The 72,089-nt window shown below is 43.6% G+C and overlaps 1 protein-coding gene across 6 annotated transcripts; it reads left to right on the top strand.

Moving 5' to 3' along the window:
- The first annotated feature begins 11,483 nt into the window (after positions 1 to 11,483).
- On the top strand, positions 11,484 to 42,147 carry ZBTB44 (zinc finger and BTB domain containing 44). Of its 6 annotated transcripts, none has more exons than XR_014542098.1 (7): positions 11,485 to 12,086; positions 24,983 to 26,049; positions 31,580 to 31,664; positions 33,058 to 33,221; positions 34,192 to 34,492; positions 36,693 to 38,869; positions 38,905 to 42,147. XR_014542098.1 is itself a non-coding variant. In XM_083588652.1 (7 exons), exons 3-7 carry the CDS (start codon positions 25,032 to 25,034, stop codon positions 36,973 to 36,975), a joined length of 1,851 nt encoding a protein of 616 aa, XP_083444778.1. In that variant the 5' UTR covers positions 15,647 to 15,782; positions 17,593 to 17,673; positions 24,983 to 25,031; the 3' UTR covers positions 36,976 to 42,147. The 6 variants fall into 6 exon arrangements, 5 of the variants coding, with proteins under 5 accessions (XP_083444777.1, XP_083444780.1, XP_083444778.1 ...); XM_083588652.1 differs by lacking the exon at positions 11,485 to 12,086 and adding exons at positions 15,647 to 15,782; positions 17,593 to 17,673 and having other exon boundaries at positions 36,693 to 42,147; XM_083588651.1 differs by having other exon boundaries at positions 11,484 to 12,086; positions 36,693 to 42,147.
- The last annotated feature ends 29,942 nt before the right edge of the window (positions 42,148 to 72,089 follow it).

Genomic DNA, 72,089 nt, shown 5'->3' with positions numbered 1-72,089 from the left:
CATCTTGTACTCCTGGGCAGCTGATGGGCCCCAGTACTTGCATAGGACCTGCCAATGCACTGACACCTGCCCTGAACCCACATGCCAGGTGGATGGTGAGCCACCATTTAAATTTTCTGCAATGCTCCAGAACAGCACTACCACAGGGGCATTGCGGGAAATGTAAATGGAAACTCAGAACCAGCGGTTTGAGTGTCAAACTAGAATCTGGGAGAACAGGGTTCAAATCTCCACTTGACCATGAAGCTCACTGGGTGACCTTGGGCCATTGCTGTCTTTTCACCTAACCTACCTCACAGGGTTGTTGTGTGGATTAAATGAGGAAGGGGAGAACCATGTATGCCACCTTCAGCTCCTTAGAGAAAACTCTGGGATTTAAGTTCAATAAATAAAATAATAGTCACCTAGTGATGATCACAGCGCTACCACCACCGCTGGCAAGCCATTAACACATGTAGGCGTGGTGCCTGCTTCTTTGCCAAGCTTCAGACTAGTGTCTGCTTTGTCTCTGGTGTTAAACCTGTGATGACACATTCACACATGACAATAACGCTTGCATTCATCAAGTGATAACAGTGGCGACCGGTCCAAATGCACCTAGAGCTGTGGTTTAAAGTTAAGAAACCCTCCGTTGAGAAGGGGACCTGGAGAATAAGGACTAAACCTTTTAAGTTTTCAGAATAAATCAAGGAATGGCATAGCGGTCCTCTAAGGAGACAATAAAAAGCTGCAATCCTTGCTGTGAACTCTGATGTGGGAGATTGTTAACTCGGAAAAGCTGACATAAGCAAGTCAGTCTATTTTCTGGCCATGGATGATGCACCGTCTAACATATTCCAAAGCCCCAAACTGGAACAGAACTTCATCTCTCATGTTAATGGGTATTGTTCCATTTTAAATTTTTATTAACTTTTCAAATTTTATACTTGAAATTAAACATCTTCTATTAAACCATACATTCATTGACTTCCCTTCCTCCCCTTCCTAGGTTCATTTAATATATCCATCATTCCTGCATATTTTAATGACAGGCTTTGACTTTAATGGCTGCTGGATCAGATTCATAATGCCAAGGTTTCAGAGACAGTAAAGTATGTTATCAGAACAGGAATGATGTATTTCAATACTGTAATGTTGCCTATCATCCCAGGAAGAGGCAATGCCATATAGGTTGAAGCAGGGAAGGCACAGGGAAGAAATACTCCACTTGCTTTCCTGGCAATGGAATGAGCAGCAATATGCATGTTGTTGTTGTTGTTGTTGTTTAGTCGTTTAGTCGTGTCCAACTCTTCGTGACCCCATGGACCAGAGCACGCCAGCCACTCCTGTCTTCCACTGCCTCCCGCAGCAATATGCATGGCAGATATAAAAAGAGCAAAAACAAACAAGCCTATGATCAGGGCACCAAAAATTAATTGCTCTATTATATTATCATTCTTTATTGTTATATTAGATTGCTGCTGTTGTTGTTATTATAGTAAAGGCTCGTTTCCGTGTTACTTGATTCCAGAGGGGGGAAATGTTTCCAGCCCCCTTAACCCAAAAAAAGTGGGAGTAAAGTGATGGAATTTGGGGTGGTATACTGGCTTACAGTACTTTCCTGCTGTTTTCATTGGGGAACAGATATAAACATGTGCAGAAAGACAGGGGGAGCAGCGATGTCCAATGACATTCATTGTTGTGCCATACCATGCCCCCTGGTGTGAATGAAATTTAGCACAACATGCCTGTATAGCAGTCAAAAAGCCACAATTCCACAATGCAACACGTACTGCAGTGTGAAAGGAACATTAAAAACGGGACAAAAGTGCTAGCAATATAATCAGGAAAACTAATGCAGTATTCCCGATGTCTGAAAGCACCCTTTAAAATAATGAAGAGTTGGCTAGTTTGCAACATCCCTGTGTTACATTTCCCCCCTCTTCTGTGCCACAGCACAGCTGATATATACCACTATGAGCTATGCAGGGGGATGTACAGTTTGGATGTACATCCTAGGGCATGTCCCAGAACTCTCTGCAGCACACAATGTTTCCAATGCAGATATGCAAGTTCTGCTTGGCAGAGAAGTTGATGCAGAACAAGTTCCCTTACTCTGGACATTTTGGGGGGAAACATACTGTTATGTACTGAGTTGAATAGGATCCAAACTGCAGCAGTCTGATTGGTCCTAGAACAATAGGATCCAAAAGGCAGCAGTCTGATTGGTCCTAGAACAATAGGATTCAGAATGCAGCAGTCTGATTGGTCCTAGAACAATGCAGCAGTATGATTGGTTGGCAGGAACCACCCAATCATGCTCCAGATAGAAGTGAATCCACAACCTGATTGGCTTACAGTAGAATTCCGGAATTAGCCAATCATGTGTTAATAATGTCATAATCATTGTGTAAATAATGTATATAAAGCAGATACCTTGAGGGGACTTTCATTCATTCCTCCTCACCACTATGAGCTGAATAAAGAGCATGAAATCACTTTGCGACTGAGTATATTTCACATACTTTGGAAGGAAAGAAGACACAGCAGGAGCAGAGACAAAGATAAGGAAAATGACTTTCTGGCAAAGGGATGGTTCCTGTCATTGTCCCTGGGCGTCTGCTTTAAAGAATGAAGGCTCTTCATGCTCAAGTCAAAAATAAATCCCAGTCTTGATGGCAGGAAGAACTAAAACTGCCATGAAAGGAAACAGCCTGGGTGGGGAGCGGAATGATGAGAATGGATGGGGTCAATCAATCACAGATCTAGGTTGTCAACAATTATCATGAGAATATTAGTCATCTCCTCCATGGTGATATCAGAAAAGCAATTGTGCCACAAGGGCTATTGTGGAGCCAGAAGATACAAATGGGTGTCCACCTTGTGCAGACAGGAAGCTCAAGATTTTGCATCCAGATTTCCCCAGTTCAGGGCTGGTGGACTGCTTTGATGGGAACCATTAATTGAATGATTCCCTATGCTGTGAGGGTTTTAAAATAAAATATGGAGGGGTTATTTCCTGGAGTTGTGATAACACAAAGCATTCCATCGCAAGGCAAAGCTTAGAGTGTTTCACAGGAAGCCATCGTCAAGTGCTACAAGCTGTGAAGAGTGATACAAAACAGTTCCGATAAGCAATGGTGAGCTCCGGGCAATGGCTTCAAAGATGCAGCCAACAAATGTTCTTGCAACTGAGACTTTTGAGAGCAACAACTTGCGATAAAGGCTCTGAGAGGGAGCATGATAAGGACTTTCCAACTAAACAGAGGAAAGCGTGCAGCTGAAAACCTCGGCAGCAGTGGCATTTTCATGGGAAGTCTCAGTTAAAATAATAAGCATTCTGCAAGTCTATATGTTTCCAATACACTGTCACACTCCAGTGTGACCAAGAAATAGAACTCAGAAAGGGAATGTGCAAATGAATTGACAATTTTCAAATGTGGGATCACCAAGGCAGAAGATAAGTTTAACCTGGCTTTCACTGTTGCCCACAAGCTGACAAAGTGTATATAGAATGTACCCCTAGGGATCATTGCAATGTACAACCTTTTATATACAAGCATTGAAACAACAGGTATTTTTCTAGATCTGCACATGCTCAAAACTCTATTTCCAATCAATGGAACTTAAAAATCCTTCGCTTTGGCTGGATGATGCCCACAGTTTGCATAATAGATCCTTGCTGGAATGATAAAAGATGATCCTGTATCTAAGGAAACAGGAACTCAAAATCCCAGCTGGCATAAAGAAACACAGCCGCTCCAAGCTCTATCAATTGTTATTATGCCAGTTCAGGCTAGCTTGCTAAGGAATCTTTATTTGAAGCATTCAGAGGATATTAATTCTAGATGCCACCTTCCACTGTGATGGGTTTTAAGAGGGAATAAGGGGAGGCTTACATCAAGGGGCCTCACAATTAAAAGCTCTTGGATGCAAAGATGACAAGCTCAGCTGGAACATATGCAGTGCAGCTGCAGTGTTTTCTTGCAATTACTGGGCAAGGGTTATACAACTCTTCCCTTCAAGTACCACACAGTGATGTATAATACGCAGAGAAAAGAGCACCATGGAGTACGCCTCATTAGCCATTTTCTTTCCTAAGTTTCAAACCAAAAATGATCTATTGTATGTGAGCAACCTAATGAGGCAAGCAGAGACTTCAGCCAGGATTTGGGGAACAGGTGTGCCATTCAAGTGTCACGAAGAACAAGAGATAAAACTGAAAAGATTAAAATAAAAAACCCAACAAAAACCTCATAGCTTTTCATAGGACAGATCAAAAGTATAGTAAGGAGGATGTAAATTCTTTGCATCCACATCGTTCCAATCTGCCTTAACAGAAGAAACCATGCAAAAGGATGGGATGCAGACAGGAGAAATGCAAATGTTAGATTTTCCGACCAAACTCTGGGTTAGTGTAGGCTGAAGACAGAGATTACATATTACAGCAGCATGGATGATTGGGGCAGGGGGAATTGCTAACACAACAGCTGTGTTCAAATGTACAATTTTCAATCCAGGCAAAATGTGAAAAACTTTTTTGCAAATTTGCTTGCCGACAGTGTTTCAATTAGAGAAATGTTACCTGTGGAGGGTGACCGTTGGCGAGTTTACAAGAGTTCAAAAACACAATGGAAGTTTTGCCCAATGCGGTGGTGGTTGTTTTTTGAAGTTTACAATTGTGACGGGGGAGTGAATGTTGGCCATATAACTGAATAGATATATCCAGTGCTTTTTGGTGTGTGTGTATGTATATGTGCTAGCACTCACATCTCAATAGAAAGTGCTGTGGGTGCCAGCACAAAATGGCTGCCATGGGCAGCAAAAAAAGAAAAGGGGACCAGTACTCTGTACCAGCGAGTAAAGGTAAAGGCAAAGGGACACCTGACCATTAGGTCCAGTCGTGGCCGACTCTGGGGTTGCGGTGCTCATCTCGCTTTATTGCCCGAGGGAGCCAGCATACAGCTTCCGGGTCATGTGGCCAGCATGACTAAACCGCTTCTGGCGAACCAGAGAAGCGCATGGAAGCGCCGTTTACCTTCCCGCCGGAGCGGTACCTATTTATCTACTTGCACTTTGACGTGCTTTCGAACTGCTAGGTTGGCAGGAGCAGGGACCGAGCAACGGGAGCTCACCCCGTCGCAGGGATTCGAACCGCTGACCTTCTCATCGGCAAGTCCTAGGCTCAAAGCCCTTGATACATTTCAGTTGCTCTAAAATTATTGTAACAGATAGTCCATCTGGTGAATGTAACAGGTCCATGGGAGTTATTTCTAGTGGGGGCCCTGCTTTGATGTAGGCCCTCTTGCAGATGCCACTCATGCCAACCCTTGGCACCAACCTTTAGGGAAACGGCGGGTCTGACAGCTGATCTGATGTTTAACTTGAAATATATATCTGGAATTACCAGGCTTCAGCAAGGGTCAGAGCCAGGCAGCTGGGTTCCAGGACTTGGGAAGGAGAGAACTGGCTGTCAACCCAAGTGGGCCAGTAAAAGATGCATAGTCAAAAAACAGGTAAGGGTTGAGTTCCGTGGCAACAACGGAGCATCACAAAGATCAGGAGTATCATCCCACTCAGACAGGAGTGGTCAAGATCCAAGGCAGCAACCAAGGAAAGAGAGCAGGAGCTTAAGCAGTGTCTTCATACCAAGAGGGCTAGGGAGCAAGCTCTAAAGCTAGAACCACACAAAATTTGGTAGATATGGAACTCAGTCTTCCAAACTTATGGTGGAAAGAGAGCAACAGCTGTGCAGGAGACAAGCATCAGAGCCTGAGCACTAGAAGCCCCATCTCAATATAACCCCCACCCTGTTATCTACATGAATTCATGTTGCAAAAGAGGATCATGCAGCTGACACAGAACCTGTTGTGGCTGCTTTTAAAATCTTGCATCTGTTTTTATCCTCACTTGACAATAAGAATTATCTTATGTTCCAGCTGAAGTGGTTGCTTGATTACTCTGCTACGCTGTTCTCCAATCTACCCAGTGATTTTTTTCTAAGTCAAAGCAACCATGGATCCCTGTTACAAAGTGGATGTTCTCATACACCAGTCATGTGAATTGGCTCTCACTAAAGGAGCTTTAGGTACATCTGTCTACGAGGAAACAGGACACATAAATGACTACATAGAACAAACACTGCAATGTCAACTGCCTCTTTCTGTCGAATCTGTGCAGAATGGAATCCACGTACATAGTCAACTATTGACTTCACTCCAAAGCAGCTGCCAAAATCTCAGCAAATGAAACAGTACTGGATGAGAAAACAGAACTGGGAATGCAAGTTGAGAAATGTAACAGAAATGAGTGGGGCAGTTCACAGAACTGGCAGATCCTTCGCAACGGCACTGAATCAATGGGCCAGTGAAATTGACTTGGCATCATTCAAAGAGCTGTCACCATGGGCTGAGTTAATCCAGCTGCCGGCCTAACACACATGTGCATACAGAAACAGCTTCCTGGAGGAGTGGAACATGTCCCTTAAAACTAAAACATCTCCCATCTAGGAGAGGCAGATTTGAAATGGGGAAGATGCTGGCTTTGACCTTTATGGCCTAGGACCAACATACCTTGGAGACCACCTGTTCCCATATGAACTCCCTCCCTCAAAAACCTATTATAGTTCTGCTATATATTCCTTCATTATGGGAAGCTGGAACATGTGCAGTAAACAGCAGCACCTTCACAGCTTTGGCACCAAAATTAGGGAGCTTATATTTGATCTTAGCACTATGGTGCTTAGCATGTAGAGTATAGATAAAAAGATACTTATCTTAGTGCTTAGACTGAAAATAACTAACCTTGATCTGATTCCATATGATGTTAGATGTTAGACAGGTGGGTGTTGTTGGTCCAGAATGGCCTTGCAGGCCAAATTCAGAGATCTGCTAGGAGGTTCTCCACTACTGGACCATAGGGCTATCTTAAAGAGATGATTTTGGGGTTGCTAACTTGGCTTTTGACTGTTTGACTTCAGCTTTTAGTATTTTTGCTGCAGTAATTTAATCTGCTGTAAAATTAGTATTAGTTTTATTATTTTTATTGATTGCATAAGCTGTCATGAACACATAGCTTTAAAGAATAAATTGAACTTTAAAGAATAAATTAAGGCTACAATCCTGACCATAAAATACTAGGCATAAATCCTACTGAACTCAGTGGAATTTTTTATGGGTAAACATCCTTAGGCAGGCTAGCACATGAATTCTCCACATTTTTACTCCTATGCCTCTTTTATTTGGTTAAGATTTTTACAGAAATTGAATTTTTGAAGAGTTGGCTCTTTAATAAATCTCTCTTGGCATTCATAGCAAAAAATGAACTAGAGACCAGTACTTTCTAAGTGATGATCTGGCTTGGTAGCAGAGGCATAACACGTGGGTTGTCAAGCCGGCCGTGACATCATCTTCTCAGTAGACTGGACATGCGGAAGCTAAGCAAAATTTCTGAATATTTAATTTAAAACAAGACCAGCTTGTAGCTATCTTAGGGTGCAATCCAAAACCAAGAACCACCAGGGTGAGAGGAGGTTGGAACAAGCTGAGCCTGGATTCAGGTGGGACTGCACTAGCTTAAGTGCTACATCCTAGCTCAGCCAGCTCAGCCAAAGGCAACCTAGGTTGAGGTAAGTCTCAAAAAGGGGAAATGGGAAGGGAAGGGTAAATCGTACCCCTATTCCAAACTGTCTTTTAGATTGTAAATCTGTAGGTAAAGACTGTCTTGCTTTAACTGATTATACAAAACCATTCTGTAAGCCTTTAGGATTGAACTGTGGGGGACAAATGCCCTAAATAAATAAAGACAGGGCTTTTTTCCAGTAGGAACTCAGTTCCTATACCTCTCAGGTGGGTGCTATTGCCTTTATAAAAGAACAAGGGAGGCATTCATGGTGAGTTCCGGCCCCTCTTTTTCTAGGAAAATAACACTGAATAAAGACATGAACTTCTTTCAACAAAGGAAAGCACACAAGGGGATCACATTGACCTAAATCCTAGTGACTTAAATTTCAATGGGATTTACTGCTCTATATGTACACTTTTCTTAGGGATGCGGGTGGCGCTGTGGGTTAAACCACAGAGCCTAGGACTTGCAGATTAGAAGGTCGGCGGTTTGAATCCCCGCAACGACGTGAGCTCCCTTTGCTCGGTCCTTGCTCCTGCCAACCTAGCAGTTCGAAAGCACGTCAAAGTGCAAGTAGATAAATAGGTACAGCTCCGGCGGGAAGGTAAACGGCATTTCCATGTGCTGCTCTGGTTTGCCAGAAGTGGTTTAGTCATGCTGGCCACATGACCTGGAAGCTGTACGCTGGCTCCCTTGGCCAATAAAGCGAGATGAGCGCCGCAACCCCAGAGTCGGCCACAACTGGACCTAATGGTCAGGGGTCCCTTTACCTTTACCTTTATGTACACTTTTAGATTTACAATCTTCTCCCACACCAAGGGAAACTACATTTGGAACTGGTACAAACTGGACACAAGAGCAGATGTATCAGGAAAGTTGTGCATTGGTACATTTGGGATGGAAACTAGAAAAGGCATTGGGACTTACACAAATGAAGCTATAAAAATTTCCTATGAGGGAAACTAGAAAGATTTTGCTTGCCAGAATCTAACTAAATATCATTATATAAATCAATAGCCACAGACACTCGTTTATGTTACTAAACCTGTTCCTTGTTCAACAAGTACACTTTTATATACACCTTGTACTTCTTCCAACATGGATGATTTTAGTTCCTCCTGCTCTTTGCTTCTGTTACTTTAACCACACTCACTTATAGTCTAGACTACCATGTTGTGGTGGTGAGAGGGAAGACTGGTCAAGGGAGATAATTTTTCAGAGAAGAGCCATTAAACATTACTTGCACAACCGTTCTATAATCAGATTTTATTCGGATTGTGAATAAAAAAAAATGTGTTCATAAGGAATGTGGCGAAGCACATGCGTCCGCAACTGGAATGTTCTACTTTGACAACTGTGGATAGAATGGACATGTCCAATGGTTCTGAGGCAATTGGTCATAATGGGGAGCTGGTTCATGATGGGAATTGACAAAGAGCAGTTGACCACTAGCAGGACAAGGAACTTCTGTAAGTGTGCAACTGCCTCTTTTGAATGTTAGAAAACACTGGCCAGGCAAGTTAGGAATTGTGGCAAGTGTACTTTATAAGGCTTAATACTTACAGAAAGAGGTAACGAAACTGAGAGAATTAAAAGGTCAGGAACCCTCTCAAAGAAAAACAAAGAAGTCAGGGGGGAAAATATTGGTAAGTCATTTATTTCCTTTCCTCTCCCTTCAAAACAGACCTGTAATGTTTGCATCATGCACAGCTAAAAGATTTGGTGCCCAAATTATGGTGATGGCAACCAGTTTAGATGGCTTTAAACACTTGGACATCTTGAAATGGGCAGAAGCTGTGCCGTTCTGTTTCCTAAAGAGTTGATGACTCTTGTTACTTTATTGAAAATAATTGCTATCACTGAACTGAATTGCTATTTAACTGATTTACTGTAAGTTTTTTATAAGTATATACTGTAGTATTGATTTGAGGTTTTATTCTACATTGGTGTTATACTTGTACAATTATGTTACTGGCATGCATTATATATTTTTCTCCAGAGGCATGGCCAGATTAGCCTTTACAACAAAAACAGCAAAAAGTCTTGCCAAATCTTGGAAACCAATGTATTTATTACGGCATAAGCATTTGTGGATCAGGGTCTATGTCAGCAGATACATGTGTGGAGAGATAAATAAATGTATATAAAAACCTTTAGAATTAATGAAGAATAAGGAGCTGAACATAATTCATCCCTCCATCACAAACTAACACAAATTCTTTCTTCTTTTAAATCACAATTCATTTCCAAAAACTCCTAAAATTGCACCCAATATTATGTGGTTGGACAAGCTCCTGAATCTTTCAAAACTTGAATGCATTATGAAGTATGTTACGTTTCAACAAACCTATTATCTGTCTGCTTACATTCTTCAACTCTTCACACTGTTGTTAACCATATCTACCCAACTGATCTCAGATTTTTAGCACCAATCTAACATCAAAATGAAACATTTTTTCCTCGTGGTGGGTTTTGATCTTATGTACTTATTCTTGTACTGTGGTTAGAAAATCCTTGCCCCGCCCCCATGTTCCCAAACATAATTCCTCTCCTGAGTTGACATGCTCAGGATTGCACAGTTAAACAGGTATTTATTATTTATATGTTGTTTATGTTTAGGGTGAAGGGTGGTTAACAAAAAATTATAATAAAGAATAAATAACGATGTGAGTTTTAATTTGTTTTCTATTATTAATTTATCTTTTTAACTTTCAAGTTATTTTTGTTAATTGTTCAGTGACAATTTTATTGTTATATCTTTAAACTGCTTTGAGGGTGTTTACAATCAACCAGTGGGACCAGTTTACCTGCAAGATCGCCTTACCCTACATGTGCCCACTTGACCATTTCAATCAGCAGAATTGGCTACATGTGCCACATAAATACCCGGTCCACATTTGTAACATCTTACAAATGCAGAACTCAATTGTTTAACGTGGCAGGGCCTACACTTTGGAACTCCCTGCATATTGAGATTAAGCAGGTGCCTTCACTATATTCTTTTTTTGTGTGTGGGCCTGCTAAAAATATTCCTGTTTAGGCAAGCCTACCCAGATGCTTAGGAAACTGAAGTAATTTTCTTCTGTTTTGTATCCTTTAAAACAATGTAGCAATTTTTTCTTGATTTTACTGTTTTGTCTTTCGTAAACAGTTTTGGGGTTTTCTACAATCCAGCGGTGTATAAATTTTATGAAATAATAATAAATCATAAAGTTTATGAAACAAACAAACCATTTGAGGGTTTATAACCACGATCTCCACCCCAACAACCCTCCTAAAGACTTGCCTACTCTGGGTTACCCAACGTGTATTGGGGGTTCCTTGTTAAATAAATTTTGAATTAGGATTGTCAACCTGCCATCCTCTCCTCCCTCCCCGGGCTTCCCCATGAAACCCTGAAGTTGGCCCCGCCGTTCCCAATGCAGTTTACCTCGCTCCCCACCGAGATAAAAATGATTTTAGGCTCGCAGTGATTTGAAATCACCTCAGAGCGAAGCTTTAAGAGGGAGGGAGAAAAGCCTCCTATTACCACAGCCGTGGAGCGCTGTGGTAAAACTTAAAAATAAAATAAATATAAATATATAAAATAATTACAACGCAAACATTTCTCAGGGGGATACGCCGAAAGATAAGCTTTATAGCGACTCCCCCTCAGGAGGCCCGGTGCTCGCGGCTCGCCCCCGCCGCGCGAAACACGGAGCGCGCGCTCCAACTCCCCGCGCGCGCCGACGCGACGCCAGGCGCTTTCCCCTCCGCCGCCTCCCCCCTCCCCAACCTCGTTTTGGCCCCGCCCTCTCCGACCACCGCTCGTGGCCCCGCCCACTGCTCTCCGCCAACCCTCCCTCCCTCCCGCTTCACAACAGCCGCCGCCACCGCGTTGCATTGTGGGACACAAACAAAGTGCCCGGCTAGGCTAGGCTAGGCTGGCTGGCTGGCTGGCGTGGAGGGAGGGAGGGAGGGAGGCAGGAGGGCGGGGGGAGGAGGAGGAGGAGAGCTGTTCGAGCGCCTGGGCCCCGCGCGCGCGCCAGCCGCCCAGCCAGCGCGTGAGTGGCCCCGCGACGCCGCCGTCGCCGCCTTCTCTAAGATCAACCCCCCCTCCCCTCCGCCGCTTCACCCCCGGCCGTCTGAGAGCGCCTGCGTAAGGGCGCGCGGGCCTCGCTTGCTCTCCCCCCTCCCCCTCCCTTTTTATTATTTTGACGCCCGCAGCGCGAGCCCAGAAGAACCAACGGCTGAGGGGGCTAGTGGCGGCGACGGTGGCCGCCATGGCCCAGCACGGGCCTAGACGGGGGCCCAGATAAGGGGGCGGAGGAGGAGGCGCCGCCGCCGCCGCCGCCGCCTCTGGGCCCGGGGAGGGGTACGGAAAAGAAAAGCTCGGCCTCTCACACATATATTTATATATACAGAAAGTCGTATATATTTATATATACATCTACATATATACACACACCGACTGGGCCAGGAGGAGAGGGCCTCGTCAACTGCAGGTAATGGGGACTTAAAAGAGGTTGGCGGGGGTCTGTGGGTGGGTTTGGGATTCGGGAGGAGGAGGAGGGGTGGGTGGAGGGAAACACAGAAGCAAGCCCCGCCCCCTCGTTGCGCTTGCCCCGCCCCTTCTCTAACCCCCACCCGCGGGCTCTGTGACCCTCCTTGGCTGGTACCCCTCGGCATCCCCCTGTCCCCGCTCGCCTCCTTCCTGCGTGAGATTTTCCCGCCCTGTCGCTTTCCCTCTGCTGTTTGTGATTTATTTACTTGGGTTTTAGGTAAGGGGAAGCCCCCCCCCCGCCAGAATGTAATGGGAAACAAAAAGAAAGGAGCCACGTGGGGGGGATTGGATAAGGGGGATAAGCAAATTTGGATACATTCATGTATTGCATGGTTGCACACAAACACAGCCTATAAGTATGACTGCTTCACCAGCATTTATTCACCTGTTTGCTATTATTATTATTATTATTATCATTATCATTATTATTATCATTATTATTATTAAAAATGCATACAAGCTTCTCCCATGTCAATCATTCCCAACAATAACAATAAGTCTACTCACTATTTCCTACAAGGAGGCATCTTCTCAATTTATTCCTGATAGTGGCTTTGCCTCTTTCTCTTGCTCCCCCTTAGTTCCTTACCCATTAACTATTGAATAGACCAGCCTTGCTCAACCTGGTGCTCTCCAGTTGTAGTTGGATTTCTGATCCTGTCAGCCCTGGCCAGCATCGCCAATGGTCAAGGATGATGGGAATTGGAGTCCAGTAACACCTGGAGGGCAACAGGTTAGGAAAGGCTGTAATAGACTGTCTTGGCATTGCTTTAGGTTTTTATCTATTTTAAATATCATTGTCAATTCCCTGAGGTTTGCCTTGCTGTCTGTCATTTATCCACCCTGCTTTCCTTTCTCAGATTTTACAGTGGTAGCAGTCCATAGTTTAGCCATCCTTTCCTTGTGTCACCCCTTAACAGATTTCCCATTCGGCCCTATTGCACTTACGCTTCTATTTTTAAAAGTTGATCTTATGCCTCTTATCTCGTATATTTTCTTAATGGCTAATTTTATTTACACTGTGATGTAGATCACATTTGCTAATCCACAACATAGGCATCTGTCACCTGTTGACAATGTAAGACTTTTTAAAATACATCTTCTGTTCTTAAAACCTCACTCTTTGTGGAGCAATTCTTACATAATTTCTTCAAACTCCATTTCCTTTACATATTGACTTCTATCACTTTCCTTAAATATGCCACAATGCCCAGCAGACCTTTAGCCAGACATTTTGGGGTAATGGAAGGTTACAGAATATAAGGGAAAGGCAACATAAGATTTTTTTAAAAACTGGAACACTGGAAGCTAATAGAAGATTTTCACTTACATATTTAGTAGAATAGTGACTGCACAGACATTTGTTTAAAAACAAGCAAATAAAAACCCAGAAGATTCTGGGAAGTATCTAATCTGTTGCTCCTGTACAATCATTTCCTATTCCCATTTCCTTATTCCCTTCAAGTTAATTTCTTTCCCTGTCTTTTCTTAACACCATCTCAATTCTCTCCTTCATCAACATTACTCTATTAAGGTATAGCTTTGTTTCCCTTTTTTCTCTCTTTGTACAAACTGGGACATCTCACTACAGAAAGTTGATTGTTATAAATTTGGTCAGTGACTCTTTGTTGTAAGGTGTTTAATTTTTGCATGTACCTCTAGATAAACTACCATAGGCCAGCTGACGGTATTGAACTTGTGTAGAGATAGCTTGAAATCAAATCCCAACTCTGACTGGGGATGGTCTTGGATGAGATTCTGTTTCTGCTCACCTGTAGTCTGCTTTACAAGATTATTGTGAGAAAATAAGGATTCTAATCTATACAGCATTATCCTTTGTGAAGTTAGGCATGTGGATTCTCATTAAAATCAGTAGGTATAAGGTTGTCAAACTGCATTGGATTTTAGCCTTGATTTATCAGAGGAGGGTGACCAACATAATAAAGGAACAGTTGAAGGAGTTGGGTATGCTTAACCTGGAGAAGAGAAGACTGAGGAGATATAGGACAGCTACCTTCAAAGATCTAAAGGGTTGTCACATGGAAGATGGAGAAAGCTTGTTTTTTTTCCTGCTTCGGATGGTAGGACCTGAACCAATGCATTCAAGTTACAAGAAAAGAGATCCTGACTAAACATCGGGAATAATTTTCTGACAGTAAGAGCTGTTTGATGGTGGAGCAGACTGCCTTGGAAGGTGGTGGACACTCCTTCATTGGAGATTTTAAGCAGAGGAGGGATGGCCATCTGTCATGGGTACTTTAGTTCCTGCATTGCAGGGGGTTAGAATAGATTTATTTCACCAGATGCTAACAAGCTCACATTAGAACCATTATTGTGTTTAAATGATCTCTCATCCAAGGAGAAAGGACAGGTGGACTAAGAAATGGTGCACAGTGGTACTTCCAGTTGCGGACAGGATCCGTTCTGGAGGTCCAGCCGTATCCTGAAGTTTCTGCAACCGGAGGCGCTGCTTATGGGCATGTGCATGGCATGTAGAGCACTTCTATGCATGCGCAAGCGGCGAAACCTGGAAGAATACTTACAGGTTTGCTGCTTTCGCAACCCAAAGTTTACGTAACGTAATCCAAGGGTCTACTGTATAGACTTTCCTTCCTAAAGATAATTGCAAGTACGACTGGCCACATTGTGGTAATTGATAAAAAATAGGGGGTTGCTTTCTCCTCTGTAGTTCACACCTTTGCCAGTGAACACATTTTGTTGCCCAGTACCAAATTGGTAATTCACAAGGAAAGAAATGTGCATGTGCGGTTTTTCTTACTTCAGGTAATAAGATAATGGAGCCTACATTCTGGAGAAATCTGCTGGTAAACAGGAGAAGGTTTTGACTATAGTGTTGCAGGTTAAAAGTTCAAATCATGCTTATTCTCAGGGTTTCCCTATGTCTATGCTTGCCTCCAGGTTGGGAAAGGTATAGAATGCTCAACTTGCTCAAGGTAGCATGTGTGTTTACATGTAACATTGTATGGATAAGCCTCTGTGTGCTTGAGTGAAACATTGATTTTGTATCTCCAGCCACCCTCTTCATCCTCCCACATGCCCAGGATGGTTTACCACAAACTGTGGTTGGTTAAGCAAGCCAGTTTTATAATTCATGATTTGAAGCAGGTTGTCTAGCAACTAACCATTGCTTGTTGTAAGCCAAATTAACTTGGTAGAAGCCCTCCTCCCAGCCACGTGTGAGGAGAAGGGCTCAAGCTCAAGCTTGGCTCAAATTTGTAAAGGCTTGTCCTCATAGCACTCAACTGTGGTTTAGCATTATGTGCCTATTGGGCCAGCTGTGAGCATATGCTATGACTGCTTAACAATTAACCCATGCAATTAACCCACTGATTAGCAGCTAAGAACTTATTTCTGGTGAAATTCTAAGGCACTTAGTTCTCTAAGATTGGGGATAAAATGTGATGGTATTACTGTTTACTTTTATGTAGATAGTAAAGGTTATATAAAAGTAAGTTTTTGTCCCTTTTCTGTACAGTAGCCCATCTGTCTAGTACTGCTACAAAAAGTAGAAAGGCACCTGTACCAAACTGAAGTGGACAGCTCTCTTCTGCTTATCTTGCTGTGGCTTTGTGTGGCAGGCCTGTTGTCTGTGCCAAACAGTTCCCAAAGCAGACAGGTGTGTAAAACTGCAAACCTCAGAATGTTTACCAGGAGTCCCACTGGTCTTGGTAAGAATAACCTTTTCCTAAATGCATTTACCTGAAAGTAGGTTTCCATGTGTTGAAATTAGAGCAGGTACTGCTTGAGCAGAAATAGGCAGCTTGCTCAGCTATTTAAAGTGGACCCAATCTGCTTATTTCAGGTATTAATCTAATTTGAATATGAAAGCTATTATTCTCAGCAACAAGCTACAGTTGGTAGAGGTGTTTCTTTTAGTAGTTGGTAGAGGTGTTTCATTCAGTTGTTCCCATTAGATAGCAGCATCCCAGTTGGTTTTTGCAAAACCTCAATACAGCGCACTAAAATCAGTTCAGTGTCTAGCAGCCAGCAGTTATAGCATACCGTAGGTTTTCAGACTGCTCCGCAGCTACAGAAGGAAGAAGAGCAAGTGAAAGGGATTTGGGAGCTCATGCCAAGTTGATTGTCCTCGTTTGAAGTATCATATCACATTTGAAGGCTTTTATAACTTGACATTCAAGAAACTTCTGTTTGAGATAGTAACATGAAGTAGCTGCCATATTAATGATCAAATGAAATTTACCAGCCTGTTGAAGTTGTCCTTCAAAACAAGTTACCCAATTTTGGATCTTATAAGATGCTTCTCCCCATACTACCCTCCACCCCTAGGTTAGAGTTAGACAAAGCTGGATCTAGTTTTTGGAAAGTTAAATATCTAGCCTGCTTTAGTCGTTCTGTTTGGGTGAAATAACAAAGGTTTTATGTTCAGTCGTGTATATTATGAGCCTTGCAAATAACTTCACAAAAGTTACTAGCCTACAAAAAGCCATGCTATTGATGTACTGTACTTTAATATGAGCCACTTTTTTTGAAGGAATCTAATCTTAAACTTTATAATACATAGGTTTATTCTGGGTTTGCAAAGTTAAGAAAAAAGTTCCATAGTGGGAGGAGGGGATGTGGGGCCTTTTCACCATAATAAACTTCAAATAAACTTACTTTGCATAGGAGGCCACAGTTACCTGGATGCCTTCCGCAGATTCTAATTGACAAAAAACAAAACAGTAATTCTTTTTGTGCAAACTGGCAGTTATATGCAGTAAAATGTATGACTTCACAGATGAACATCTTACCTTCTCTTCTCTGGTTCCGTTTAATTTGAACCAGGGTTTTCTACCATTGAGACCAGAAGTGATTTGCAGTGCTAGAGCTTAGCCCATGTACATCGAAGTAATATGTTGATGTTTCTGAGCATTAGTAAACTGTCTTTTTCTTCTATGGTTCTTCCCCCACTGCCATTCTGTGCTTTACATAAGCAGTCTTGCACAGCCCTCAGATAAGTTACATGCAAAAGCAGTTTCCAGGCTATTTCTTTTAAGGCGTCTGCAACAAATGCAAATAGCTAATTAAAACTCACTTGTCACCTTTCCCTATGGCTCAGGGCAAGAAAAAGGTAAATAGATGGAAGAGCTCCTTCCAGAGACAAATACACACCCAAAACTGCAGCCAAATCTGCCAACTCAGTCATTATCTTCATTTGCCAGGTCTTGATTCACACATAAAAAGCAAACACAGCAGAGCAACACATCTGAACTCAGCAGTTTTTCTAAGACAGTCTAGTTATGTTGCTGTGTCCATCAGTTATGCAGTAGTAGGGGGACAAAACTGGGGGGGGGGGTCTCTAAAGATACTGTTTTGTTCAGACAATTGACTAAAAATTGACTTGATTTAGAAAGGGTGAGGACAATGCCAGGTACTTGTCTTGTTTAAACTTGAGCAAGATTCCTGAAAGTCATTTCCTTTTACAGAAGTGGCTTACATAAGTTGAATGGATGGGTTAACTAATGCATACACACCTTGAACATCTGAGCACAGAAGCACAAAAACAGGTAACAGTGGGAAGCCACAGGGGAGAAAAAACACTTTTGGGAAGGTAACCTTTCAGAGGCACAAATAAGAAAAAGTTTTGGGGGGAAATTAAAAGCTTCATAAGAAAAAATTAAGTCAAACAACTGCTGCAATTTACAGGTCAATAGATAATTTTAGAGGCTGGACTTAATGGTCTCACTAGAGGAGATGGAGATCCTTGTATGTTGCTCCACTTGTGAAGAAGACAACTGATATATTCATTCTCTCCTATTGTAAATCCATGCTTTACAACTATTTCTTGATTTCTTATATGTTAGATCAAAAAGAAAACCCATACTTGCCAATCTTGGTCTTTCTATAGAGCATGAGTTTTCATTTTAAACTCGCTTAAATCATAACACCATCTAGAGTAGACCAATAGTCGCAAACTTTTTCAGACTCAAGACCCGCCTTTAACCCAAATGTGCATTTGGGGATCCATTTCTTAGTCTTCTACCAGCAGTACTGGTAGAATAAAATGAGCATCTGTAACCTTCCCATGCTTGGCTGGCTACCTCCTGAGTATAAACATATTATAGAAATAATATGATAGGAAGTCTGACAACCAGCATCAGTCCTGGTGGGGCACAGGTGCTAACATGGGGGTCGTCCTCCAAAATCTTTCTGGTCATTTCCCTGCTTCCGCCCTCCCTCCAGCTGTTGGACCCTAGACTTTGACCTCGGGTTCCAGCCATAGCTGCATGATAACAGAGCTACTGCGAAATTACTACCCAAGTAATCCACTTGAAATGAAAATGCACACTGTCTTTATGTATTTCATACAGGAGTGAATCTTGGCGTCTGCCACACACATTGTTTCTGCAATATATTAGCAAGGTCACACTGTTAACAGCCTCTTACTCTTCTCACTTGCATTAAATGTCAGCATTAAGTAAAAAATGAATGTTTGAAAATATAGTTGTGGAACATACTTTTAAAAAGTTGGAGCTTGTCTCAGTTGAAGCAACCCTTCAGTTTTCTAACATTTGTGAAGCTTAAAGTGAAAGCTCACAGTTGAAAGGTGCAGATCTTTCAGTCACAGGTTTTGAGCAAAAAAAAAAAAAGGTTTCTCCTTTCAAAGATACTATGGACTGGAATGGAACAGGATAAATCAAATAAATGCAAATGAAGGATAGCTAACTTTACCATTACTACCAGACTTGCTACTGAATAAGTATGCTCATATTCTATTGAGCTCAATTGGGGCTTACTTCCAGGTAAGCGAGCATAGGATTGCAGCTTCTCATGATACTGTTGAAGAGTTAAGTGTTTTTATAAGGTTTAATTGAATATCCTAATGTATTGCTGCTGTTTAGCCTACTTACATTTAGGGATATTTATTTTGGAACTTGTCTTTGAAAATGAACTGGTTCTATTTGCAGCCTGAAGAGATAAACAGGATTCTTGAAGAGGTACAGCCATCGACTTACATGCTTGAGCCTTGCCCTTGCATAATAGCAGCTAGCCATAGGGGATAAACTGCCTGGGTTCAGGACGTCGTTGTAAGAGGAACTGCTTCTGCCTGCTTTGAAGGAGGCAGTTGGGACAACTGCTCCTCTAAGAATTATAACAGCTCTGGACCCCAAGGGGTATAACAGCTTTCAGCCCATCACAAATAATCCCCTTTTGGGGTACAGTGCTTGAGTGAGTGAAGACTGTGTAACTAGGGTCTCTTGGATGAAACTGATCTTCTAGTCCAGGAGTGTGGAACCTAATTCAGCTTGATTACCATAGGCCCTTGTGATGCAACATTCTGAGGTGTAGCAAAGGTGGATGCAGTGAGATGCCACTCTCCATCTGACAATCAAGAGTTATTGCCACAAATCAAGGACATATTCTAGCCAGGCAAAAGCACTAGAAGAAGGCACAGAGGAAGACCAGTGAATGAGTGGGAGAGTGTGACTTGGGCAGAGTTCTGAGCACTGGGTAGACAGGGCTGAGGTTCCACACCCCTGTTCTAGGCCCATTTCAATATGATTTCAGGCCTGGTTTTGACATGGAAACTGCTTTTGTCGCTTAATGGATGACCTAAACTGCAAGATAGGGGGAGTGTGACCATATTGATTATTCTCAACGTCTCAGCAGCTTTTTATACCATCAACCATGGTATCTTTCTGGACTGACTAGGCAGGGTAGGAACATAGTGATGTAGTATTCCAATCCAATCTGCATGGCTTATACCAAAGGTCTTGCAAGTTGCTACTTATCCGCCATGTTATTTAACACCTTCTTGAAACCAGTGTGAGAGGGGTTTGCAGTTAGGTGTCTTCAGTATGCTGGTGTCTGTGTTTCCTAAGTTGGTCTAAATCAGGTGGGGCAGTAGAAGAGAGCTGATTCATCTGGTTGTAGTAATCAACTAGGCAAGAGCAAATAAAGACAATAATAAATTCCATTCTGTATCAGACCAAAGGCACATCTTGTCCAGTATTTTCCCAGTGGCCAATCAGCTCCCTCTGAGAAGCACAAAATTGGGACATGAATGAGCACCCTAGCTTTCACCTGCTGTTGTTCCCCAGCATCTGGTATTTAGAGGAATATTGCCTCTCTGTGGTGGAGGTAGAACATAATAGCCATGGCTAGTCATGAGTTTGTCTAACCCTCTTTTAAAGCCATCCAAGTTTGTGAATATCACAACATCTTGTAGGAGCAAATTCCCAAGTTAAACTGTACAGTGTGTGAAAATGGGATGGCCTCAGGTTCTAGTAATGTATGAGAGAGAGAGAAACTTCTTGCTATTTACTTTTTCTACATCATGCATAATTTTATACCCTGCTATCATGTGTCCCCACCACCACTAACTCATTCCCCCCCCCAAGCTATAAAGCCTCAGACATTCTGACAGTTCCTCATAAGAGAGTAGCTTATTTTGTTTTCCCTGCTCTGCACCTTTCCAACTCTGCAAAAATTTTTAGGTGTGGAGGCCAGAAGTGTACACAGTATTCCAAATGTGGATGCATAGATTTGTGTAAAGGCATTTTTAAAATTCCTTTCTTAAATGATACCCTTTTTGAAATTCACCCTTTTCACATCTGCCACATGTAAGACAACTGATAGTAACAGTAGTAGTGGTAATGATAATAAATTACAATAAGACAAAGGCGCTGGGGCTGGGCAGCTCCCTTATTTGAGAAAGAACTCTGAAAATCAGATTCACAGCTTAGAAGTACTCCTTGATCAAGCCTTTTCAAGTTTGCTTTAGGGTCCTTGTGCTTTCTAGCAGCTGAGGCTGGTACTTCAGCTGTGACCTCTCCTGGACAGGGATTTTGGGGAGATGCTGATCCACACTAGTGACATCTCATTTAGGCCACTATAATGTGTTAGGCAGAACTGCCCTTTGAGACTGTTAATAAGATAGTTATTTCAGAATAGAGGAGCAGCATTTAGCTGAGGCGATCCATTGGGAACATATTACTAGTTCTGAGAAACGTATGCTACTTGTTTGTTCTCATGTTCAATTCAGGATGCTAGTTTTAATCCTTTAAAGCACTTCATGGCATGAAACCCAGGTACCTTACAGACCAGTATTGAAAAAAGGTTGTAATTTAATGGATATTGAAGTTTATTGCTATGTTAATTGTGTTATTTGTTACATTGGTTTTAATTGTTTTGTTTTGTTTCCATTGTAAACTTTCTTGGGATAATTACTTGAAGAGTAATATCCACATGCCTTAAATAAAGTAAATCCTTCTAACTTCTGTAGGACATTGTGCAGGGTTGCATGTAAGCTACCAGGAGCTATTGAGCTTTATTTTGGATAGCACAGCGTTGGAAAGTTCATACTTATAAGTTATCTTTCAGATAAGACTGCCTTAAGAAGTTGACCTGAGATGCCCATTCCAGTATAAGGAGCCTGTTGTGCTATATTTAGAATTCCATGAGTATTATTGAAAGCAGCAAGATTGGAAAAACGGTTGTAGCCTCATTTCTTGTGATTTGTTCACTTGGTCTAGAAATACTACTGGAGTGATAGCCATCTTGCCGTGCTAAAGTTTATGAAGAGTAGTGTGCTTTTTGTTTAAAGATTTGTTGTCATTGCCCTTAGATGCAACTATCATAATCATCCTGCCAAGTTGCAGTGAGTGGGCAGGATTATTCTTTTCTGCTAGGTTAGAGTCTAAAAGCTGTGGCTAATTAAAGAGCCAAGGATGTGGACCTCCAGTTGGATTTGCAAGTTTCTGACATGGGGTTAAGGCAGAAAGCCAAAGGTTGAATATACTTCAGTGGGGTTAAAGGCTCTGCTTACTAGCCCGTTCAAGTGCTGTGCACCTCAGCATTTATATATTAAAACCACTAGCCTCACAGGAGTGTACCAATGTCCCACAAAATCATAACCATTCTATAGTAATTAGTTAGATGCCTTAAACTTAACACAGCTTAATAGATTACGGCAAGAAAGTTGGGAAGGGAAGATTGGGTTACTATTTAGGCTAAGAATGATGAGAAGACCCATCATATTGGAAGAATAAAGAAAAGCCATTGGCCTCATCCAGCCACTCAGTTGTACTAGGGCTAGTTTGATTAAATTGCTGTTGAGGTTTAAAGCCACTGCCGCATCATTCCCATGACTACAGGTGCATTCCAGACCCTGATGTGTGCCAGGGTGTGTGTGTGTTGGACTGGGCAGAGATTTCCCCCCAGCCAGTCCTGCTAGACACTGCAGAGTGCTATCAGTGTCACTCTGCCAGTGTGGAGCTCCCAGTACACCTGTCAAATGGTCAGATTGGTAGAAGTGCTTCCAGTGGGTTCCCAGGTAGCAGAAACCCCTAAAATGAGGAATTCAGAGGAGCCCAGGACCCATTGTTTTGTTTTTTTAAAAATAATTTTTATTAACCGGCCAATCAAATCAAATTAAATCACATCACATAAATTCCGAATTACAAAGCCAAATTTTAAATTTTGTTGGGGGGACCCATATTTCAAGATCCGAAGGGGGATTCTGATCATCTTCTTGCTACTGCGTTAATGTCCAAATCAGTCCAAACAGAGTTCATAATTCTATCCAGTCTTATCTTGCTGTTTCCACATCACATCTTGTTCATATATTTCCTCTTTTTTCTTTATGATCTCTTCTGATAGTCTCCTTAAGCCGATAAACACCAATAGTAATAATAATCCTGTGTGAATTTTCCGTTCTTCCAATCCTCAAATCAAGATGGTTTCCATATATCATCACCTTCATGGATAACATCGCTCTTTCCATCATTGATCTCGTAAAACTGTCGCTCTTAAGTCCCACTGAGGAGTTTCACCCACAGTATAAAAACAGCTCTATTTCTCTCTTTCTCCTCCCAGACTCAAGACCTCCGACAGAACTTCCCAATATGGCGACGGCATTTTTAACTGCATCATTCCACAGCTCTTATACATTCCACGCTCTTCTTAAAACATGCTTTGGTTCGAAAGTTTATCTCCGCACAGCCTTAAATCCACAGCTTAAGTCCTTAAAACGACAATTCTGACTCGTGAGGGGAGGGGATTCTTGTTTAATCACATAAGGAAAGAAAGGAAAGTTTTTCCCCCTCCCCCATCAGTCATTTGCCATACCGTATCTTGGCGTATCTTCTCATGTTTTATTCTTGTCTTGTTTTATCAGAGATCTCTTCTGTTAGCAGTCTTTACTCCCCCTTCTTCCTTGAGATATGTGCATTCCTTCATCCAAATTGTTTCTTTTGAAGTTCTTGCAGCTAGTGGCGCGGATCAGGGACAGCGTCCAGGAGTGCCGGAATCCCACAGGAGGGCTTTGTGCCTAGTGCCCCCATCCCCACAAATTCGGGGGTGGTATAGGGCACAGCAGGCAAGGGCAGTCCCCACCACCATCCTGGGGGGGGCGGGGTAGGGAGGCTAATTACTCCCATCATAGCCTCCAAATTACCTCGTGTAGGTCGGAGAGATGTTATTGTCAGCCATCTTCCGATGCGCCCCCTAGTGGCCCCCCAGGACCCATTGTATCCATTGGGCCTGATAGGGAAATTAGAAGGAAGGATTTTTTAAAGATCAATTTATAATCAGTAATATTTTGGACTGATTGAAGTCAATTTTATGTTGGCTAATAGATATTCAGAACCTTTGTCTTCTTGCAGACAGTTTCATTCAAAAGATGTGTTGTGCTTAGTTCTTTTTTTCTAAATGGGGCACAATTTCATTCTAAATCCATGTATAGCCAATCTAGTAGGTCTTTGCCTTGTTATATTGTTAGCGTTTCCTTCATAATTTTCAGCTATTGAAGTAGATGAACCATGTGATCTCCATAATGCTAGTCAGTTGATTTTGTGCTCCAGAAGACAAATTATTTTCTCTTGAAGTAATTTGCAATATGATGAGTGAGAAAGCAGGAACAAGACAGGAAAATGAGGTCAAAATTGGCTGTTTTTCAACAGAGTGATGAGTAATTTACCAGGACAACTAGACTGCTACTAAAATGAAGTTTTAGTTGTTATCCTGTAAAATGCAAGGTAGATGCTAGGCTTCCTTAAACATGCATGATGTTTTATTTCCTTCCATAACTTTATACTTTTAGCCACACTGGTGCTAGTCTTGCATTTAAATGCAGATTTTTTGCTTTGTTGATACAGTAATTAATCTTTTAAAAAAACAACCCTGCAATGATAATGCAATTCTGTGCTTTACTTAGAAGTAAACCCTTTTGTGTTCAGGTGGGTTTAAGCCCAGGAAAGTGTACATTTCATTGCAACCTGAGTCACCAAACAAATCCTTGTCTGTCACACTCTTATGAGCTAAACTATCATAGATCCTGATACCTTGGCCCTCCTTTTGCCCTGTCCAACTCCTATTCCAGCCCTCAACTGAAACTTCTCAGTTTTTCAGAACTTGCTGTTAAGAACAATCCTTACTCTGTACTGCCAAAGTTAGTGGCCCAGCTTGGATGTACAACTAAACCATAGGCTTCTTTTCAATAAACTTCAGTAACCTCAACCTATGGGTTCCAGTGGCCTTCTTGCAGCCACACCCAAGAAAAGAATGGGGAGCGCTTGAACCTGAAGCTCAGGCAGGCTTGTTTCCATAACATATTAAACTATGGTCAGTAATTTATCCTCTCTCAACCAACAGTAATGTAGAATTTCAGCCTCATACTGTCATTTGGGGTGGGCAGCAAACTAGCAGAATAGTTTCTCCTTTGTAGCAGCATAGAAATAAATTAACTTACTGGGGCATTCTATGGAGTTGGACTTGGAACACATAGTGATGAATTCCCAAGCATTGAACTTTTTTCATAGTAACTGTGAGACAGCATTAATTTCACAGTTGACTTTTTATTTATTTATTTTCTAGGCACATTTTGATCTCTTGCATTGTGGATCCTAGCAAACATCGGAGGAAAATGGGCGTCAAAACATTTACCCACAATTCCCCTGCACACAGCCAGGAGATGCTTGGGAAGCTTAACATGCTGCGTAATGATGGACACTTCTGCGACATCACCATTCGTGTCCAAGACAAAATCTTCAGAGCACACAAGGTGGTACTGGCTGCCTGCAGTGACTTCTTCCGTTCCAAGTTGGTTGGTCAAGCAGAGGATGATGGCAAAAGTGTACTTGACCTGCATCACGTGACAGTGACTGGGTTCATGCCTCTTCTGGAATATGCATACACAGCAACATTGTCTATTAACACAGAAAATATTATTGATGTCTTGGCCGCGGCCAGCTATATGCAAATGTTCAGTGTTGCTAGCACGTGTTCCGAGTTCATGAAGTCGAGCATTTTGTGGAACACTCCTAGTAGCCAGCAAGAAAAGGTGCTAGATACAGGACAGGAAAACAGTGCAAACTGCAACTTTACCTCTCGAGATGGCAGCCTTTCTCCAGTTTCCTCTGAATGCAGTGTGGTGGAAAGAACCATTCCTGTTTGCAGAGAGTCACGACGGAAACGTAAAAGCTACATAGTCATGTCGCCAGAAAGTCCACTTAAATGTAGCACTCAGACAAACTCACCACAGGTTCTGAATCCTTCAGCTTCCTATGCAGAGTCTAGAAGTCACCCTGTAGACTCTTCTTTAGCTTTTCCTTGGACTTTCCCTTTTGGAATCGACCGAAGACTTCAGTCAGAGAAGGTGAAGCAAGTAGAAAATTCTCGGACTCTAGAAGTGCCTGGTCCATCTGAAGCAGCTAGAAGAATTGCTGATTATGTGACTTGTGAGAGCACAAAGGCCAGCTCACCTCTGGTCATTGAAGAAGATGTGCGTGTTAAAGTGGAAAGGTTAAGCGACGAGGAAGTCCATGAGGAAGTATCGCAGCCTGTCAGTGCATCCCAAAGTTCTCTGAGCGATCAACAGACAGTTCCAGGAAGCGAACAAGTTCAGGAGGACCTCTTGATCAGCCCACAGTCATCATCTATAGGTACAATCACTCTATATGTTTTGTTGTGGTTTTATTGGATATTGTTGGATACTGTGTACAAAGGCTTCATCTTGTTATGTAAATATTTTGAATAATAGAGTGACACTTTTTTTCAAACAAGCTCTATAGGCTTTTCTGTAAATGCTATCTAATAGCACTGATTGCTTTTCATTGCTCCTTAACCATTTTTGTTTGGTCTAAATAGTGTGAAGTGCCTTTGATGGGCTTTGCAACTCAATGTTGAATCTACTGTCTTGCAACGTAAACATCTCATTTATAGTTTGATTCTAAGCACATTTACCCAGAAGTAAATGCTTTTTGTGGGAATTTTTTATCCTCTAGAAAAGTGGGATAAAAATAAACCAGAGTGGACTCAACTAGAAGTAAATCCCATTGAGTTCTATGGGTCTTACACCATAGGAAGTGTGCTTATGATTATGGCCTTGAGGGGTGGGGGGTGACTAGTCTCTCTGACTTGCTCCTTTCAGGGAGGAAATGTCTGAGCCGTCCAGTCATGCTACCTCAACTGCATTGTTGCTTTAAGGAAGCAGGAACAGTTTTCCAGTGGCACATGCCTCAACATATTTCTGTTGCTATTTTTGCATCATGCTTTGAATAGCTCTTATGTTGACATTCTATATTGGTAGCATTTCTGCTCAAATTAAATTGCTTCACCTACTAGAGCTTTTGCAGACTTTAGCAGTTGTGAATCTTCTTTGAATTGAAGGCACACAAATGTGAATGTGTTATTCATTATCTTGCTAGACGCTTTATAACTAATCTGCCAGAAATGTGAGAATGTGGTTTATAAATTAATGGGGGAGACAGTGTTCTTTCCCCCTTGGCAGCTTTCCTTTAGCAAGAAGTTGGTTCACTTGACTGATGTAATCTGACCCATGCCCTTAAACACATGGAAGTGGGAGTTCAGAGAAGAAGTTGCCAGTGACATGCGATCAGTTATGAAAAATCATTACATGAAAGCGTGGAATATAGTTTATTGCATCATTTAAAGGAAAACAGAAGCTTCAGCAGACAAAGAAACCCCCCCACCTGAAATCAACATCAAGGGGAAACAGCAACTTGCCAGCCTAAAAGATCTGTGATCTGATCTAAAACTCTGAGGTGCTCTGGATACATATAAGCCCACAAGGGTACCAGCATCTAAAGGGTTTCTCCTGTCTGGTGTCACAGGCAGTTCTTCATGTCCCCAGAGTCTGTCCCACATTGAAATGAATGGGGAAGTCCTTGTTTATGCTGGAACTCCATTGGTACAGCAAGTAGCTGCTGTAGCAGATGGTCAAACTTTATTCAGTTTTCTTGGGAATTTGGAGGCATAATTCCATACATTTGAGTGGAGGGAGGCAATACTAGCCATGGCTACTTCAAAAATCAGCATGTATCTAACTTAAGGTATAGCATGAGGCATACTTGTTTGCCTCATCTGTTTCAGTGATGGGCTGTTTGTCAGGTGTGTACTTGAGTTTTGCTATAGTTTATTCCTGCATTGGGGGGCCCCCGCAGTAATGTCTGCTTTATGACTTCTCTTCCTCAATTGCTCCTTTTTTCTTACCAGTCCTGTAAAATGGGATTTCAAGAAGATGCTGGTGGTCTGGGGCACTGTTCAAGGTTCAGGCCCTTAGGATTTTCTTCTGACGTTCTTCAGAACAGGCTCCTTGCTGGCTGCCATTAGTAACTACACAAGGCACCAGCAAACAGAATGTTCTCTGCAGGGTGGCTGTCTTTAGAGTCCTTGAAGATGAGGGGTGCAGTCCACTAGGGGGTTTATTATCCCCTATGAAATAAATACTGTTTAAGCATCTTGCATAACTTCATTTTGGTGGGTTTCTTGCTCAAGAAGTAGATTGCATTTTGAAGATTCTTGCTTGACTGCACTGCTCTCTGTTCCTTACTTGAGCTTCCCCACTTCTAGAATAAAGATCATCAGAGAGAGGCAGGCAGCAGTCCTAAGAGAGCACATGTCTCTGATGCTTCTCTGGTTAATCTATTTACTCATCCATAATCCACATCATGCATTGTGGTTTACTGGGGGTAGAGGGCATACAGAAATTATATTTGTCAAATATTTTCAGTAAGATATCTTTTAAAAACACAATTTTAGAGTAGCACTGTGTCACTAAACTAAAAGTTTAAACATACGATCATTTCCTTTTTTGGCTGGGATATTATTGCATGCTTGGCACAGAAGTAACTAGATGCCTTCTGTGACGGTGCAATGGTACTTTTTCCCCTGGTGCCGTTGGGCCCGCCGTCACTTAAATATAGTGCACCCACCTCACAGAACACCAATTCCATGAATTCCTACAAACCACCCCAGATTATCTTGTGGGGGACCTGTATGAGGGAAAACTTAATAATTTGGAGTCTCAGGCAGGATTTGACCAAAGAAACAAGATAGATTTTATTTAACAAAGGAAGTTTATGGCACAAAGTGGGTAAAACATAAGATACTTCAGATTGTAATGTTATTTCACTTCAGTTCTTTCTCAGTTGTTTCAAAGCTGTTGCCGCTTAATACTTTGGTTCTTAAACAAGGTGGTACTTCCTGTCAGTTTACACACCCCTTTGACAACCCTACTCCTGAGGTACCCCAAGTAACAGACCCAAGGCATCACCACACCCCTCTTAACTGGTTTGGGAGTCTTCTCTTTTTGTAGAAGAATCTCTCCCCTCCTGACCTAAGTAGACCGTATCTTTCCAGCTTCTACTTCTCCTGGCTCAGCCTCAGCCTCCCAGTTAATTCCTGGCTTATTACTCTTACAGGACACCACACACTGTCCTTCACACTAAGAGCAGAGACTCTTTTCTCTAGCCTTTGATATATTCCTCAGAGTGGATGTTTCTACCCAGAACCAACTCACTCTCCTCTCCTCTCCCTCCCTATCTCCCAACCTCCAAACTGTCTCTCCAAAACCTCTCCTTTTCAGCTCCCTCTCCTGGAACCCCGGGCCAATCGGAAGCTGCCATTCATTAACCATTTGGTGGCAGGGAAAAAAGAAAAAGAAAACACTTGGTGAACCAACCTGCCCAGCAAAATCAAACTTTTCCGTCACACCTTCCTGACCAGCATTTGCAGGCACATTCATATAAATCCATATCTTACATCTTTTCTGGAGACTACTGCACGCCACAGTTGTAAATACCAATATTGCTTTGCTTATTTGGAGGGAAATTAGCAGAAACCAATAGATGCCAATATTATCTTGCCTGCTTTGGGGAAAGAGCAAGAAGCACTCAATTTATTATGATTAGAATATTTATACAAAATAACTGGTAGTGAGTAAAATGGCCTTGAAGCTTTAAACACAGCTGATACAGTGTTACAGAATGGGAAAGATCATTGGTTTAATGCAAAACAAAACATAGGCCACCCCAGCCCACTTTGCCTTGGCCATAAGCTTAATTAATAGTATTGAGATAGCAGAGGAAGGCTAAAGGTTGAGGAATTACCTTTATATTGAGGTTTGAGGCAGACATTTAGAGACCCAGCTGAACTGTGTGTATTTTTCATAGCTGGTTTATAGGAAGGAAGGCAATATGAGGAAAGATTTTGCAGAGTTCAGAGAAAAGGAGAAGGAAACAATATTGGGGACCTCATTTCCTGATCCATTTAAGTAGATCTGGGTGCATAATCAGACTTAACACAGACATATCCCTCACTGGATTGAGAACTGTAGACATAATTCTGCTGTGTATCAAAGTGAAGATGCAGTCTTATCTGCCCTGTATCGTTTTGGACGGCATGAACATTTTATTGTGTATTTGAATGGTAATCCCCATCCACATTATTGTGCAACTTACTGCATATGTACATTTTATTTGCATATGATTAGAGCTGGAAGGATGCCATTGGCAGCATCTGCCAGATTTTTCACTTATAATTGTGAAGGTGACTACAGAGATAATCTGTGTTGCCTAATAGTTACAATTTTGTTTAATAAATGGATTTAAAAATCAAGCAAATATCTACATACATGCAGACATTTTCAATATATAAAATACATACTGTACAGCTGACCCTCCGGATACGAACTTAATTTGTCCCGGGGGTCCTTACTTACCCCGAAAAGTCCATATCCAGAGGCACCACTTCTGCACATGCACACAGCACAATAGAGCGCTACTGCACATGCGCATGCGACCAAACCCAAAAGTATAAACTTCTGGGTTTGCCGAGTTCATAACTTGAAATAACGTTACCCGAAGATGACGTGACCTGAGGTACCACTGTGTAATTAACATTTATGTTGTTTTTATTTGTTTATGCCTGCAGCCTAGAGCTTGCTCTATGAATCTGCTGTTTTATATAATCACAATCTGAATAAGTTGTTAAAACTATGCTCACTATATGAGTGTACAAAGCCATTGTTTTTATTTTCTTAACAAGTTACAATTCTTAACATAATTAAACAATAGATCTTCACTTAGAGATCTTGTACCATTTAAATGGATTTGTAGACTTAAGTGCTGACTAAGAAATAAGCCCCACAGAGTTTGATGGGCCTTCCTGGTATTTTTAGGATCACAGCCTCAGATTAATAATGAGCCAGCCAGGAGCTGACGCTTTAAGAATGGTGGACAAGGTCTGGCCAAGAAAAGTCAGCATACACAATTTATCAACCTCAGTAATCAATGTCTAAGCATTGTCTTTCCAAAGCCACACTTGCAATCAACAGTGATGTTCTCCAAGAAGTGTTTTCCGTAAAAGAACATTAAATCACATAATCTCTAATATGATTTACTAAAATTGCTGTTCCTTTTTTCTGTTTTGAATATTTATGATATACTACAATTATGATTTGGGAGATACAAAGAATTAAATGTAGACTGAGTAAAACAAGTATTTGCCTCTGTGCATAGTAGTGTTCGAAACTTACTGCGTAGAAAACAGGTCATTGTGTTTAGGTTGCTTGGGAGCGTATTGTGCACACAACAAATCATGTTTGGGGGGGCCACAGTTAGAAGAGGGAGCTTGTGAGAAAAAGATGTGGACTTCAGAGACTACTTTTTAGTTGGGCACTTGGTCTTTGCCTCTTTCTGCATGCATTGCACCATTTAACATGTCAGTTTGATATCCCTCTCAAGGTATTTTCTACTTAAATCTGAGTTGATAGATTAATTTACAGCTAAATAAAAAGTATATATTTTTTTATTTTTCAGAAAAATACTTTTAACTTACTCTCTCTCTACAAGTAGGTCCAAAATAAAAGCAAGATAGAAAGCTTAATACAAGTCCAACCATATCAGTACCTAGGGCAAATAAAATAACAGAACGTGGATAGGTAGATCCCAGACCCATGGGCCCTAAATCAAACAGATTGTGATTTTAGTCGGTTATTTTGAGACACACATTCTTATTATTGAACTATTTATTAAGCCATCCTTGCGATCATTGGCTTTTGAAATGTGTAATCAAAGTAGTAAAGTTCTTACGGAGCTGATTATATATCTGGGTGCATACATGCTTCCATTAAACTGAAGATTAATGTGTGTTGTTTCTTTAACTGCCTAGGTTCAATAGATGAAGGGGTCACTGAGGGATTGCCAACACTCCAGAGTACCTCTGGTGGTAACGTTCATGCAGATGATGATGACCGGTACGTACACACACAGTGTGAGAAGTGTTCTGCAGGGCCTAGGATGCTGTGAGACTGCACACATGTATGCAATTTCTGTGCAGAGTAAGATACAGTTCATATCTAATGGATCACATGATTTAGAAAGGTTGTGAATGTTAGTGCTTGATTATGTGCTGAAATGGTTCTGAGGTTGAGATTTTAACTAAAGAAGAGAGGAGGGGCATTGTTGTTGTTGTTGTTGTTATTATTATTATTATTATTATTATTATTATTATTATTATTATTTATTATTATTATTTGTATCCTGCCTCTTCTCCAGACTGGGACATAAGGCAGCTTACAGAATTTTAAACAACACAGATAAAATACAAAAAGCTAAAAACATATAAAAGATAATTGTTAAAAAGTTATTAAACCATAATGGAATTAAAGCCATGTTAAAAAAAAACAAATTTATTAAAATACAGATAATAAAAACAGCACGGCACTGTTAAAATCCTTTCCTTTAAGGGAAAAAAAGTTCCCAAAAGCCTTCCAGAATAAAACAGCAAGTGTGGTAGTAGTTTTGGACCCAGAAGGTCAAATTTCTTTTAGTCAGAAAGCTTGCTGGGTAACCTTGGATCAGTCACCAATTTTCAGCCTAACCTTGTTACACCATGGAGGAAAGGTGACTGAATACCAAAGTGATAACCAATTGTATGTACTAAATACCACTATCATTGTATCAACAGTTCTTATGCCAATCTTCAACCTTGGTTGAGGCTGGCAGGAAAACCTTGAGCTGGGGTATGGGGAAGGAGTGTGCAGTCTCAGAACTATCAGTCTCTTGTTGTATAATCGTCTGCTTTTGGTTTTATTTGGTAGTTTATTTTATTTTGTCTTTTTATCTATTTTGTACTGCATTGATTCTATATAAAATCAGTGGGTACAAATTCATAAATAATTTTAACAGCATGATGAGGTAAGTCACTGCTGTTGTGACTTGTACAAGGCCACCCAAGCAATTCAGATGAGAAGTGGGATTTAAGCCTGGTTCTCGGTCCAAACACTGCAGCCGCACTCTTGATTTTACTAGCCCATCACAAATGTAACCAGTTTTCTGAAAGGCTTACTTTAGCAATGATTCAGTTGCAAATTCACTGTGACAGTATTTTAATGCAAATTATTCATTTTCATGCATTGACTATCAGCATGCTGTTCATCAGTTTCCATAAGAATTCCACTGCAGCCAAAACAGTCTTTTAGGAGATTGAGGGATTTAATACAGTTTAGCAGAACGAACTTCAGTTTTGCTTCTGAATTTGTTGTTGAGATTTTGTTGTTGTTATTATATACATTCATTTTTGCGTTTAGGTATTTCACATTTTTCTCCTTGATCTCCCTCTAAAAGAGTGATTGCTTGCCTCTTCAGATTGGAGAATGTCCAGTATCCTTACCAGCTCTATATTGCTCCTTCAACCAGTAGCACAGAGAGACCCAGCCCAAATGGCCCTGATAGACCTTTTCAGTGTCCCACCTGTGGTGTTCGATTCACCCGTATTCAGAACTTAAAACAGCACATGCTCATCCACTCAGGTAAGGACCTTCCACATTGTGCTTCTGAAATGCATTGTTTGATCGCAACCCGCATGTGACTTGAAGAGCATGCAACATCTTTTTTCACTCACAGCCATATCCTTGCTGGTGCTGGCCCTTGAAAATATTATTATTAATAATAATAAATAATAACAATAGCTAGGCTAACATTCTTCCACATTGGAGCCTTATCGCTAGGAGTTCAAAGCCTTCCTAGGAAAAATAAATTAAAATGATGCACAGAGATGCTTTCATAAGGGTTTGGAGCTGTTAAAACAATAAAACTGAACAACACAATCCTCTGCATGTCTACTCAGAAGTTCCACTGCGTGGGGTTCAATTAAGTTGTTGAGTGCGCAGAACAAGGTCTGCTTATGCAACAGGACTTCTCCCATGTCCTCCCGTGCCCCTTAAATCTACTCTAGGGGGTTCATGGAACAGGTTTAGGAGATATGTAGAGGGGAGAAGTGATCGGAACTTGTCCCCTCTGCACATACCACACATGGAGTTCAGTAGGACTTGCTCCTAGCTGGTGTGCATAGGATTGCAACTTCAGAGTGCATTTTCAGTCAACCTGTATAATCAAGAGCAGAGAGGAAAGACTGCTTAGTCTTAACATCTGTCTACCATGAGGAGAAGAGTGCAAAGAATGTTGCACTGTGGCCGACTCTTGCGAGCATAACAAAATTACCAAGCATGTGATGCAGGCATTATTGCTCCAACACTGTACATCAGATTTAAGTTATGTATCCTGCAGCTGATTGATATCTAATTGAAAGATTCATATTCCCAGCTTTTTGAAAAACCACTGCTATTACTTCCAGCCTTTGACAGCTCTTAGAAGCTTCAGAAAGCAGTTTCCGTGTTAATAGGTAGAGCTTCTGCCCTTAGAGTCCGTGAAGAATGGAGTTTGCCCCTCATTGGCTTAAGTTGGGGAGAATCAATTTCCTTCTTCTCTGTCTTCCCACAGGCATTAAACCATTTCAGTGTGACCGTTGTGGGAAAAAGTTCACCCGGGCTTATTCGCTAAAGATGCATCGCCTGAAGCACGAAGGTAAACGCTGTTTCCGGTGCCAGATATGTAGTGCCACTTTCACTTCCTTCGGGGAATATAAACACCACATGCGGGTTTCCCGGCACATTATCCGCAAGCCTCGGATTTACGAGTGCAAAACATGTGGCGCCATGTTCACCAACTCTGGAAATTTAATCGTTCATCTGAGGAGTCTGAACCATGAAGCGTCAGAGCTAGCAAACTACTTCCAGAGCAGGTGAGGTGCACCGCAAAAAACCTATCAGGGAAACATGCCTTTTTTTTATTCCTGAACCATCTCTTCCTGTGTTTGGGGCAGCCTGTAGTATCTTTTTCCACCGGGTTGCCAGTTTATTGCAGTCCAGTGGGCTACTGCATCCTTGTCACCAATAATCTCTATTCTGCTTTTGGGGTTGTAAAAAACTGTATATATTCTATATATTACATAATCAGGGCAGCATGTTGCCTTTAGACTGCCTCACATTAATATTCCCCTTGGTTTACTGACCAGGAGTATCCATGAGGAGGTTAGCAGTGTTGAATAGGGTATTCCCATCTTCTTGCCTTTGTTTTCATAACTGCTTTAATGGCTGCATCCAAATGAAACAAATTACCCTTTATGTGGCTGATCTGGTTTGCAATGTCTAGCTATGTTTCAGTACTACTTTTTGATGGGGAATTAATTTCAGCTGACGTGAAATAGATAGCCCTCCCAGTTTCAGAAAGGAAGGGCACCAACCAAAGTTGATTACGCCAGATGTTTAGCAAATACTTAAATAAATCTCCCATTGAAAATAATTGAATTGAAACGGCTTTATATTGACTGGCCTGTACTTGGTAGGGCACCCTTTAAAGCCTACCACACAGAAATGTTTGTTACAACCCTTTATTATTTACTTCTAATATCAGTTTTCTCTAATATGTAATTGACCACAAAACAGTAAACTTAAGGAACCTTTTGTTTCAAAACTTTTTTTTAATGTATGCCATTTTGGTTTTTGATTTTGTCACAGATCAAAATGCTGGTATGTATTTTTGTTTAACTTTTGTTTTCTCAGAGCCCTTTTATGATTAATTTTCTTGGGTAGCAGATACATTTCAGTGTCTCTTTAAGTTTCCCACTCCCACTTCAAAAAAATTGAATTGTCTAAACCTCCGAATATTATTTTTAAATTTTGAAATCCTAGTCCAACAAAAATATTTTTCATTGGGTTTCACCCATTAAGGTTTATGCACACTTACCTTTTGCCCTACTCTTTTCAGGCAGAAGCCTGTGCTTTAATGTTGTGTGTTTTGTTTTGTTTTGTTTTGTTTGCGCCGAGCTTTCCCCATGAAAACCTGCTCTTTAAAGCTGAATCGTAGCAAATGTCAGTTCATGTTTTCTGCATATTTTCAACACTATGAAAAGCGAGTTTTCATGGGAACAACTCCAAAGTAAAAATAGGGTGCTCAGACATGGAGCTTTAAATCATGCCTGGAAAGAGCGGAGGAAAATTAAGTGTGGATAAGCCCTGACTTTGCAATACAAGACCACCCAGTGTCATGGGAGAGTGAAACAATCAGGTTGAGAACTGAGGGTTTCATGCCCGCCATGGCTTTTTCCCTGGCAAAATTCTCCACAACCACTTTTTCCCCACGCTGCAGCTTCCCCCAGAGTAGAGGCAGCTAGTGTGGTACCCTCCATGTTATGGTTTACAACTCCCATCATCCTCAACTCATGGCCATTGGCCCCAGAGCCCCTAGCTTAGTATAGGGCTATCTCTGCCAGGGGCAAGGGTGGGGTGAATACAATTCATGGGCCTCATACTTGTTTTGTTTTCTGTATTCTTTTATTTAGGTCTGCTTCCTTACTGGTTCCTCTTTTTTCAAAGCAGACAAACACTAAATCTTTTCCCATCTTTTTGGGGCATGATTGCACTTTGATTGTACTGTGTGTTTTTCATATGTCTTGATGGGTGGCCAGGTTTGAACCTATGCCCAGATAACGAAATTACCACCAGGGAGTGGGGAGTGGAATACAAAATAGACCTTCTGCTGTAGTTTTGCATGATATCACTGCAATTTGGGGGCAGTTCACAAGTTTCAGCTTACATGCAGAAAGCTTGTGGGATTGCTGCATGTTGGAATTCTCCATGCTAGCACAGACATTTGAAAAGAAAGCTTTGTGGTAGCATGAAGACAATAACCATGCTAGAGTCACGGGACAAGCTGCTCTAAAGGAGTGACCTAGCATGTTATATAACACAGGTGTCACACAGCACCTTTGAAAGGCATATGAGAGCCATAATAGAGATTTAGTTCTTAATGGCAGTTTTTCCTGAGGCCATGCTGTGAAGTTAGCTTTATCGTTGCCTTACGACATGCTGTAGCTAGCACAAGCATGTTGAATGTTTCACTAACAAGTAACTGTCTCTCTTAACCTTTGACCTCCCTTCTAGTGATTTCCTAGTACCGGACTACTTAAACCAAGAACAGGAAGAGACCCTTGGCCAGTATGAGCTAGGAGAGCATGGATTTGAAAGCAGCTCCTCTGTCCAAATGCCTGTCATTTCACAGGTTTCATCAACTCAGAATTGTGAAAGCACTTTCCCCTTGGGGCCTCTGGGTGGGTTGGCAGAAAAGGAAGAAGACATGCCAGAGCAGCCAAAGACGACTGCAAGTGCCGACGTGAGCCGGGATGACCCCCCGAAACCAGGGCTCTCGTCTATCACTATTGAATAAGTCCGCAGTTTGGTTTCATTTTTGTCTTTTTGGAAAGTGCCTGTGTTTGGTCTTGTACATTTTAATTTAATTTTCAGAAAAGGGGGGGCGAGAATGTACCCCTTTTTAATTTTGTAAGCTATGCTGTTAAAACCATAAACTGCAAAAGATATTACACTATTCTTCACAGCCAAACGCGCACTTCTGTGGAAACATTTTAAGACTGAAATGCACAGTAAGGTTCTATCAGAACATCACATGCACTTCTAAAGGAAAACTAAGCACACTCAAACTACATTTGTGGTTTCTCATTCTGCAGTTTAGACCTAATTGTTAATGGATTGCTTCGCTCACCCCATTTTTGCAGGATTTCTGGTGCAGGAAGAAAAATTAATGGTGCTTAAAATGATGAGTTTTGAGTACACATGCACACACACACAAAAAAAACAAGTATGGAAGAGAAAAATTTGCCTGCGTTGGTAGACCTTCATGTATTGTTTAGAAGGAATAATTTCGGTCTGTTCTTTTCTTTAAGGCATGCTTACTATACTGTTTCTAAAGCTTACAAGACCTCTGTTTTTAGAAGCAGATGATTGATTGGTTTTGGCAAAGCAAAGGGGAACATGCCTAGGTATGCTCACCTCTGACATGCCACTCCTTTTTAGAAACTGTTCATGCAGATGGCCTTATCTGGATTTCATTCTCCGAAGTGGTACATAAAAAAACTCTGTAGTCAAGAAGTCCTAGTTGTATTAAATACCATAGAGTAGTATGAATATATGACAAGGAGAGAGTTTACAAAAGGCAAAAGAGCTTTTGTGCATTAACGTACTCTTTTGCAGTTACACATCTATGTATGCACTTCGGTTTTATTATACTGTTTTTAGATAATGCAAGCAATTTATTTTCTTTTAGAGGCCAAGTTTCTAACCCAACAGGGGTTGTTTACAGAAGGCCTATTAGCAATGATAAAATCTTCCTGTTTTAAAACATTTTTATACCCTTGCCAAGCTGGTTTCATAAAAGCCATTACTCTGGCTACATACACAGATCCAGCAAGCAATAATCAGAAAGACTTGCCATTTCATTTCTCCCTGCAAAGTTTATAAAAGGTTGTAAACACATGATAGGGCATTTTCAGGCCGGCAGTTTTTGGGTTTTTTGCCAACATCTTCTGTCATTGGTAAGGCTTGGAAATTTAATTTGGACTACATTTTTTAATCTATCTTTTTCATTTGTTTGGTTTTGAGTATCCTGACACATCAAAGTTTCACAATTCACCAAATGTTTTTTTAAGTGAAATTTATCTGAGGGAGGTACCAATGAAATGAATTTCACATTATCATCACTAAGAATAATTTTTTTCAAGTGCGGGGCTGATAGGGGAAAAAATAATTGAGTCACTGCAGAGGTTAATTAGCAGGGCTGATACTTTATGCAGCAATAGTTGGAAATCATAGTTTTGAAGAAATTTGATGTTCTACTAATACAAAAAACTAAGGAGGCATCTCTTTGTACAAGTGTTCTGTTAAATAGATTTAGGTTTTTCTTCCCATGATTTTCAAATAGAATAAAAAAATCACACTTCCACTATTTTCAGCAGAAGATGCCCCCTCTGAGGCTCTGTCCCTCTTCTCAGGTTGAACCTGTATGAAGTACGACGGTTCCATCATATAACAAAAATCAGCAAAAGAGAATCGTTTGTACCGCAGTTTTAATTATTCCTCTGGATGCATTGGACTGTCCATTTATTTTATCCCATAAATGCAGGATGAAACTGACTTGAAGTAGCAAATTCCAATAGGTAAATATTTTGTTTTGTCTTGTCACAAATCATATTAAGACAACGAGTCTAAATGATGCAGGAAGCACATCGGTTGCATGCAAATTCATTACCTCGCAGACCATCCAGCAGGTGTGCTTTGCAGTTGTTTAACCTCTTTTCCAGAGGATGGAGGGGGTCTGCCTACACAGTACATCTTATCTCTATAAGGTCAGTTATGAGTCATAATTCGCAAGTGCAAATTGCACATTTGATATGTGCAAATGTAGAGCAGGTGATCTACATTTAGGAGATGTGAAACTTCATATCAGAAGTAATACAAAGGAAAACACTAAATGAAGAAATTCATAAAAAGTGTGTTGAACCTCAAGTTTATTCTTTCATAAGTAAAATTGAGCATAGTTACTGTTTATGTGAATTACGGGCTACTGTGTTGTGTCACAGTACAAAAAACCCATCCCTTCTTGTATTTATTCAGTATTTTTAAATCCCAGCCCAGTAAAGGATCAGTTGAAAGTTCTCTCTTCCACAGAAAGAAACATTTTTGTAATATATAAATGTTTCCTGGTGAAGGAATATCCCCCTCTCCACTGAGCTACCTATCTGTGAAAAAGAGTCATTGTTTTTGTACCTTGACATTTGGAAATGTTAACTTGCTGAGTCGGATGTCTGTTAGAAGCATTTAAAATGAAATCTCGTAGGTAAATTTGGGGTCTTACCCATGTTTAACTTGAAAACATAACCCCACTTATTTAAATTAAACTTTACTTCCAATTAAAGTGTGCCTAGTTTAAATAAGCTATATGCGTAGCATATTTTAAATCGGGGGTTGCAAACCGTCAGCCCCATGGGGTATTTATAGGCTTCTTGAAAGTTTGGCCAGTGCTGTGGAGAAATAATTTCCTCCTTCCTCCTGCAGCACCAATCTCTTTACCCAAGCCTCAGTGATTGGTCTTCATCTATCCATCCCAACCTGGGCTCTCAAAGAGAATGACCCCATCTCCCCCAGGTTGCTCCCACAGTCTTCTATTTCAAAGAGCTTCAGTGAACTAATCTAAAAGCCACCAGCTGGATGTACAACCCTTCTTAAGGCTTAATAACCTTTGCCCATGCCTGTTTTAAATCCCACTGAGCTTGCATCTTTTCCAAGGCATCATCATAAGAATTGCACTGGGGGAGCTCAATGATGTTTCCAACCCAAGATAATAAAATTGAGTTTTTTTGGTGATGCTTTTGTAGTGTTGGGATTTACAGTTAACCATCCCAAGTTATTCCAGCGGTCGCTCAGTGAGACCTACACATGTAATGTAGCACCCAGAGAATCTGGATATACTGTACAGCCTTTCCATGATTTGTGTGTGAGAGAGATTTATATCCAGAGGAAAAGCGTCTGTTATCACACAGAATTTGGAAAGGGCACAGGTGGGAGTTAGGATCTACACCTGACATTTTCCTCATCTCTCAGAAGTTGTGAGGCTGGTTTCAATGTGCCAACAGGTGATACCCACAAACACCTATGGAGAGGGTATGTGTACGTGGGAAATGAGACCATGTTCCCCCAAAGCGCAACATGAAATGTCAATTTCATATAGCAAACCTCTTGTCACCAGCTTAGGGCTTATTTTGCCTTTTATGCGTCTTTTGGAAGACCTTTCAGCCTCTTCTCAGACTGACCAATTTTTTTGCTCCCCATTCTAACACAGAACATGGTATCTGTGTCCTTAGTTCTAGTTTTGGCACTTATCCTTAGTCTGAAAAGTGTAAATGTGAAAAAGTGTTGTTTTTAAGCAACCAGTGCCAGTGTAGCAAAATATATGAATATATATATTATATATTTTATAAAATGAAAGTCCCTAGGCCCCAGTTCCCAAAAGAGATTAAAACTGTATTTTTTTAACAATGCATTTGCAAATTTTAAAATGGTGGCTTTGGTCAGATTTTGGGGGGGGAGGGATTGTTACTAATTTTTCTTCACCAGCCTTAAGGTAGAAGATGGCAGAGGATTAGATCCTGTTCCTCTGCCTTTTTCTTAAAAGTCTGCAGAACGCAGTGCACCAGGAATGGTTTGGATAAGGATCACTATAACAGAGGCAATTTTTGCTCCTTAGTTGCCTTTCTGCAGAAACTAAAGGCTTGCTTTTCTTATCCCAGAAACAAACAGAACAAACAAACAAAGTTAACAGTCCTTGCCCTATGTTTCTTTAGGAACAAGTGTTTCCTGCTTGGATTCAGGGGTAAACTCTGCCATTCAAGGCTTTCGGGGGTCACATTTGGCTGGGAAGCGGAGTAATATTAGAAATAAATAAATACTAGAGCTCATCATAGAATAAAAGCTGGTAATTTTAAAAAGAAATGATGCAAATATTTTTAAATGCAAGATAACTGGTTTTAAAGCTCTGTGGTGTGTTGTTGTTTTTATTTTAATTTCTCTGTGTGGTATCAAGAGTACTTCAGCGGGTCTCGTGAATCTCTCCCAGGGGCCTGGCCACCTCGATGATGCTCTCCAGCAGCACTCTTGTGACCTCCTTTCTGGACGGGGTTAGAGAGACCTCAGAAGGGTGGTGCAGTTTGGTTTGGTTTGGTTTCGGCTGCCCGCATGCTGACAGCTTTATTCTGACTTCCACCCCACCCCCCAACGGAAGCTGGAGAGTGCTTCCAGGCCCCACTTTTGTAGTGCTGTCTTGTCTCTGGGCCTTTGTAGAATCCTTAAAGGGGAAGGGAGTAAAGATGGATCTGGGAATGTGAACTGAACTCTCAAGGGGCTCCCCAGCCACTGTGTGTGTGACTCCCTCCCCTTTCTAACTGTGCCAGTCTTCAGTCACCAGCTGCCCATCTCATACAGCTTTTCTCGTCCGTGCCGACCACAGCTAGGCTACTTGGCATGTTTATTGAACTTAATGGAGAAAAAAATGTTTTTTGGGTTTGGTTTTATTTTTAATGTTGAAATACACTTTGCATTTTATATACTATATCTGGCTATTAGTATTTTTCAGGAACCCATAGTTCTTGGTGGCTATATATATATTTTTGTGACTTTTTGTAAACTAAAGTGCCGTTTCACTGTTACAATCATTTTTAGAGTTCTTGTAATCAATGTGAATATCATGGTTTTTTCAAAATCTGTTCTGAGCCTGTAGTGTTCGCTTTTGTGATTCTCCGTGTGATGTATATATTCTGTATAGTTACCTTGTACTGAAATATTAGCTTGTTTGATATAAGAAGAATATGTATTGGGTACCTTTTTTGCTAGCCTGGTTGTTTAATCTTTAAAAAAAAGTTCAAAAACAAAAAAAATCTCCAGACTGGTCCCATTAATAAGTCAAAATTGAGAGGGAAGAAAAACTAGTTTTGAGTGTCTTTGGATAGAAACATAAGATTTTTCATTAAAATATTAATGTTTTATGGAGTAAGCACCTACTTTTGTGTTGTTATTTCTCCATGTCTGTGTGCATGTGATTTTCAGACACCAGGCGGGATCCAAAGAGCACATTGGCCTTATCGTTTATAAGGGAAATGCTTCCCATGTTCATGAGGAACTTTCTGCGCACATGGATGAAGGCCAACTTGCAGTCCCGTAGACTAAGTGCTGTAATAGAGAGACTGTCTGGAATGTAAACTACCATCCTAGCTGTGCAAGCTTTCAGGGTGAACAGGAGGTGAAATCATATAGCTAAGGCCTATTTTAAGAACCAAAGTGAGTCATTCTGCTGTACTGGGTTTCATGCATCCTACGCTATCTATGACCTGATACCCTTGCAAACGGGTTTGCAGCCAATAGAACACAATATGTTGTGCTCGGTTCCTGGACTAGATGGGCCCCTGGCCTGATCCAGCAGGGCTCTTAAGTTCTTAAATCAACTTGTGGGAGCAAGCATATAGCCCTCTGCAAGGTTTCTGTCCTTTGGGCTGAAATCTTGCATTCTCTCTAGGGGTGAAAGGCTCCACGCAGTCAGGTGTCATTGGCATTTAAGAGACTACGCCTAGTGACTGGCTTGTGGTTTGCTAAAGAAGGCGGGTAAACAACCTTTAATTGTTGGGGGACCCTCTTCTGTACAATCCAATGCAGTTAGGTGTGAAAACCATTAGTTCCAATACGTATGCAAGAAAGTGCTACAGATGAGTTTGTCAGGCACTTACTTTACACTTAGTGCAACTTGACTTAACATTTTCTCAAGTGATGGTTTGCTAACCAGGAGAGAGAGGGACTAGTTCCTGTCCCTTTCTCAGTTCTTACCCCAGCTGGCTCCCACCAAAGGGAGCTGCTGGAGATTTTACCAGAAGTGTGTTGGACTGTAGTTTTTGGGGTTTTTTAATAGCTTGAGATTTAGTTATGCATTTGGCAAGTCTCAGAGTGGAAGTTGCTCAACATATTAGAAATCTGGACGGGAGCTGAGCATGGTTGAGAGCTCTTTGTAAGGTCCTGTGGGTTACCCCATGAGACTGGTAAAAGCTGGGGGAACTTTTTCAGCCCAAGGGTTACGTTCCTTTCTGGGGGGAGGGGGTCACATGCCAGTGGTGGGTGGGGCCAGAGGAAAAGTGGGAGGGGCAAAGAGATTAACTTTGTACAGTGGACTAGTTTGTACACACCACTTAACTCCATCCAGACATGCAAGAGGCATTGGAGTTCAAGGGCACATCTCAGCCAGGCAAAAACACTCAAGGAAGGTGCAATGGCGGACCAATGGGGGTGTGGCAGAGGGAGGGTGCTGGGGGCCAGATAGGGGAACCTGGAGGGCTACATTTGCCTTTCCTTGGCTAGGGAAACATCTGTAGGTAATGGAATTGTGAGTGCTCCTAGGGGATAAGATGCTGTGGAAGATACATGCATCACCTTTTTCACTAGGATGAGCACACACTTCAGCCAATAGGCTTTCAAATGACAGCTCTGGTTCTCCCCTACTTTGGGAAAGAAATTTGGTTTTTCGGTTCAGGTTCCGTTGGGAGTCAAAACAGCTTTAAAATAAAAGCAGACCTTCCTACCCAAGAGCTGTCCATACTGGTTTAACTTTGCATCAAACAGCCTTGCATGTTACTGCTTCTGCATCTGAGAAATAGTGTTGTGTCCTACAACCATGTAGGGCATTTTCCCCCTCGCATTGGAAAGCCAAAATCCACAGCAAGAAAACAAACCCTAAAGTCCGAACTGGATTTTCGAGTTCTGCTACTCCTAACCTTCCATTTTTTGAAGGATCCATTTAAAGCTATGCTTACAACAGTGTAAACAAGCTCATGTGTTATGTAAGAAAATCTAGGCGTGGGGGAGTCGCCATTGCATAATGGGCAACGGAGTATTTTTAAAAGAGCGTCTTCCAAGCATAGACCCCCATCTCCTTCCCCAATTCAGGGGACTTTCCCCCCCTTTACGTAACGTTGGCAAGCTACAGATTTATTTCAGGGCTGACGTGACAGAAATTATAAACAACTTACATAACCACCAGTTGATTGATTTGAAATTAGTACAGTTAAAAGAGCACATGGGGGGGGGCTATGGAGAACCACTTAACTTTTTAAAAAGAGTGCTTTAAGGTTGACATTTACCCCCACAAATTCACAAAAGGCTGAAGGGTTGTGTCAAATAAATGTTCTAAAGGGGAGGGGGGGTTAAATCCCTATGGGGATGTTCAGAAGCAAATTCATGTTTATGTTATACTTCAGAGAAGCCCAGTGGCGTGATTTAAGAGTTTAAACTTATTTTGGTTCTGGTTTCCTTTGAAAACACTAGGAGAATCTTAAATGTTCTTTGGGAGAGGGGAGTGTTTGTCAGAGATGATACTTTTGTTCTCACCAGACAGCCCTTTGTGGGACTGAGCACTAGGACCGCGTACATTTGGGGTGTTTTCAAGGGATGCGGGTGGCGCTGTGGGTTAAACCACAGAGCCTAGGGCTTGCCGATCAGAAGGTCGGCGGTTCGAATCCCCGCGACGGGGTGAGCTCCCGTTGCTCGGTCCCTGCTCCTGCCAACCTAGCAGTTCGAAAGTATGTCAAAGTGCAAGTAGATAAATAGGTACCACTCTGGCGGGAAGGTAAACGGTGTTTCCGTGCGCTGTTTTGGTTCGCCAGAAGCGGCTTAGTCATGCTGGCCACATGACCCGGAAGCTATACGCCGGCTCCCTCAGCCAATAAAGCGAGATGAGCGCCGCAACCCCAGAGTCGGCCACGACTGGACCTAATGATCAGGGGTCCCTTTACCTTTACCTTTACAAGGGTTAGCATTGTTGCAGTTTGTTATTTATTGATTTACTCATTACATTTATATACCACCTTTTCTTCCGAGGAGCTTAAGATGGTGTTCCCCTTCTCCCCAGCTGACCATCACAACAACCCTGTGAGGTGGGTTAGGGTGCCCCCAAGGATCACCCACCAAGTGGGTATCTGCACCCTGGTCTCTTCCAGGTCAAAGTCCAACACTCTCTTAACCACTACACCATTCTGGCTGGAATCAGAGAATCGTAGAGTTGGAAGGGACCTCAAGGGTCATCTGAGACCTGAAGCAACCCCTGATATTTCCCAACAAATGCATCACAAAACAGTAATGAAGCGCCTTCAGATACATGTATTGCCACCTCCCCCTTTCGCTGCCCACGGATGCCTTATATTGATGTGGTGACCTGTGGCTTTTAGCAAATAAATTTGACAGGCGGACAGGTGCTGTTTCAGAAAAGCCCACATATGGGAAGTGGACTGAGTTGTCTGCCTGCCTTTGTCTTTGAATTGGGGCCTGGATTTGATCTTTTGAGCCGGTTTTGCTGCCACTGCAATTTGCTGGAACGCTGCTTCCTAAACTACAGGCACTCAGGTTGCCAACTGGCTAGATAAAGCAGCCCATCTTACACGCAGAGCTGTTGTGTGTGCAGAAATTGGCAGGTGAGTCTATCCCCCGGCCTGAACATAAGCACCATCAGCTGCTAAAATTGCCGCAGATCTAGCCACTGTCTGTTAAAAGATAGCCATAGAGGCCAGGTTAAAATTTGGCCCCTCCAGCTGATACCTGCAGCTCCGGTTCATTTTTCATTGTCTCCACAATCACTCAGTATTTTGCACGTTAAGTTCTGCCAGTGAGTCAACTGCCCCACTTTGCATGCTCCTCCCCCTGTCCCTGTCGAGACGTGGGTGGCGCTGTGGGTTAAACCACAGAGCCTAGGACTTGCTGATCAGAAGGTCAGCGGTTCGAATCCCTGCGACGGGGTGAGCTCCCGTTGCTCAGTCCCTGCTCCTGCCAACCTAGCAGTTCGAAAGCACGTCGAAGTGCAAGTAGATAAATAGGTACCGCTCCGGCGGGAAGGTAAACGGCATTTCCGTGCGCTGCTCTGGTTCTCCAGAAGCGGCTTAGTCATGCTGGCCACATGACCCGGAAGCTGTATGCCAGCTCCCTCAGCCAATAAAGCGAAATGAGTCCCGCAACCCCAGAGTCGGTCACGACTGGACCTAATGGTCAGGGGCCCCTTTACCTTTATGTGCAATATAACATTGTGCCACCAGATGGGGCTGTGGAGTCCTGTTTTTCTCTACCTGTCTGCCCTGTTTAAGTTTACGTGTTTTAACTGAAATGCTTCTTTGATGTGTCTAGATCCAGCCCAGTTTTCTCTGCAGCTTAACACAGGTCTGCAGCAGGGTTTCTCTAGTGCTGCCATATCTGGAAGAGCAAAAAAGAGGGCAGCCCAAGCCACTGCCAGCCAGAGCTGGGGAAAGAGGCACGTAGGCGTGCACATGGGGGGACCACTGCTACTGCACCTCTTTCCCACAGCTCAGGCTGGCAGCAGACACAGCGTGCAGAGCAGCCTGAGCCACTCAAGTCCTTTAAAATGTAAAAATCCAACCTTCTGATCAGCAAGTCCTAGGCTCTGTGGTTTAACCCACAGCACCACCCACGTCCCTTATATCACACATACAACTCATATAAATCGTTTTTTCTTTACCAATCTAGCTGAGTCCCTGTTAAATTACCCTTGATGTGTGTATCTCATGAAATCAAGACTCAAGATTTAGCAGCTGGCTTCTTTGGTCTATAACCAAGCTTCAGAATATTGTCAGTCATCCCAATTCATTTGTTAGAAACCATTGGTCAGTGCAAAAGTGCAAACACTATAGAAGTACATTTTTGCGTAGGTAGTCCCCAGTACACAGCACACATGACATTTTGTAGGATCCATTGGGCTGTTAAGGAAAGCATAGAGACCTTATATTTAGTGTGTGTATCCCCATCCACTAGAAAATTAACATCCCCCGCCCCTTACTATTCAAGAAGGAAACTTTGGAAAGCTCCTTTGAGAATTCTATCCCTGGGATAGTTACACAGGGAGCAATGTAATACATAAAGAACAATGTTTTCCACCTCTCCCTGACCACGCATACTTGTATAATAATTTACATCTAAATGTGGGCACAGTTTGGGATCTCAAGAGCTGTAAGTGCCTTCCTTAACACGTCAACTGGCAATTATAATAATAAAAGTAAAAAGAACTTAAGAAGAGTCTGCTGGATCAAGCCAGTAGCTCAGCTAATGCAGCTTCCTTTTCTCACAATGACCAACCAACCAGATCCCTGTGGGAAACTTGAGTTCAGCAGCCCTCTGGCCACCTGCAACTCCCATCAACTTGTAGTCAGAGGCATACTGCCTCCACCAGTGGAAAACCATCACAGAACTTCACAAAATAATAAAATGGTGAAAATGGCAAAGTATGGAGAGGACATCTAGCTAACGAAAAGTCCCACAATTTAATACATTGCTTTGCGACTCTACTGGCTCATGTTTTAAAGGTGCAATTAAAGAGGCATTTTACAATCAAAATGGGGGGGGGAGAGATTATATCAGAATACATAGTTGGTTTTCCAGTCCTTTCCCAATCAATCCTAGCCCCCTCCTTACTTCAAAAAAGAATCATAATAACAAGGAAGATTTTTTACATTTGTTGTAATGTGTTTTTGTATATTATTTTCAATTTTTCTAACATATGCATTTAGACGCGCTCTGTACTCTGATAGATGTACTTTGGTACGCATTACTTGGCTGGAAAACTGCGCTGCAAAATTCAGAGAGGTGCAAATTTCGAAAGGAGGAAGCCTGGCTTTCCCTTTGCATATTCTTTCTGAAAGTGCAAAGTAGGTACCTTTGTCTTTAAATGCGAACTGGGTCAAAAGTCTGCCCCATCCCTAATCTAGATTTACAGAAGCAAAACCAAAAAAAGCAGACAGGTTTGTTTAAAATACGTGTAGCTCTCTCACACAAACTCCTGGCTCTTAATCTGCAGCCAGCTCCATCCTCTTCTTCCTCAGCCTGCCCTGGGCATGGATGAGTTTGTTTTGTTCTGAGACAGCAAAGCAGGCAAAGCCACACGTAAATCATAATGGGGTTATCCCCCCCCCACCTTCCCTGGACGCCTTTCTCCCTCCGCCACAATTTTTAATAACAGTTTACTATTCTGTGAGTGCATATAAAGCACATGCCCTGTTCATCTAGCCAAGGCGTTTGAAAGCCTGTCAGCAAGAACAACCATCAGACCCAAGTGGCTGATTTATGCAAGCAGAGATACTTGCGCCAAGTCCTAGCCACATAATGGTTTCGATTCTGCACACACACACACCCTTCCAATAACTTGGCAAACCTTCCGCAATCACCTTCATCCAAACTTTTGCCTTTTATAGCCTTTGAACAACACTTCTTCATTCTCTCCCTGTCTCGCTCTCTCTCAAAATGCGTAAGGTAATAACAATATTACCCAACTATTTCCTGCTTCTTATCTCAGCTGTTTGCAGTTGGGATTTAGTTTGAGAAACAGACAGCCTGGAACACACATGTTTGCAAGACCCATGTTCCCAGTTCATGTTTGAACATGGGAAGTGTGCTGGGCCCAGGGGTAACCCGTGCAATGCGGTCCAGGACTGGTCCAGAATCCAAAGGTTCCACTAGGAGTCAGTCTGACAGGGCCAAGGCAGGAAACCAGGCAAGGACAGGATCTCAGGCAGGATCTAGCATACAGCAATGTTGCTCCCGCAACCTGGGGTGGGGCCCGACAGCCTTTTATCTTTGTCGGGTAGCTGCCAGTCCTGATCCCCCAACGACTCACCTCCCTGTTTCGCCCGAAGGCGAGCACTCCTCCTGCGAGTACTCGGGTCTCTCCATCTCTCAGACCTTAGTGTCTGCAGCTGGGGAGACGTCGGTGGGTTACTAGACCCAGGGGCCGCCTCAGCCTCCCCTGAACAAACCAGTAGTGGAGCAGCTGTAAGTGATGGCCCAGCTGAAGGCAACGAGGTAATCCCCGCATCTGGAGCCAGAACAGGCTCAGGCCCCTGACTTGGCCCAGCTGGTGTTTGTTGCAGGGGAACCTGTGCAGACTGGGACTCTTCAGGATCAGGCCCCAGCCTTGGTTCAGGTAATGCCTGAGGCAAAGGATCCGGTGCAGACTGAGTCCCCTCTGGGTCTGAGTCCGAGCCCAAATCCCAGGCCATCACAGGAAGCCAGTTTTGCAAATCCATTGCAGGGGGTTGGACTAGATGACATATTGGGACAGAGACACACACACACATTTACTATAGGTAATGCACAGGAACACAGAAAGATGTGACAGTGTCAGATCAACTCCCAAAGCTTTGCAGTTACAGCTCCTGCCTTTGTTGTGGCTTTATTTAAGTTCGTTGGCTTGTTTTGCATTTCTATCCCATCTTTTCCTCCAAGGAGCTCAAGGTGGTATACATTGTTCTCTCCCTACCTATTTCATCCTCACAGTGAGGTTGAGAGGCATTGGCTGGTCTAGGGTCACCCAGGCTGGATGGGGGTTCAAACCCTTGTCTTTCAGGTCCTATTAACCATGTGCATTGTCGGACGTACCTTAAGGCAGCAATTTGCTTGTGTGGTCTAATTATTACAGCCTTTGGAAAGAGCTCCTCCTCCAGGCTTTGCAAGTGGGAGCCAGGATAGACCCCTGCCCCTGCCTGAGTTCCTTGCTCTTCAAAGGATTCAGGCTACGGTGGTGGCTGATGTTGATCGAGGGGCAGAATGCAAGGCAGGGAGGCCGACAGTAGGGGGCACCAGAGTCAATGCTCAGGCAGAGCCAACTGAGTTCTAAAAAGGGCAACAAGGAAACAGGCAGTGTCCTCATCCTGGACCAGTTAAATGTGGGGAGGTAGGCAGATGGAGGCTGGACAACAGCCAGGTTGAGTTTGGTGGGAGAGTGACCCATTTGCCTTAAAAGATCAGCCTCCACTAGGAATAGGGATTGAAAACCTCATTCCTGGGGGCCCAAAGAAAGGAATGCATCCCTCTGGCTGAAAAGGGTTCCTCATCCCTAGACTAGATGGTCCTCCCAACTCTATGATAGTTTCTGCCAACTCTATGGTGATTCTGTGACTTAGGACCAAAGGACAAAGGCATCATTAGGGGCCAATTCATAGTCCCCTCCCCAACTTCTAGCAATTGTGGGGGTGTCATTTTCACTGGGAACCCAGAAAGAGAGCAGGGCATTTTAACCCTTTCCTTGACACCAACAGGAGCTTTCCCCCACAAGTCATATGAGTGGAGGAGGAAGGAAGAAACTCTTGGTGTTGGCAAGTCTGTAATTTCACCACACACACTATGCAACGCAACACACACAGTCACCCAGTCTCTCAGACTTGCACACATTCTCAGACGCAGACACTCTCTCACACACAAGCTCCTAGATTTATGCTTGTTGTCCAAGTGGAAAAACAGCTGGGGCGGGTTAATGAAATACAGCAGAAGATTTAAAGCAAAATCCTGGAAGGCAGCGTCTGGTGGTGGTGGTAGCAAGCGAAAACTCTTCCAAACATGAGGGCCTCCGTGGTGCTGCTCCAGAGCAAGAAGATTTGCACCTGGCCATGATAAACATCAGCCAGAGATGCAGACTGGGCAATCCTGAGAGCCATTCCAGGCAGAAACCAAACCAAAAAACCAAAAACAAAACCCCGGGGCAGGATGCACAGGGTTTGAAAAACGTCAACATCTCAAAGCGATACGCACTGACCCCACATATCTGTGGCCAAAGGCTAGAAAGGGCTTTGAGGCATTTCTGGATATTGCTGGCCAAAAGAGTCCATTAACCTCCACATGGCCTCCGTCAGATTTAGGGCTACTGCACTCAGTCAGCCAGGGGTGGCCCAATATATTTTGCTGCCTGAGGCAAAGGGTAAAACGCTCCCTCCCTCATTCCACCGGCCAGAATAACAACAAACTCTTAGGCTGCACACACAGTATTCTCTTAAAGCACCTTGGAAGTGTGTGCGCGCGCACCTCCAAAGAATTCTGGGCGGTGTAGCTTGCTCAGGGTTGTTGAGAATTGTAAGTATCTGATGGCTAGACTAGAGTTCCCAGAATTCTTTGAGGAAAAGAACGTGCTCTGAAGGTGCTTTGAAAGCATCCTTCCTTCAGCACTGGTGACAGAACAACATCCACCACACCTGAGGGCAGCGAACTAACTTAGGGGGCTCCAAGACAGGCTGCAGAGCTCAGGAAGCTCTGTCCCCCAACACCTCACCACCACCCAGCCTCTGCCTCCTGAGGCGCCCACCTCACTCTGTCTAATGTGTAGGGCCAACTCTGCTGCCACCGTTTGTTCTTGTTGATCACTCCTCTACCAAGCTCTCTCGTAGGGAAACTCACGCCCCAAAGAAGCACCTACAAAGAACCAATGAGCAAGTAGACAGTGCAGTCTGCTGTTGCTCCTTCCTCTCCACCACTGATGCCTGGGCCAGAGTGAGGGGCAAGTGAGCAAGCAGAAAGAGCAGGTGAGAGAGCTCTTGCCGGTGGCTCCCCTGCTGGGGTGTGGGCCATCAGCAGATGCCCAACCATGCCAAACCTTGATGGTACCCCTAGTTGGGAGCTGGAGGCCAGCCATTATCTGAAAACCCCCAAGTTCCCCAGCCTTGGCTTCAACACCAGCAGGCGGCCAAAGCCCATTGTTCCAACCTCAGGTCACCAGACAGACAGTCTTCTAAGATGTTTAACAGAACTCTTTGCTCTGGTCTCGTCTTGACTATTTTGCAGGAGTTTATCCAAGTGCATACTGGAAATTTAGGTTTGCGCAATTAAAGTTTATCAGTGCACTCTGGTAAAATAAATTTGCTAGATTGGGTCTCTTTTCTCTCTGTACACACATGTGCACTGGGGGGGGGCAGATCTGTTAGGGCTGGTGGGGCACAGGCCCACTAGTCTCAGTCTGGCCTCAGCTAGCCCCCACCTGCCTGCCTTCTTACTTACAGTGGTACCTCGGGTTAAAACACCTCGGATTACAAACACTTTGGGTTACAGACTCCGCTAACCCGGAAGTAGTACCTCGGGTTAAGAACTTTACCTCAGGATGAGAACAGAAATTGTGCAGTGGCGGTGCAGCAGCAGCAGGAGGCCCCATTAGCTAAAGTGGTACCTCAGATTAAGAATGGTTTCAGGTTAAGAACGGAATTATGTTCGTAACCAGAGGTACCCAAAGGGTTGATGAGTCCAACTGCCTGTGATGCAGGAATCACAGCACAAGTTATCAAAGAGCATTGGTCCACCTGCACCTTTCTTATGATGTCTTCCCCCCAACCCCAACTCTGGAGGGCGAAGAGGTGCTGCTTTAGTCTGGGAGTTTTTGTTCCGCCTCTTTGTCAGGAGATGAGCACTGGCAGGCATGTGCTGAAATGTACTCTCCATGGCTATTAAAACCATCTGTTCCTTCCAGATGTTTGGTCCTCTGTTTGTTCAAAATCCCTGGACAGCAGCCTCTGCTTTGGATAAATTGGACACTAGATGGTCTGGGGAAGACAGGAGGAGAGGGGAGTGAAGTGGGGGGGGAAGCTTCATCTGCTACAACCCCAGTCAGCAGCTATTTTTTCTGTAAAAATATAGGGCCTATGTTTTTCAACATAGCAAGACTTGGAGGGTCCTCAGGAGAGCCAAAGGACGCTCTCGCTTTCTTGCAACATGAACAGCACCAGACAGTTTGGCAGAGCCTCTCCTTGAAGGCACCTCAGCCTCTTGCCACCATTGGCTTCTGCCTCTTGGATGGTGTGCAAGAGTGAGCAGCTGGTGTTCCCAAGGGAAGAACAATCACAGAGCATCTGGATGCATGCAGACGCATGAGAGAGAGAGAGAGAGAGAGAGATGTCAGTGAGCATATTGTTGATAAACAGACTTATTCCTCTCCAGGATCCAGTAGTGATTGGCGCCCATTGGGAGTAGAGGGGCGGAAGGCTGGGAGGCCAACAGTAGGTGGCGCCAGAGCCAATGACATACAGAGCCAGCTAATTCTAGTTTCGTCCCCCACCCTCCTCCCTGCTCAGTGGTCCAAGGGCAAGTGTCTGAGACTATGGAGGAGGTAGCTGACAGGGAAGGCCACTCCCTGGACTGGTTGTGAGTAAGAAGGCAGGCAGGCTTTTCCTTAGGACGTCCCTAATTTCATCGGAGAAATGTTGGAAGGTATGGAGTTACACGACACCCGAGCCAAGGTGATAAGTAACTATACAGCTTTTAGAAGACATCTGGAGGCAGCCCTGTATAGGGAAGTGTTTAAAAATGTTTTATTTTGTTTCTATACATGTTGGAAGCTGCCTAGAGTGGCTGGAGCAACCCAGTCAGATGGGTGGGGTATAAATATTATTATTATTATTATTATTATTATTATTATTATTATTATTATTACAGAATAGGACGTCCCTATTTTCACCGAAGAAATATTGGAGGGTATGTGAGCAACTGGTTAGACTAGGTGACCTGCTGCTTCAGGTGTCTAAGTGGTAGATCCAGCCCCAAGCCGGTGGGCTGCAAGCAGCGGGGGTGGGGGGGGGATGCAATAATCCCGGAATAACTGGGCTGCCATCCTTTTTCCCTCCCACATTCCCAGTGCGAGAACAGCCTGCCTCTGCCAAAGCCACTCGCCCACTCAACAGAGCTTGATTGGGAAGAGGCGTTTCTGTTGTCAGTGTTTAAACGCTATGTTCCTTCAGCCGGCAATTCTGTTTTCCAGGCCTTCTTCCCCCACAATAAACAATGGGTAGACGGAGTGTGGTCCAGAGGAAAATGTGACTCGGGATCCTGGCCATGTGCTTCCCCCAATACCCAATGATAACCATATGCAGGTTGTCTTGGACCTCCAATTCCCAGGCGGGAGAAGGATTTGCAAAGGGGCAGGAAGGGGCAGGGCAGGGCAGGGTAGGCATTGTCTGAAACCGACTCTATGTGCACATGTGTGTTGGTACACACGTCTGTGCATGCACCAAAAATACCACCCTGATCTCAAGTCAACACAACCACAATGTTATTGAATCACATCAAGCTAAACAGGATTGAAGAAGCCTGACTCTTTCTTTCTTTCTTTCTTTCTTTCTTTCTTTCTTTCTTTCATATCAAGCTGCAATCCATCAGCTCACTGCTGTTTACTCTGTATCCCACACTGCCACAATTACACCATGCCAGCAGGGAATTTGGTTCCAAGCACACAATTCTAGCACCGTGCGAATCTCGGGGTTTCAGTGCAACCGTTAGTTTAAAAGGCAAGTTTCTAGACCTTATGGTGGTAGAGGGGCACTCCTTGAAGGAACGTCAGAAGTCAGGAGAGATTTGGACAGAACAGAGGCAGGGGTTTCCTGCACAGCTCTTGTTATCTCTTTCCTTAATTTGCAATGTTGCCTTTCCTCTAGGGAGCTCTGGCCAGAGCCTGTGATATCACTCTTGCCACAATACCTCCTGGGACATAGATTAGACTGAGTGGCAATGGTCCCACCAGGCCACCCTGAGGAAGGATTCGAATCCAGAACTCTCCAGTCTACAGGCTAAACTAGGCAGCATCATGGATGCTCTCCGGCTGGTGTTGTGCTATAGAGCAAGACTGACCCTCCAGACAGTGATATTGTGGGAAAACCGGTGAGACATAACAGAACAATGTGTGGGTTGTCTAGCAGAAATTCACAACCAATGCACCATTATTGCATCAATGGCATGTTGAAGGATAACCCACCAAATCAACCAGTCTGGAGGGGTCCTTATGTCCTCTTCCACCAATCTGCCTAATAGAGAAGGCAGTAATAGCAGCAGACTGAGTTTCTGTGATTCTGGAAGAGGCAGATTCTCTTTCCCACCACCACAGCCAGCACAGGCACTCAGGCTACTAGACTCTTAGTAGGCTGGTAATTTTTATTTGTTTATTTTTTTGCAGGTCAGCAACCTTTGTTGCTCCAGCAATTGCACGCTGTCCACTCATCCTTGCAGCATGTATCACCAAACTGATCGTGAAACCCTGGCTGCATCTAGACACATCAAAAAAGCATTCCAGGAAAACTTCAAAGTGGGGAATCACATTGGCGAAAGACAGCACTATCTGGTGTCACAGTGTCATAACGCATATAAAACGCTTTTCTATTATTAATGTAGCTGAGTCCCCTGCACAGTCCCCAACTTTATTGCGCACCTTTTAGCCCTTTAAAAGGCGGTTGAAGGTCTGGCCTTTCTAGAACTTGCAATTCGAATGACTGGTCGCACATGCCTTCATTTCAAAGTTCACAAAAGGCAACGAAGAGGAAAGGTCACCCCCAAGCCCTCCTCCTCGTTTTATAAGCATTCAAAAATACAAGCTGGCAAAAGTTGATTTTAAAAGGCACAAAACCCAACAGCTGAACACCAGCTTACTCAGGCACCAGGCCATAAGGACTTGGCAAAGGCCCATCTGTGTTTGAGAAACCAATGTCCTCTGCGTAGATGAAAGGCCCCGAGGAAGGATTTTTCTCTTCTTTTTTTCAGGCCAAATGCAAGCCAACTTGGTGATTTCATCGCCAGGGCAGGCTGTGTCAAGCTGGCGGAAGTCAAAGACGCAGGAAATCAGCCTTGGACCCCGTTCAGAAGAGGAAGGGAGCGTGGCAGCACATACCCAGAATGCAAAGCAAAACAGGAAAGGGTGCCTTCTGGCAGAGCAAAGCTTGGACACCTTTCCTTTCAAGGGATTAAGCTGTCTTGAGTCTCAGATAACACACCTTAATCCCCACTTAATCTGAAAAAGCAATTTTATCCGTGTGTTTCTAAATGCAGCCAAGGGACAACTGCGTCCTAGGACACGTGACTCACCCCAAACATGGCGGCTGTTTTGTTTTCTCACAGGCAAGACGGAGGCTCCCTGCTCACAGCCAATGGGTCACCTGACAAGATGCTTACAGCACACATGCCACCCATCAACCCACACTGAGGTCATTGGTGCAGGTGTGCAAATGGAGAGCTTCTGCCAGTGGCAAAATAGTGTGAGGAGGGACAGGCCAGCTGTCACTGTACTGATCCCTTGGGGATTTCTTGGCCGAATATGCTGTACATAGACTGGGCTCTCTGCTGTGGTCACCAACGAAGACAAAGATGTGCATAAAACATTCGTACATTTTATGTCCCATGCACATTGGTATCCTCTTTGGCAGGTAATAAGATGTCTGACAGACACAATATCAACAAGTGAAGCTTTTCCTCACAGTTATAGTTTCATGCTACAAAATACTCTGTTTTAATATCTCCCTGCCACATCGCTGTTAAGGGCACAAGAGCCCTGCTCTCCTCCAACGTCAACCCCAAACCATGCAAAGAACTCAAGTTTCATGAGTTGTGCTAGTGTAGATCTTTCACCTGCTGGTCTTAGGGTGGCAATACTGCAAGTCAGTGCAAGACCAATCGTCATATTTCAGATGACGGGGTTTCAAAAGGGAGTTAAGAGTTACGGCAATTCTGTTCAAGTGCTCATGTTTGGATGCTATGGCTTACTTTAAAACTAAAACTGAAAGCTAAGAGTCTGAGGCCCCTGCTGACCCAGTACAAATGGGGCCCCTGGACCCACCCCCATAGCAACCCTGTTGCCCTTTTGAGCAAATTCATCCCCATTCCAGCTTCTTCTATGTCATAAGGGAGGAAGGAGGCAGGAGGCGCTGAGTTTCTTGAGCTCCCCATGATTGTTGCCCTTATTCACACATTGTACCAAACACAGGTACAAGCTGTTTCTACACACATGCAGGAATTCTCTTGGGCCGTCCTCGGAGAGGAGTGTTTTTCATGGGACAGGGTTGATAGCTGCAGGATTTGGAGCACCTAACCTTTTCCTCATAGAGCAAAACAGTTGGCTAGTTCAGCCATGTCATACTTAAACAAAACCTCCTGCTCCTTTACTTCCTGGAAAAGAGTGTGGGATTCCCCTCACAAAACACGTGGGAAGGTTGGGAAATGAATGCCAAAGGTGAGTTATCCTACCAGGAACAATTAAAGCAGGAAGACAAAAGGAGGGAGAATTGGGGTGAAGAGAGCTGGAGTTTGAAGAAATGGCATGCTTTGCCTTCCCAAGCAAAAAAGTTCCAGACTACAACTTTATTTAAAATACATTGGGGAAACCCTCCATTAAACAATCGGCACGCAGATGAACAACCCGGGTCCATGAAGAGAAAACTCAGTGGTGGGAAATATTTTGCAACCTAAAGGCCACAGACCTTTCCTGCTTTGCATACAGAAGGTCCTGGGTTCAATATTCGACATCTCCAGGAAGCCATGGAAGAGACTCTGGCTGAAACCCTGGAGACTTGCTACCAGTCAGTGTCGACAATACTGAGCTAGACGGCCCAATGGTTTGGCACTCTGTTTAAGGTAGGTTCCTATGTTCCTGAGAAGCCCCCTTTGCTTTTGGAGAACATAGGACAATCCTCAAGAAGCATCCTTCCTCCTCTCACAGGAAGGGATGCTTCTTCTGAGATGAAGCCTGCCACCTGCAGGTCTTATAAGGACTTAAAATAATAAGAGCAAAGCCCATCCGAAAGGGGCCCAAAATGCACCGGTGAGGCCCAGCCTGCTGTTTGAGAAACATAGTGCCACTCGACACTGGGGTATACTTCCAGTTCAGGCCAATACCAGATTCTGCCACTGGAGGGTGTCCTAGGAGGGGGAAGAAAGGAAATCTCTCCTAGCTCACTGAATTTTTGCCATCAACTTCAGGGGAAAGTTGAAACTCTTATTTCCTAAACCACCTTCTGCAAGATCTGCTTTCCATTCACTAAGAAGCCCCGTGGAAGGGAAGACTTGTCCGGCAAAATGCAGTTCAACTGCAATCCGTGGGGAAGAGGTTCTGTTCCTCCGTGGAATCAAAGTCCTCCTATCCCGGTTGCTCTGGGGATGGAACAACTCAGCCACTTCCTTTAACCTTTATTTTCCTTGGCGTTTCAGTCGGCCCCGTGTGGGACATCTGGCGCGGAGTTTATATGACAGTTTGCTTTGGCCTTGGATTGAGTTTGGCTCGCTCCGTGTTTAAATAGGATTACATGAATTGAACAGTCACCTTCCTTCTATTTTTATTTTCGGGGGTAACGCTTCAAATTAAGGCCTCCACATATGCATTTAATAGATTCACCAACACATTCATTACATGTTAAATAAATATCAGCTGAAGAAATGAAAACTCCTTCGCCGAGGATTAACCAACATATAATCCAGGGGATCCAAAGGCAGCTGCTAAACCTCAATAAAACCTTAATGCCGTAATCGTGCATTTTATTAAGGTAATAACTGCCCTACTTTGTGATGATAACTTGACTCAAGACTGGTTCACACAAGAGAACAACCCCTGCACAATCTTTCCTTCCCCTGATACAGGAATTGTGTGGGTCGTAGAAATTTGCCTTATAAGACGTCAGACTATCTGACTCTTTGGCCTATTATTGTCCACTCTGGCAGGCAGGGAGACTTCCAGATTGCCACCCTTCCCTGGTAGGATTTGGTCTCATACCTGCAAATGCTTTTATTTATATATATTTACATCCCACCCTTCACCCTAAGGTCCCAGAACAGCTTGCAACAATGACAGTGGTACCTCTGGATGAGAACGGGATCTGTTCCGGAGCCCTGTTTGCATCCAGAAGCGAACACAACCCGCGTCTGCGTGTGCGCGGGTCGCAATTTGGCACTTCCACACATGCGCGTGATGTCATTTTGACCGTCTGTGCATGCGCGAGCGGTGAAACCCGGAAGTAACACGCTCTGTTACTTCCGGGTCGCCGCAGCACGCAACCCGAAAATACTTATCCCGAAGCTACTTCAACCCGAGGTATGGCTGTAAATGCAATGTGAAAAACAGTTTTAAACAACTTGCAATCACGAAAACAAAGCGGGTCCTATAAAATACACACCTCAATTGCCACCAAAAGCCAGGGCAAAGAGGTGTGTCTTCAGCATCCTCCAGAACACTTAAAGGTACTCAAGTAAAACACAGACCTGTTTCCTCCCTCCTCCATGTGACAGCCCTTGAGATATCAGTCTCCTCTTTTCCAGGCTAAGCATACTCAGCTCCTTCAACTGTTCCTCATAAGGCCTGGTTTCCAGACCCTTAATCGTTTTAGTTGCCCTCCTCTGCACATGTTCCAGCTTGCCAGCATCCTTCTTGAATTGTGGTGCCCAGGATTGGACACCGGGTGTGGTCTGGCCACATGAAGTGAGCATCACCACAGGTTAACAGTCTGGGGAGAGAGAACTTGTAATGGAAACAGGAACTGAGGGTACTGCCTTATACCAAGTCAGACCATTGGTCCATTGAGTTCAGTATTGCCCACACTGACTAGCAGCAGCTCTCCGAGGCTTCGGGCAGGGGATTGAACCCAGGATGTTCCTCACGCAAAGCAGATGCTCTGCCCTTTAGCTGCAGTCCTTCCTGTTTCCTGCAGCATCTCTGGGTGACGGGTAATTCTGCCCGAGATGGGCCATGTCTCACAGAAATGTTTGAACAGGCAGGTCACACCAGAGATAACAAAGGAAGCGGTGAGGCCAGCCAACAGCCTTTCCCTCCCTCAGGCTAGGCACTGGTTCTGCCAAGGACAGGGATGTGCCAGCCAAGGATCTTCTGATGAGGCAAGAGGGCTCTTCAGCCTTCCTTGCCCTGCAGGCACAGTCAGGGGAAGAGAGGAACAAGGGCTTACAGAGGGCAGAGCAGGACCGGCCTCCATATGCTCCCTCACAAAGAGGGCGAAGCGTGAACTGGGATAGCCAGAATGACCAAGGGGTTGAAGAAAGTCCTGCAAGCACTGGGGGATTTTTAGTTTAGAGGAAAGGTGAGCAACAGGAGACATGATTAGAAGCGCACAGAATTACACCTGGTGCAGAGAGAGTGGCCCGGGAGAATCGTCTCTCTCTGTCTCTTGCCACTTTGTTGTTGTTGTTTAGTCGTTTAGTCGTGTCCAACTCTTCGTGACCCCATGGACTAGAGCACGCCAGGCACTCCTGTCTTCCACTGCCTCCCGCAGTTTGGTCAAACTCATGCTGGTAGCTTCGAGAACACTATCCAACCATCTCCTCCTCTGTCGTCCCCTTCTCCTTGTGCCCTCCATCTTTCCCAACATCAGGGTCTTTTCCAGGGAGTCTTCTCCTATCATGAGGTGGCCAAAATATTGGAGTCTTAGCTTCAGGATCTGTCCTTCCAGTGAGCACTCAGGGCTGATTTCCTTAAGAATGGAGAGGTTTGATCTTCTTGCAGTCCATGGGACTCTCAAGAGTCTCCTCCAGCACCAGAATTCAAAAGCATCAATTCTTCAGTGATCAGCCTTCTTTATGGTCCAGCTCACACTTCTGTACATCACTACTGGGAAAACCATGGCTTTAACTATACGGACCTTTGTTGGCAAGGTGATGTCTCTGCTTTGATTTCTCTGCCACTAGAATTGGGCAACTTCTAATGAAGCTGGATGTCCAGGACAGACAAAGGAAAGTCCTCCTTCACACAGTGCATATTTAAACTATGGCACTCGCTCCGACAAGAGGCAGCGATGGCCACCAACTTGGATGCCTTTAAAGGAGGATTAGACAAATCCATGGGGGGAAACAAGGCCGTCAGTGGTTACTGAGCCTCATGGCTCAGCCCCCTATGCTGGAAATCACAGGTGGGGAGAGCTCTGTTGCACCCAGGTGCTGCTTTGGGGCTTCTCATTGGGGCACCTGACTGAGAACAGGATAGGTGAAACTTAAGGCCTGTTATCTGAGACACCAACCACCTTAATCCTTGAAAAGACAGGTGTCCAGCCTCCAGAGATTTTGATAGCCTTTTAAGACATATCTCTTCACTCAGGCATTTGGGAGAGAGCAATGGGTTTAGTTCAGACGTACTGCTTCTCCCTTTTCTTGTACTTTGAATACAGTGGTACCTTAGGTTACAGATGCTTCAGGTTACAGACTCCACTAACCCAGAAATATTACCTCAGGTTAAGAACTTTACCTCAGGATGAGAACAGAAATCGCATGCCGGCAGCAGCAGGAGGCCCCATTAGCTAAAGTGGTACCTCAGGTTAAGAACAGTTTCAGGTTAAGAACGGACCTCCAGAACAAATTAAGTTCTTAACCCGAGGTACCACTGTATCGCTTAAAATAATGGTTGAGGTTTCAAGTGGGATTTCTTTTTTAGCCGAACGTACCGTTTTCACAGAATTTTGCTTTATAAACTGCCCTGAAATCACGGTTTAAAAAAACACAAGCAAGCATCCAAGCAAAGAAAGAAAGAAACGGTGTGAATTCAAGGGGTGAGTTCACGCCAGGTTCAATCCACAAGTGACAGTGTTGAGCCCTGATGAGTTGTAACTCACCACCATCAGCAGGGATGGCTATTCTGACTGGAGGTCACCAAGGACAACGGGACTGATTTCCATAGAAATGGTTTCTGAAACAAACGACCTCACCTCGCCTCTTCCCTCTTCCATTGCACCGTTGTTTCCTATGTTCCCCGTTGCTTTCCTGAGTTTAATTTTAGATGTGCCGATGGGTGAACTTCTCCTCACATCCCTTGGGGAGATTATGCCACACTTTAATCAATCTTCCCATTAAGGGTTCTCCTCTCCACCCTCTCCCCTTTGATTCGGCCTCAATTTTTCCATTGAGGGTTGGTTTTTTTATCTTCCACCTCATGCAAGCCTAGATAAATGCCACTTTTCTTAGTAACATTGCACTTCGTCTATTTGCTCCTTTCTACAGCCTTTTGGGCCTTAGCTAATCTCTCTGCAGCTTCCATTCTATGTAGAGCAGGTTTTTGTTCTGGTGCAAGAGATCATTCATAAATAAGAGTCCCCCAATTGCAATCTGAAGATGTACAGCCCAAGAAGTCTACCATCTCAGAAAGAACTGGGCAATTATTTTCTGCTAGGGTAAGGTAAAGGTAAAGGGACCCCTGACCATTAGGTCCAGTCGTGACCGACTCTGGGGTTGTGGCGCTCATCTTGCTTTATTGGCCAAGGGAGCCAGCGTACAGCTTCCAGGTCATGTGGCCAGAATGACTAAGCTGCTTCTGGTGAACCAGAGCAGCGCACAGAAACGCCGTTTACCTTCCTGCTGGAGCGGTACCTATTTATCTACTTGCACTTTGACGTGCTTTCAAACTGCTAGGTTGGCAGGAGCAGGGACCGAGCAACGGGAGCTCACCCCATAGCGGGGATTCGAACCGCCGACCTTCTGATCAGCAGGTCCTAGGCTCTGTGGTTTAACCCACAGTGCCACCCACGTCCCTTCTCTGCTAGGGTATGTACCTGTTAAAACATGTATATGTACCTTTTAAAACACGTATATCCTGCCTCATAAACCAAGGCAGCTAAATGCTCATATAAAAACATTAACTAAAAAAAAAGCTGATCAGCAACAGTATTATAATCCAACACTTATTAAATTCCTGCTATAATAAAAGAATGCACAGCCACTAACAGAGGATGTGGTGATGTTGGGTGAGGCCTGACTTTACCACAGTATATACATATTTGCAGACAATGCTCACACACATTGCAAAACAATTTCCCCTCATTAATTAATGTTTTCACATTGTTTATGCTAATATATGCATCTTTATGCCCACTTTGCCCATTATTCTGCATTTTTGTACACATTACTTGGCTGGAGAACTGCGCTGCAAAATTCCAAGAAATGCAAATTTCATTGGCTGGCTGTGTTTCAGTTTGGATATTGTTTTCAGAAAGTGCAAATCAGGTGCATTTGCCTTTCAACACAAAATGAATTGCATTTCTCTTCACCCGCCACCACCACCAAATTCTCCTCCACACAAAACAACAACAACAAGTATCTTATTTCCCACAGAAAAGCAGGTGCCAAGAAGGAGGGTTCAAGCCTAGCAACACATCTCCCCAGTTTTCTGTCTGCAGAGATTTGTTTAGCTTTAATATGAGGAAAAAGTAAATTATGTGATTCTTCCCCACAGCCCAAACACACACACCTGCTGCCTGGTATTGCCCAGAGGCAGGCTAGCCTGCAGCTGTCAGGTGAAATGAGGGCTCCAAATTGCATTCTCCATTGTTGCCCTATAGCAACAGGGCAGAAATTCAATTCAGCTTGCTCTCAGAAGTGAACCTACCTAACTAACAGCGCTATTTTACTAGCAAAAAAAGAGGTGCCAGAACTCACCATGAACACCTCCCTTGTTCTCTGATAATGGCAATGGCTCCCACCTGAGAGGTGCCAGAACTGAGTTCCGGAGATTTCCGGCTGTAAAAAAGCCCTCCTAATGACCACTTTGTGTAGTGATGTAGAAGAACCAAAACAGAGCCATTCTTTGAAATTCACACTTCTCCGAATTTTGCGAAGCAGTTCTCCAGCCAAGTGATGAAAATATTATTTTAAGAGGGGAGCCCATTGCAAAAAGGAGGAAGGAAGGAAGGAAGGAAGGGTATGTGAGGCAAAATTGCATACAAAAATCTGTATATTAGGGGGAAAATCTGGTGAATTTTCATGAGGACCTTAAAAAAAAACTGATAAGGAAATAAGAACTGAACAGAAAAGATGAGAAAGTGAGAGAAACTTAAATGCACAGATTTCCCCATTCCTACAGCACGTTGGAGACACCTTTGTACAGAGAACAGGCAGCGATGCAGGACCCTCTAGACTAGAGCCACACAGTGAAGCAAAACATTTGTGTTTCCAGGGATGGCTTCCATGCTGGGAGACACTTGAGAAATCTCCTTGTTTTTCTCAATGAAATAAGGGGTGAGCAGGGAGGCATGTGAGGAATTTAACAAGCTTCTGCCGAAAACACGCAACCCAGGCCAAGAGAGATGTCACGGCAGAAGCATCCGTCTGCTTTAACTGCAATTGCGGTCTCCCTTGGGGGGTTGCAAAAGTTTGGCCGGAGCTTCAAGCCAGCCAAAGGCCTCTGTTTTATCTGTCCGGTCCCCTCCGTTATTGCTATAGAGAATTAGATAAATGTGTCTGCAGCAGCTGAGAAGAATTTTTTTGTTTCGAAAGCAGCCGCTTCCACACGCCAGGGTACAATTGTTCAATTAGTGTGCTTTAATTTATTTTTTAGCAGCGGCTCAACTATATGGGCGAAGGGGAAATGATTTTTAGAGGGGCGGGGGAGAAAGAGAGAGAGAGAAATGGGGCGGATTCACAGTTCTGCCATTTGTGTTCGTTCATTTGACGGTTCAACAGTGAGCCAAAACAGGATTTCATATTTATTTAGGAACTCCTTCTAGAGGTAGTTTCAATGAAACGATGATTGCAATGTTGAGCGGAGATTTGCCTCACCGCTGCTGAAACAAAATGCTATATAGGTTCACAGAATCATAGCATTGTAGAGTTGGAAGGGACCCCACAGGTCATCTAGTCTGACCCCCTGCAATGCAGGAATCAATGCCAAAGAATCCCTGACAGATGGCCATCCAATCTCTGTTTAAAACCTTCCAGCGAAGGACTATCACCTTCCACGACAGTCTGTTTCCACTGTCAGTTTACACATTTAGTTGCCAGTCAGGGCTTCCCTCAGGGAAGTGTAGTTTGACAAGGGTGCCAAGAGGGAGCTCCCATTCACCTCAGAAAACTACAGTTCCACAAGTGGCTTCATAATCAACCCTCCTTCCCATGAACTCTGGGAATTGTAGCTCTCTGAGGGGAATAAGAGGCCCTTCTCTCGGCCCTGCCCCCCTCACAGGCACGCTTGGTGGGGACACGGGAGAGGGTCTTCTCGGTGGCTGCTCCCAAACTTTGCAACTCCCTCCCTAGAGATGTCCGACTGGCTCCCTCCTTATTGTCCTTCAAATGGCAGGTGAATACCTTCTTATTCCAAAAGGCTTTAGAGAACTGAATGTTTTTAATGAAAGGGCTAGTGCCGTGATGTTTTTATTGTAATTATTTGTATGTTTTTAAGAGCTCTGACAGATGGAGTTTTAATTCCCTTAATGTTTAATTATTATTTTCCCTGTGCTTTTTAGCTGTTCTTATTTTATCTGCAAGCTGCCGAAAGTTCCTGTCAGCGAAAAAGGCCGGGAATTATTTATTTATTTATTTATTTATTTATTTATTTATTTATTTATTTATTTATTATTACTACTACTACTACTACTACTACTACAGTGGTACCTCAGGTTAAGTACTTAATTCGTTCCAGAGGTCCGTTCTTAACCTGAAACTGTTCTTAACCTGAAGCACCACTTTAGCTAATGGGGCCTCCTGCTGCCGCTGCGCCGCTGCTGCACGATTTCTGTTCTCATCCTGAAGCAAAGTTCTTAACCCAAGGTAATATTTCCAGGTTAGCAGAGTCTGTAACCTGAAGTGTATGTAACCTGAAGCGTATGTAACCTGAGGTACCAGTGTATTATTATTATTATTATTATTATTATTATTATTAACAACTCTCAGCACCCTTGACAAATTACACTTCCCAGGATTCCGTGGGGGAATCCACAACTATTTAAAGTGGTGGGATACTGTGCAGATAGGGCCCAAACATCGCCTTGTCCTGTAACGCTACCAACTCTGGCCTGGATCCTCAGTCAGCCAGTTGTGGCACAGTCCTAGCTGCTCCTCAGCTGCCTATCCCAGCCAGCTTGCAGATCGAATGGCAGCCAATGGGCAGATCTGCTGGAACCTCATGGAACTCCCTAGGGAGACTGTTCTCACACTCTGAGCATTTGGCCTAGTTTGAGGGATGCAGCCCAACCCTCCTTTCAAATGTGTCAAAAAGCAGACAGGACCCACTTGGTTAACACACCATTTGCACACACAGGGCAACAGGCCAGCTGTTCTCATCTGTTCTCCACCGTCTGGCAAGAGCCAGAGATTTTTTCAGTCTTTCTTTCTTCACCACCCCTTCCCCATTGTTATTCTGAGACATCACCGCCTTACTGAAGTATTTTGGTTTCTCATTTTTCCAGTCTTCAGTGGAGTTCAGTTCAGTTCCCCACATGTCTGCATCAGTTTGCAAATAATAATAATAATAATAATAATAATAATAATAATAATAATAATGCTATTGTTTGTACTCCGTCCATCTGTCTGAGTTGCCCCAGCCACTCTGGGTAGCTTCCAGCATATACAAAAACATAATAAAACAATAAACTTCAAAAACTTCCCTACTATACAGGGCTGCCTTCGGATGTCTTCCAGAGGTTGCATAGTTACTTATCTCCTTGACATCTGATGGGCAATGGCTTGTCCAAACAATAAAGTATTCAAGGGGTGCCTGAATGAAAGGGGGAGGGCTCCTGCTGCACCCCTGCAGGTAGGACATTCCGCTGGGCAGAAATTACCAGCCCTATCAGCTCCGGCCAAGAGTCTAGAACAGAGGTCAGCAACCTAAGGCTCATGGGCCAAACGTGCCCCATGGGGGTTGTTTAACCAGCCCATGGACCCCCGCTGCCTGCTCGGTCAGCTCCCATGCACCGCACTAAACTGGTACGGAGCAGAGTGGGGACCGCCTTCCTCAACACTGGCTGGCTTCCCATTGGCTGCAGGAAGCTCTATCTATACACTTCTTTCATGCCATGCATAATTTTCTAAGCTTCCGTCACACTGCCTCTTACTCAGAAGTCCCAAACGCTGCAACCTTTGCTTGTAGGATAATCTCTCCACCCACCCCCTGACATGCATCCTGACCCCGATTTCAAAACTGCTCTCACAACTCTCCGCATTGTGGTCCTTTGAATCTTGCAGCTGCCTCTGATCAGGCCAAGGCATCTGCTATTTACCACTCACACTCCCTAAAGTCATCCATCTTTCTGGCCTGCACACAGACCATCCTATTAGAACTGGAAAAGACTATCAGGATGGAAAACGCTTGGGTCACTTGGCCCAGCACCCCTACTCTTCCACCACCATTGATTTGTTCCTTGATTCTGGATTTTCCTGTGCTCTGTCCAGTTTTAAGTTACTTAAACTATGAGGTTTCTGTCCTTCCTTTCTGAAGGACAGTTCTGTTCCCTGACAGAGTTTATGCTCCAGTGGCCAACTCATTGCTCCTGAGTTGTTTTAGAAAGTTGGTAGATTCAGGATTCGTTTATCTAGAAATCAGACCATTACAAAACAAAGGTTTGACAGAATGAAGTTAACTAATGTGCCCACTCATTTACTTAAGTCTGCAAAACTGGAATTTGTTTTATTTTATTTTTACAAATACCACATGTTTGTTTCACACTTACAAGAAATCGATCCATTAGTGTGGCAGCACCTATTCACCGAGTACTTTAAAAGGGGGGGAAAGTACCCCTCTTAGTGCGATTTTGCATGGGTGGAGGAGGCAGAGCCTGCTTCACAAAATCTAGGGATTGGAGGAAGCGTTTGATTTTTGCCTCGATCCATTATGCAATGCAAAACACAGCTACCCTTTGAAAGCTGTGCCTCTCTGATTTTTGCAAGTGAGTTTTCCAACCAAACTCCATGTACACAAATTAGTCTATTGGGGGAAAATGAGCAAAGAACAACAGCACCCTGCAAATGTCAGCAAATATAACGTATGAAAAACTGCTTGCAAAAAAATTGTGCATTGATCAAAATTACATACACAAATCTGCTTCTTAGGAGAAATTTGCCCTTAAAATGCTGGGAATTTTTCATGAGCATTTAAAAAAAAACAACAATGACCAGAGTTTGCCTTACCTGGCTAGGTGCCACCCACCTTGCTGCAGGGTGGCTGTCGCCCCACCCCCATCTCGGCAGGTGCTCTTCTGCCCATTCTCACTTCGTTGGTTTTAGGGCCTTGGTCAGTATTCTATAGTCTATTTTTGAGATGGGGAAGGTAACATCCTCGTGCACCCCCACACAGTGGCATTTGCAGGGCACTTTAAAGGGTTGATTTCGGAAGTCACTGGCCCTGGAGTGGCGGCAAGTAGGTCAAACTCCCAGTTTTGTTGAGGTGGGAGGGCACGCTGTGTAAGTTCATGCTTTACAGTCCCCTCCCACTGCACCTGACTGCCCTGCACATCCTCAGTCCCTGTTGGATGGAGAGGGATACCTTCCAAGGCCTAATCCTACACCTGAAATTCAATAAAGTTGTGGCCTAATTTAAACCCATACATTGTTGTCATGTCTTATTTCGGGGGGGGGGGGGTAGGCTCCGGGGACAGGTTTTAGCACGTGGGCTTTCAAACCTAACTTGCAGATTGATGCAGAGATGTAGAGAACTGAATGTAAGATTGCAAAAATTAGGCATTGACATAGTCAGTCGTCCCTACTTTATACAGAGTGGTGCCGCTGCACATAAAACGTGGTGTGCATCTCGGGTCATCCCCCCCCCAACCATGCAAAATCCTCAGCCAGCTCATGACATTGCCACTGCGTCACCAACTAGGACCCTTCGCCATCTCCACCCTGACCCCGTGCACCCTTTCCTGTGCTGCTTTGCCTTACCCAATGAGCATCCTCTCCAGGGCTTCATGCTAGTGGTGGGCGGGGCCAGAGGCAAAAGTGGGTGGAGCAATTGATGCAAATTTTACCTGTGTACATTAGGCTAGCTTCTATGCACACCTCTCTGTCCAAGCGAGCAAGAGGTCCAAGAGGTGTGCATATATAAATGAGACACAAGGGAAAGGATTCCTCTGAAAGCCAGGGCTTGGGGAAGTTTTGTTCAATCTAGAGCATCAGGTCCTCCGATTGCCCTTCTGCTCCTGTGTGGCATTATACACACACTCCAAAAGCGCCACTGAGACAGGAGGGAGAGAGACTGCTCTGGCCGCCCGAGAGATCCTGAAAAAGACCACTGACCTTTTGCACCGCTGTGAGTTTATAGAGAGATACCAGCCTCTCAACAGCATCAGTATAAATAGGCTGCCTTCTAAATCGGACTCTATCAACTGTTTCTACCTTGGCACATGCTTAATCCCACTGTACATACTGTCAACAGCACCCCCCGCCTTCCCGTAATCAACATATCGCTCCTGCCACTACTAGGGACGTCAAAATAGTGGTATAGTTCAAGCCTGGGTTGTGAATTCAAGCCCATTTATTCCCTCCAAGATTAGAAAACAATCTGAGCCACTGGGACGACAGCCTCGGGCCTCGATTGTTCCCACCTGTCAGCAGGAAGAGGAGGAGATGAGCAGTGCGGGAATGGGAGGGAGAAGGAAGGTGGATAGACAGCCAGACAGGAATGCGAAGGAGGAGAGTCCCCATCCTTGACAGAAGTAGCTCGTAACCTCATCTTGCGTGATCGAGGAATGTTGGGCTTGCAGAGTTCATGCTTGGGCAAGAGGCCAGGGGTAGACGGTTGCACAAGAGATATGCAATGGAAAGAAAGAAAGAAAGAAAGAAAGAAAGAAAGAAAGAAAGAAAGAGAATCTACAATCACCTCCAGAGTCTAGACTGTCAATATGTGTGGGAGGGGGTGCAAAATTAAAGAGCTGTGTCACCCTAACACAACAAATCCACTCCCCGCCCCCATTTATTTATTTTTTTAAAAGACATTTGCAGTTAGGAAAGTGATGGGAAAATACACTGAAAAACGGGGGGTGAAGAAATTATTAATCAGCATACATGTAAACAGAGCACAAAGAAATCAGGATGGAGGCAGGATGAATGCTCTTTAACACACAACCACCCCGCAAACAAATCTGAACAAATGGGCAAAAAAGACCTGGACGTAGTTTGACTTCTGGATAAGCTTTGTGCAAGTGAATCATGGTGAATGCTCAATAAACAGGTTGTCTGGAGGAGCATAAGCTGAAGTCATTTGGAAGTTAGGGCTATCATCTCCTAAGGAGAGGAGCAAATTCATATACTGTCCACAGGTCCACACGCCAACTGCAGCATGGCGAACAGCAGGCAGGCGATCTGAGGGCAGATAGGCGAGGGGGTGGGCGAAGTATAAAGGGAGAGGAGTTGGTCAGGTTTGGGGAAAGGGTAGAAGGGGTTGGCAAGAAATGAGCAGCAATGGCAGATGATAGACAAATAGATAGATAGATAGATAGATAGATAGATAGATAGATAGATGATAGATAGATAGATAGATAGATAGATGATAGATAGATAGATGATAGATAGATAGATAGATGATAGATAGATAGATAGATAGATAGATGATAGATAGATGATAGATAGATAGATGATAGATGATAGATGATAGATGATAGATAGATGATAGATAGATAGATAATGATAGATATAGACAGACAGACAGCCACATTGCTAAGCCAGTATCCATGCACACAAGCACCTTCAATAGCCACCCTCTCTGTCTTCAGCAAATCTTGCAAGCTTGAAACGCTGCCCTATTTTGGAATTTTGGAAGTCAAAGGGAGCTGCTGAAACTGGCAGCTGCAGCTTTGCCTGACCATTCTGTTCTGAGGGGCGGAATGGGATTTATTTCAGATATTATTTATTTCAGGTATTCTATTATCTGTTCCCTGTGCAGCTGCCCAGCGATCTCTTGATTGTGCCGTGGCTCACATGCCCATGTAAGGGAGAGAGAAGGAGAGGAGGCTGGAGACTCCTTGCGCATTCCACCTCCACAGGCTCCCCAGACCTCAGGTCGGAGTGCACCCGAGGGAGCCTGAAATACGTCTTCCCAGAAGGCAGCAGTGGGGGGGGGGGCTGGGAGGGACCTGGGCCCTGTTCCCCTGCTTGTGAACTTTCACAAGATGAACAAGCCCGGAGGTGGGCAGGCCTTGAGTAGGGCTGGGGGAGAGATTCAATTCCATTTGCATTTAAAAGGTGAGCCTATCCAATTTGCACTTTCTGGAATAATACAACGACTGAAGCACAGCCAGCCTTTGAAATTCGCACCCCTCTGAATTTTGCAAAGCAGGTTCTCCAACCACTGTTTACAAAAGCAGATAGATGGAGGAAAGCATGAAAGAAAGTGAAAATGTGAGTGTAAAATAACATACGAAACAGCATTATATCATAGTTCTTTGCATGTAAAAATGTGTACATTGTTAGAACTGCATAATTCAGATGACCGCCCACTTTTTTAAACAGTTTTTAAAATAAATGAACGTTGTGGATATGTTTAGCTTGGAAGTAAGGAGTTGGAAAGGTGACATGAGAGTTGTCTTCAGATATCTCAAGGGCTGTCATGTGAAAGATGGAACAAGGTCGTTTTCTCCTGCTCAGGACAGTAGGATCCAAACCAACGAATACAAATTACAACAAAGGATATTCTGACTAAGCATTAGGAATAACTTTCTGACAGTAAGAGCTGTTCGACAGTGGAACTGACTGCCTTGGAAGGTGGTGGACTCTCCTCCCTTGGAGGTTTTTAAGCAGAGGTTTAAAATGGCCGTTTGTCAGGAATTCTTTAGCTGTATTTCAGGGGGTTGGACTAGATGGCCCTTGGGGAGCCCTTTCCAATTCTACGATTCTAACACATGAAGGTAAAGAGGATTCATTGAGCCATGTAAATTAGTCTTTTCCCAGGGCCACCAACACTCTCTGTGCCTCTATATACATCTATTGTCCTGTTACGAATCTTACTGATTTACAGGAAGCCTTGGAACAGACAAGAAGAAACATTTTCCCCAAAGCGATCCAAATAACCTTGTTATTGTTGTTCTTTAAAATAGAAACACAACCATTTCTCAAAATAGCTCATTTCAAAAGGAGAATGTTTAGGGGATTCTTCTGGTGAAAATATTTCAGATTTCCTAGTGCAGAGTTCCAGAACTTTTCGTTATGCCATGTTTTTGACTGGGAGGGGAGCGGAGAATATGGACCCCTGCCATCCAAACCCCAAATCAACCCCAAATGGATTGCAGGAGATGGCAAGAAACACACACACTCAGGGCCTCTGGCACAACGACACACAATGACTCAAATAGCGTCGAGTACCCAACATGTGACTTTGCATTTGGAAGCAATTTGCAGTGACCTGGGAAATGGAGACAGGAGTCTGGAATCCTGGAATGGGATTGTCCTTTCCTGGATAAACTGAGAAATCAGTTCTCTAGAATTTCTCCCACTCCTGCATCGAAATATGGAAATGTGCATTTGTTGCCACAGTGAAGGTGTCAGTCTTCTGGCACTAATGTGTGTGTGTGTGTGTGTCTCGCAAGGCTCGCTAGGTTGCACCCAGTCCTAGCCCTACTCAGAGTAGACCCCCTCACTTAGATCCATTGATTTCAGTGGGTCTGCTCTATGCAGAAGTTATCTGGCCATGACCCCTCTGTGGTTTTGGAATGT

This window comes from Podarcis filfolensis (assembly GCF_964270895.1).
Source record: "Podarcis filfolensis genome assembly, chromosome: 15".
NCBI classification, from domain to species: domain Eukaryota; kingdom Metazoa; phylum Chordata; class Lepidosauria; order Squamata; family Lacertidae; genus Podarcis; species Podarcis filfolensis.
The sequence above is the reverse complement of the archived record's forward strand: the minus strand, read 5'-3'. Positions and strand labels throughout refer to the sequence as shown.

Coding starts and splice junctions, on each gene's coding strand:
- ZBTB44 (XM_083588651.1), top strand. CDS start 25,032: ATGGGCGTCAAAACATTTACCCACAATTCCCCTGCACACAGCCAGGAG. Junction 26,050..31,579: donor CCCACAGTCATCATCTATAG/GTACAATCACTC, acceptor TTAACTGCCTAG/GTTCAATAGATGAAGGGGTC. Junction 33,222..34,191: donor GCACATGCTCATCCACTCAG/GTAAGGACCTTC, acceptor GTCTTCCCACAG/GCATTAAACCATTTCAGTGT.